Source organism: Schistosoma haematobium, chromosome 3 (genome assembly GCF_000699445.3).
Source record: "Schistosoma haematobium chromosome 3, whole genome shotgun sequence".
Classification (NCBI taxonomy): domain Eukaryota; kingdom Metazoa; phylum Platyhelminthes; class Trematoda; order Strigeidida; family Schistosomatidae; genus Schistosoma; species Schistosoma haematobium.
The window spans coordinates 4,068,405-4,140,493 of NC_067198.1; the positions used below are offsets into that span (position 1 = coordinate 4,068,405).

Here is a 72,089-nt window from a genome sequence, read left to right on the forward strand (position 1 = left end):
TTTCATCGAGATCCAATGACTTAGCCACATATCTCATGTTTACAAGAAAATGAGTGTGTATATTCTGCGATCGAAACAAGCAGGAAGACAGAAGTTGATCAAGACAGATAGATTTACCGAGTGGTGGTTTAAACGTGGCATGATTATGGCCACATTTGTCGTGACGTTTGTGCACCAACAAGGTGAATATGCAGTACGCATTATTTGAAGCATTTAATTACTCTAATATGGTAGTGCAAATGTGGAGGTTTTCAGCAGTTGACGAGAGATCAACAGATTCTAGTCAAACTAAATAAAAGCACCAAAGCTTCCAGATGTATTATATTCCAGGATCCAACATCCTCGTCACGATCAATGCAGCGTTGCACGCTAGGACGGTCGAGGGTAACGTTGAACCTTTTAGTGTGTATTTGGTTCTGTTGTTATGTGGCATATATTTACTTATTTCGGTTATTTTTCTCCATAGAAACTCACATCTTGCGTAGTTCCACTTTAAATTGTTTCGTAATACACCCTTTAATCCACTTTGTAACATTCACGGAAGTAGCGTTGGCATCAGCACTTATACTATAATAAGGGGGATGTCTAGTAGAGCTCTTAATGAAATCATTTATGAAGTGAGTCGAAAAACCATGTAATTTGCCCCGAGCTTATAATAAAGCCGATAACGTCACAGAATATCATGTGTGACACGGCTCAGTCGACTTGAACACCAAAACTAAATCACGTACTTAGTAACCAGGTTTATACTGCTATTCACATTACTGCTCATAGTGAGACCAGTAAGTAAAAAAGAAACGCGAAGTAGGGATGTCCGAAACTCCGAGCTACACAACATCGGGAATCGTATTACATGCTAGTTGTCAAGTAAAGCCAGCGACTTGGCAGTTGAATGTAATTTCTGTAGTAGCTGGGTCCACTACCGTTGTGATACTACAGAATCTATGGTATACTATGGATTCGTTTCAAGTCACTCAATCCACGTTTCTATTACGTATGCCTACAGTGCAGTAAAAATATGTTAGAAGAATTAACATAAAAACAGCGCAAAGCCCTGGTGAAAGCAACTCATTGATTCGCACTAGTGTACTCAACCTGTCCAACACATTCACTAGTAAGCACACAGCAATGGGGCCGAAATCCAAGAGTATATGAAGACAAAATTTGTGGATGCTCGATATACTCCAGTCCCTGTTAACAATAAAGAGCGATTGATGGACATCAGGTGAGAAAATGGAAAAAGCATTGCTTCAGATACATTAAGATTTGGGGAAAAAGAAGTTGAACAAAACCCCTGATTTTAATTGATTTTAACTGAAGGAGCACTTGTGACAATAGGGTTTCTAGAACCAGTAGCTATTACAATATCAGACATAAAATAGGTTGTTTGCAACCCAAAAAGTATTCTTGAACGTTTGATACAGAATATCTAAGAGAAGACCACCTCCTGAAGTGCTGATGAGATTAAATTTTAGGGTCTTTGAGACGGCGCTGACCCATAGCAGGTGGGCTGATGATTTTTCAGGATAATAAACGAACTTTCAGGCTTTAAGATCTGTAAAAATAGTGAATTTCTTTTTAAATAAATACGTATTTAGTCGTATAACAGCCCATGACAGAGTTAATGCTTTTCTATGAACAGTAACCCTTTGATCATGAGTTGCTTCACCAGAACCATGAATAATATGACCATTATGATCAACTACAACACCTTTAGGACCAATGACTATATCAAGCATCACTTTGTGAAGTATATAATCACCGTGAATTACAGGGATCTAACAATCAGACTTCGAATAAGTAACAATATGAATTTAGTGATATTGGTTCGAATCACGCAATCCTCAAAGCTGAACATGAGACAACTGTGAAAATGCGTATTCAACAACTAACACGATTGTTATCAAAGGAGAGGGGGGAGAATTAAATAGTTAAACTGAGTGGCATGTCCCAGCCTTTCAGGTATGGTCATTCTTGTGTAAATTATATCCGTTATTCATGTTACATATCCTGTTCCATCTTCAGCCTAAATATGTTCTTCACCAAACACTATAGTACTGATTGTCATGATGCGATGAGTCAGAGCAGACAACTACGTAACTTCGACGTTAGGTCTCATGGATTAGGTAGTCACGTCATTACAGATCTACGATTTCATGATTACATCTATTATTCCAGTAGTACTATTATTATTATTATTATTATTCACAAACATCTTATGGGTACATAAGTGTTGTGAAGAAACCATTTCGGGTTTCTTCAAAAAATAAAATAATACACAATTTTCAATAATGTCGGCATTATACTTGCCATTTTAAAAAAAATTAGAGCAATAATAGTAGAATATTAATAATAGTAAATCGGGTCTGTGCAATTGAGAAGAATATTGAATTGAGTTTAAAGAAGGAAATGGAGAAAATAAGGGAATAGAAATAAAGGAGACGTGAAATACGCAAACAGTCTAATAGGCGTGTTCATGAACATAGAACAAGAATAAACGACTATGTGTGTATCGTTAAATTAGTAACAAAAATAATTAAGAAAAAATAACTTATGATTGTAGTAAGATATGACGCTAGAATAAATGTTTGTGCAGTTATAGTTTGGAGTGATGCAATGAAAGTTACAATTAAATGAAAAGGATAATAAAATACCAATATGTATGAGTCATATATGCATAGTGAAGATAAAACGGGTTTGAGAATTTAATTTAAGTGTAACACAAGTTATTGTTTTAATTACAAACTTCGTAATCTTAAGAATAATATTTATTTAGAGGGAAAGAATGGAGTGAAAAGAAGTGAGTTGAGTAGCGAATAAGGAAAAAATTCTGACGTAAGTTTGTGTGGGTTCTTGGAATCGCTAGAATATTCTCCTTATTGCGTAGATTGTGGGATGATATCATAAGGTATGAAGGGGTGGATACGGAGGAGTAGGAACTACCGTTAATAAGCCGGTAGATAAAGGCAAGACTTAATTTGATACGTCTGATCCAAAGAGGTTCCAAGTTGAGTTGTTGACATCTTTGGTAATAGTCTTTGTTATCAGAATACCCCAGAACAGCTTTGGTGAATTTTCTTTGAACACCTTCAATTCTAATCAGGTCATTGTGTCTACAATTACTGTAAACTAATGACAAAGTAGATCATAATTCCACAGGAGTACCCTATGCTGAAGTGTGGATTGGCTCAATCACACGCTTCGCACACAAATTATTCAACGCTTCACGCACTGCACCTCGAAGACCATAAGGATTTATTCGTCTATTGGGAAATACCGGGTCACCTTGTGCTTGAAGTTTTCTAGGCTGAATTCTCATCTCTCCTAACCTCACTTAACACACGCAACTATAAAATAAGAGCATCGTCTTTAGGAGTAAATAAAAACAACTCCACATTAAGCCTTTTCAAGTTCGCAAAACTCAGGATTGTCGGTAATGTTTCACTTACTAAGACCTCAAAATGCATGTATGAAGAACTATAATCTCTAATTAGCATTTCACAGAATCCTCGTTTGTGTGTTTGTATTCAGTAATCTGCAACACTGAAACTTCAGTGGGTCGTACTACAGTGTTGGAATCTAAAGATTTTAAGTTCTTGTGTAAAATAATGGACTACATTCTGCCTTTAACAGCATTAAGGTTGTAGCACTAAATAAATCCCCGAAATCGATAGCTCTGTAAGTCTTCGACATTTGATGCAAACCATATTAGTCTTAATGGACTCACCTAGCTGAAGGTGCTCGGTCACGCTTCCGCACCATATCATAAGTGGGATCGCCGTGCTCAACTTCTGAAACCGTCAGCCAGTTTAGACCAGTCATTTTTCGATATATTGATGACTTAACAAATATATCTTCGGACCTCCTCGCGTGTGACTTTCGATTTCACTGGGTGAGCGTGATTCAGTCACAGAAGGTGCTACTTGTCAGAGTGTTGTCAAACTCCAAATGCTTGTGGCATCTTCAAGGTCATGGAGTGAATCAGTGTAGGTATGTAATCTCTTCTGAATATGGAGATCAACTCTCGAAATTGTAAATAAGGATAAGTGATCGCCAGCAACACCCAACAAAATCGAGCCCCAACTACAGGGTTTATCATCATCAGTTGCAAAATGAATGATAGCTTTGCAGGCCGACTTGGTGTAACTTATTCAAACAAACTTCAAGGATTTGGCACAATGGAAGACACATGAATTATTTAAGTGAAATACATCACAGTATAAACATCAACCAAACCTGTGCTCACCTCTGTAACCTGCTTCATGATTCTTTTCGCATTATTTTTCATATTTCAATAAGGGTGAGAATCATTATGAAGCAAATGCAAAGCTTGTGCGACATTGGGAATATAGTTCGTCGTGACGACCAAGCAAAGTATTAGGAATTTTCGCCGATTTGAAGTCAGACTCACTCACTGCCTTGTAATTAATACATAACTTACTAACTTGCGCCCGCTACTCACCGTGGAGGATCATAGGTCGCTCACCAGCATTCTTCATCCAACTATCCTAGGCAATCCCCACCCGTTGGCTCCAGTTGTAATTAATCCCTCTCATGTCTACTTCCGATTCCCGACATAGTGTATTCTTTGGCCTTCCACTTTTTAGTTTTCCTTCAGAATTCCAAATAACGGCTTGCCTCGGGATGCAGCTTGAAGTTTCCCGTAATGTATGTCTTATACTCTTCCTATTTTTCTCTTCAGCTCGAAGGCAGTATGTTCTCTCCCACAGTAGGTTGTTGCTGATGGTGTCCCGTCAACGCCTGTTCAGTACATTGAGTAGACAACTGTTTATGAATATTTGTACTCTTTTGATTATGGTTGTCGCAGTTCTTCAAATTTCAGCTTCATACAGTATAACCATCTTGATGCTTGCATTCAAGATTCTCGTTTTGATATCGGTTGACAAATGTTTTAAGTTCCACACGTTCTTCAACTGCAGGAATGCTGTTCTTTCTCTTTCAGTTCCTGCCTTTACGTTTGCATTGGATCCTCCTTTTTTACCTGTAGAATTATGGTCTGCTTCGGTATTAGCACCGCTTCAATAATAGACCTAATCCTAAAATTGTAGGTTTGTTAGGTTGTAACTGCCTAATCTATAAGATCTTACGTGAAAGTCACACCATTGTCTACACTGACTCATCGTATCTTAACAATTACCAGTATGTGATGGAGAACACATTCAGGCTGGTGAAAAAACAATATATTTTATATGAATAAAAGGTTTAGGACAACACTCACAGCCGCGCCATGCCAGCCAATCAATTTGAACTAGTTGTATTTATTCTTCCCGCCCTCTCCATAGTTTTGTCTTTCTCCGCGTTAAATGCTGAATATCTGTTGTCCTAGTTATCTCCTGTTTAGCTTTGAAGATTGTTTGATTAGGGCCCAATGTCACTTGACACCGATGACGATGCTGTCCAGGCACGTGAAAGTTTCCACCTCTCCCAGGGCTTCCTTATCAAGCGTGGTTGAGTTGGTTTCCTCCGTGCTGTATTTAAGGATCTCGCTTTTTCCCTTATGTATGTTGAGGCCTAGTGCCTCAGAGACTCCTGCTACTCTAGTCGTTTTCATCTGCATCTGTACGTGTGTATGGGATAGAAGAGCAAAGTCATATGTAAAGTCTGAATTGTTCAATTGCATCTAAATTGCTCATTGCATTCGTGCTCCCTCTCACATGTTGAGGTCTTCATAATCCAGTCAACCACGAAAAGACAATAAAGGGGGTAACATGGTGTTTTTATTTTTTGGAATGAACTTCTGAACTTCCGAATTAACTCTATAAATTCGGTATATTTATTTCAGCAATTAACCGATCACGAACCTAAGTTTCCAGTCGGTTTTCAAAATTGCACGTCGTGGCCTGTTTCAGTTGTTCAAGCGTAAAGTATTCAACTCTTTGATCATATAGTCGCTTCATTTTATGAAACTTCGAATTTTATCCGTATCCAAAACGAGCACGCTTTACATGGCAAGTAGAAATACTTTGAGAGATTCATATGACGATGAGACGTGTTTCTTTGAAAAGCAAGATTCTTTGACAAGTTATACGCTTGTTTGTTAATGAATGTTGGGAAATAAGCTGTAAATTTATCACCTTCGATATTTTTTCTAGTTGTGCGCCAGATTCCGAACCGCTCCAAATAGTCTTCGACGTCATCCCCAGTTGAATTAATATTCAACTGTCCAAGATTTAGCTCTATCGCGTCGCCGACATGGTTATTATCAGTATTTTAATTAATGTTCTGACTAAGAATTCCCGAAATAGTGCAGTTTAAAGCAGGTAGACACTGGATGGGCACAATTAACCGCAGGCCCGTTTAAAATGGCAGATCCTTTCAAAGCCGCCCGCCGTTTCGTTTCAGCGACATTGAGCTGCCTGACAAGAAGCAGACATTCCGTATTTCAAGTGCATGGGTTTGTTGGATGTCCGTTTCGTTGTACGAATATTTAAGTCATCCTTTTCCGCAGTATAATCACCGAATCATTGCGTAAAATATTAATTTATTTTCCACTGTGTACACAATGGCTCCATTGTTGCTTTGTAGCTTGAACTGAGATATCGATTACTTTATTGAACCTCAGTGTCCTTGTTTAAAATTCGGTGGGGTCCACAAAACAGCGTCTCGAAAGTAACATAACAGTTATAGATACGCGAAATTTGTGTGAATCGCTTTTTTACACAAGGATTAAGAAGAAATATCAAGTAACCTGTAAGTCTTAAATGTTTGTAACGCTTTCTTCAGTTATTAATTATTATTGCAAAGAATAACTTTTTTTAATAATTAATAAGTGCTGTTTGTAGTGCTTTGTGTTCAAGAGACATTGCAGTCGACTTAAGCATAGCGTTTTAATGTAAAATACTGAACAGGCGTTTTGAAAGCTGGTTTAAATTCGATAGTATGCTAAAGGAATTCCAAAAGAGCAGTAATTTTGTCCCTTTTTATTCTACCCATGCTCACTACATTCACAGCGAATGTAAACTGCTGAAGAACATGAAATTTAAGTTTATGTCTGTGGTGTTTCATTGCATATTTGGTCATAAGCATAAACCACAGGGTCTAACAGTAAATCGAAAACCATGAGTACTTTAATTGGCATATGACGTTTAAAGTCAAAGCTTCTAAACTGCCAATCAAGGTTTCGTGTAGAATCGGACGGCGAAGAATATGCTATAAAATCATGCAAGATACTTCACAATGATCTTTGGATGACAAACCATCCATGGGCCAGCAGATTGTTCTCAAAAAAGAGGATGAGACTGTAATTAACATCAACAGATGGACTGATAGAAAGCATTAAGGATCGAACTGGTAAGTAGGTCACTTCTGCTGATGTGAAGACTATGAAAGCTCAACTCTCCACAGGTAAGTGTATAGAAGTATATTTTAGGTTGTTATACGTGACTCCAAGTAGTTGATATATTGCTGCAAAACGGTGAACTGAGAGAGTACTGAAAAAATGAATATGCTACCAGAATCTGCTTTAGTGCTTATAAGCAGATAGAATTTTATAACAAATATCTAGAAGTAGTTTGTACTGATTCTAATTACAATACCAATAATAAAAAGTACATATGGTTTTTCAATTCTACTATGTAGATATTTGGCATTCCAGCTGGTAACAACGAATAATTTTGGATGCAGGCGTCCTGTACTGTTTGCATGGACGGAAAAAGAATTTAGAGCAGATGTAAGATGGATCATGGATAAATTCAGAGAAATAATGAGGAATACGTCAAATACGCAAATGCAAAAGGTTTTAGAGCTCATTTTTGCATAAAAATCTGATTGCGGTTTATTTTTGACTTGATAAATGGTGAATTTCACTTGCTTGAGTTTGCATTGTTAATAATAACTACATTAGGCTGACTAAACATCCACCCAGGTTGTGAGAAACAAATACATCAAACTATTATTAAACTGGAATAGAAGCTATGACGCAAGCAAAAACATTACGAAAATTGACGTGTGACGGAAAAATGCTGTTAATAGCTGATAAATAACGGCATCCGAAATCCTCGATAACATGTAACATGTGCGCGAAAACCCGTGGCATGACTTTTCGACCGTCCCCTGAACGCAATATATATTTGTCATTCGTAATAAGCGGGCAATCAAGTGCAAATTAATCATCGCTTAGTACGGATACCACAGATACGACCAACACTCCCCAAGTACTTGTGGCTGAAAAAGCATTTAGAACTAAAACACTATAAGAGTGGATGACAAACATCCATCATCTAGTGCCAAACATAAAATTGAAATGGGTCGTAAGACTGGTCTTTATACGGCTTTTGTGGTGTCGTACAAAAGTAGTAGAAGGCGTATGCTAAAATTTGTTGAAGCTCAGACCATACGAAAATTCAAACTCCCTTCATGCATCCCAAAACAGTTTTCTCACACTAAACCTACCCTGGTAAAGTTAATTGATTATCCAGCGGGGTAAATTTTACATTTTTTTCATATTATTTTCTTTATTGTCGTTGTTTTCTCCTACTCTTCATTTATCTAGTTGACTTTTTGTTTCATGTATAAACGTCCTTAACAGGAATATATGTGAACTGATTTTTGTAAATGTGTTGCGATACCCCATAATTCTGATAATCTTCGTCTTCCTGTTATACCACCGAAATTTACCACAAATTTATCTTACTTTCTTGTCTCTACTTTTTATGGCATTTTATATCATAAACTATCCTCTGCTATCTTCACGCTGTTGGCCTCTGACTGGTAGGCTTCCACTAGCCTAGTTCCATCTTCAAACTGGAAATTTGACAAAGCCGAGGCTGACAAGGAGTTCCAGCTATACGGTTTATCCGTTCTTAAAATTCTGCTTTAGGCTCTCTATTCTGGGAACCTTATGTATTTGGTTTAAATCCTTTTTTTTACCTGTACTGAATCATTTAAAGTACCACACAAATCCAATAAATAACCCAGAAATTCCCCGTTAATGGTTTGACTCCTCTTGAACTTACATCGTATAAAAAGGTTGGTTAGTTTAGATCTACTGCGTTATGGATCTACAGAGGCTGACTTTAAATCACGTCTACTCTTTCGCTGCAATTCAAAGACGTTGCTGTTAATTTTTCTCTTAATCGAATGGGCAATTCAGAAATTCAATGAAAAGTGTTTATGATTTCAAAATATCACCGTTGTATTTAGGGAATGCTTGAGTTTTCCACTTTGCACGTAAGACTGAGCTACGTGACATATAGGGAGGTGGATTATGATCTACAATGTGTCTAAGGCAATAAGTGTGCGAAACTAAGTGACAACCATGTCTAAGGATGTCCTGGATTTTCAAGGTTGGACAACGTCTTTGCCATTAACACCTTGATTATCAAAGACTCAAATCCCAATCAAACCAGAAGTCGAGATTGAAGTGATTCGAAGATGTATTTGAAAAATGGTTGATGTCCCGAAATTCGCTCGATCTAAGCCGGCTAGTTGTTGCGAGGGATGCGTAGCACGGAGCAACCAATGGTGAACTAGTGCAGTTGCTTGACCGGACACCTCCAGCTATGATGTGTCCAGAAAGAATAATGATGTCAGCATCAATATCGCAGAACTACAGAATTGTTTATCTTGGTGATTTATCTGCTGCTATTCGTAAATACCGAATCATGTGCTAGTATTCGATCCGGTCTATTCAAACAACCATTACCGGCATCGAATCTTAAATATCTGTCTACCAATATATTGGTTATTTGTTCTTAAAGTAAGTTACACTATAAGTTTTTTGTACTGTTAAACACTGCATCATTTTCCGTGACGGTTATCATGATAGCTCTCAAGTAGCTTGCACATAAATTTCATTTTGTGCTTCTATCTCATTTGATCATAACTGTTTGACTTTAAACCCTGGCTGAATATCCACCGATTATCACTTCACACTTTTATGGAGTCAGCACTTCGTGTATTTCTGAAGTCATTAGAAATCTTAGTACTTTGTTTGTCTGAGTAGGCGGCGTACGTAGGCGCATTTAATGTATTTCTATTTTCGGAGTTTCAAAATATCGGGCTTTCTGTAACGATTACAGATCAGAGAAACATATAAGTTTTCACCATTCACCACAGTAAATTTTTGGCTCATGTAATTTTTGCTACGGAAGTGATTGCTTTATTACTTCATTGGCAGTCACCCAACAGTAAGGTAATGTGTTTAAAGTCTTTTACTTTTGTTTTTACTAATTTTTTCGTCATTATCTTTCAAACACAACACATATTTGTGTAAATACTTATGGTCGGGCCTATCTCCACACGTTTATTCACTCTACTGTTTCTCAACGCTTATTTAAATGACGACCCATTGCTAGGCTTTGTCGACATTTCAGTGGTCGTGTTGTAAAAATGAGACCAATTATTTTGTCCTTAAAGGTCTTGCACTTTGTTTGATGACTAAGGAATGGTGTTTTTGGCAGGCCATTAGTACTTCTCACTGAAGTAGTAGTTGATATTCTTTTTGAATGTTCGTTGTATAAGATAGTGGTGGTTGTGTACGATGTCACTTTTCAGTGGGCTCATAGAATTCCACCGCTGACTTAATTTTCGGGGCGAAATAAACAAAGTTATCGACTGCAGATATGGTGTCTCAATGACTTATTCATAAGTATGAACACGCCTTTTGAATGCCTCAGACTAGGGGCATTGAGCGTAGTTTTGGAAGTTAATTATTCGCCATGAGTAAGTTGCCCTGGATTTCATTAATGCTTCAAGCAAAACACCGAATAACCTTTAATAGTAGTGTATCAGTTGTTTAATAATTAATAGCTTAAAACCATGTGGAAGGAAAAGTCAGCAAATCCGCAGTTTTATGCACTTTAGTCAGACGACAGTCGCATGTTGAAGTATATGGCGACTTAGGCTGCGTAACATGTGGCTTTACAAACTTTCGTTGGTTGAATTCATCCGTCCAGCATTATTGATCCAACCTTTCAGTCTACAGTTTCGGTGAAAAGTGGATGTTGATTAAAAAAATTAAGGTTTGCTTAGAGTGTCTCTGAAGGTAGACGTCCGAAAGTAAGTAGCCAGGCACGTATATATTTGCATTGACGAGTTTCGGTTGCTTCAATTCTAAAAGCGTATTGAGATTTATTTATTTAAATACAAACGTTTGTGCAAGGAGGCATCAAATATATGCGCCATAAATGTTTTGTTCGAGGGCTCGGATACTACCCGGGCGCCCAAACCAAGGCAGGTGGTTTCCTTAGGGGGCCACGAGGAGACAGTGAGCAGGACTTCCCTGTCAATGGCTGTATACACGTGACCATGTGAGAGCATTTGGATAGGGAGAGCTGACTCTCCCCACTTTCAGGCGTACCAGAGAATTCAGGGACTCGCGAAATGAGTGCAAATGTACGTAGTTCTTATATTATTGTTATCGTTTTCTTTACATCTTAGCTGTATTTTTTGTGCTGGGTGATTCAGACGAGGTTTTCATTCTCGTCCTAGATGTGTTTTGAAGTAATAGTGACTTACCTAGATAAGTGTTCTTAAGATTTGCATACACCATAATAGCGATCAGACAGCAACTGAAGTGTTGTGTGACCGAAATCCTGGGTCGTTTTGGTGACGGAGAGTGGTAATTTGAGTTTTAGTCTTAGTTATACTTGGTTGTCTAACGTGTCAAAGGATTCCGCGTTAACTACTAAGAAACCAATTTATCACGGTACAATGTAATCCCCAGACTTTACAGACTTGAATTATTGACAATTTACTTTTAGTCGCCCTCGGACTATCTAAAATCAATGTATTAATGCTCAGTTATCTCGTATGCTGACTCCCCACTCTCGGCATTTGAGGCAAATAGAAACAATAACAGGGCGGATTTGCATGCATACAATATATAATTCTCTTTGAACCTAGCACACAATAACACCGTCATGAACTATCCCATCGTTCTTGGCAGATCAGGAAACCCGGAAGTCACGAAAACATCAGGCTAGGTACTGTAATATAGAGTTTGAAAGTCTACACGAATAACTAACCATTATCTTCGTTTAAACTTAAGGCTAGAACTCGGCAATTAAGCTCAGAACAATTGCGCAACGAGCTTACACTTAGTTTGGTCTATACTAGCCTTCACTGTAAATTAAACTTGAAGTATGCATGAAAACAGAAAAAGCTGCCAGGCTGCACCGTTATTCTATACTTAGACCTAAATCCGCTTGAGTTTGTTGTTCGCATTTATCAGTGCCGAATATGTGTTAATAATGCAGTCGGATTTCAGTGGTCGAGAGTTGTACTCCACACAGTATGTTTTACGTTACTGGAATGAAAGTGAAGCAAGTGAATAAATGCAACAGTCAAGTTTCCCTTTTTTTGTAAACGAACAGGTAAGCTATCTACAGTGGCAATTATCTTAACATATTTGACTGATTTCTCAGTAGGTGCTGTTCTTGGATTTTCCCATACTATAGTCTACTGTTTTCTAACAGTGGTGTTTAGTTTACCTGTTTTGCATCTTAGCACCCGTTGTGCATATAAAAATGAGTAAAACTAGTTTCAGCACAACAATAAAGTGGTACTGAAATAGCATAATTAATGTTTACTTATACCTCAAGTGATTAAGTCATGTCACTGCAAACAAATGTTTTGCTAACAACTGAGTCGCGCTTAATTAAAAAATCACTTAGAGTTCCATTTATGCTACATTGACAGTAAATTCCTTTTTCTTATTGTCCTTATAAACGCACTCAATGGAAATTATTCGAAGTTTTCTAGCCCTTGAAATTTTCAGTTATCTACAGAGGCCAACTACTGTTGATATAATTTCGGACTATTTTTCTGGCTTTTGATTGACACTGTGATTCGAGGCTTATTAACTTCAATCTGAACACGTTTGTGACTGCTTACATTCCGTTACATGAAGATTTTAATGATCAAATCGGGCGATTAGTTGACCGTGTGGGAATACAGGAGTTTTCATAGTTGTCTGGCTAACACTTGCTAGGTGGTATTTTTTTTGACTTTTTTTATAGGTAACATCTGTGTAGCTTTATTGTGCCTCTTATATTTTTTCATTTTTTGGTACTCTTCTTGAAGTGATTAGTACTTTTTTTCGTTTAACCCTGTTCTACTCAGTCTTAGGTAGATGGTGTTTCCTGACCATTGTGGTTTTTGTTCACCATAAGTGTTTTGATTTTGCGTGTATTTAAAAGTGTTTATTAGTTGAGTTGTTAATTATTTATTTTTCAGGCGTTAAATTTTTCATGAAACCGCTACAACTGTCCAATGAAAATTTATCTGAATTTGTGCAGTCAAATACGTTGGAGTCTGATTCAGGAGATTGTTTTGGTGTAAATGTTTACGAGTTTCAAGAAGGAGAAGATCTTTATGGTCCCCGTGCACGTGGTTATCAAAAACCTAAACATATGTGGATGGCCAAAGACCAAGCCCTAACGAATAATAAGTCAAACAGTCCAACTCCAGCGACAACTCTAGATTTTGGAAGTGATTGTTGCACCACTCAGAATGGTTGCACTTCTGTTCCTTCTGGTAATTTGAGATGTCCGTCACCAAATAATATGACGTACACCATGGGTTCCCCATCAACATCTGGTAGTATCCAGGGCCTTTCAACAGCTCTATCGTCTTGTACCAACACAAGCAATAGTTTATGTAGTCATACCTCTCCAGTTATCGGTTTAAATATGGCTGAAGTCACTAGCACATTTGAGAGCCCTACTTTCATTGAAGGAAAAAATGAAAAAAGTGCACTGCTCACTTGTGAAATAAACTCTGTGATTAAAAAATCTAAATCCAGTGTCAAACTAACTACCAAAAAACGAACTACCGGAAAATATTCCCTAAAGAAATTTGAATCTAGCAGTAATACTAATTCATCTGTACCTGATACCAGTAAAGTTCAATCATCAAATAATAAACAGTCTTATTCTCACAGGCATCGACAACCTCGTTCTCGCAACAATCGAAAGTCTAAACGAAATTCTGTAAGTGAATCATCGTTGACTTCGTTTTATCCAACCCAAACTCCTGATTTGTCAACAGATAACCACCTGTCTTTATCACCCAGTTTGACTATGACGGAACAGATAAGCCAAGAATCTCCTATACAAGCACCTATGTATTCCAAAGGTTTAACTTCATCGTCTTTCGTTTCTGGCGGACTGAAAATTCGGCTTCGTCGGGACTCAGCTATAGATTTCAATATTGGGAAAGGTAAACGAGCTAAAAGTAAAACGGCTCCTGCAACATTTCGTATTGTAGAGTCGTGGTGTGATGCAGATGCTCCAGGAGGAGACTTTACCAGAAGGGCCAGGGCAGTTATCAGTAATTCTACTTCCCCTACATTTAGTCTGGTCTCAGGGGGATTACGTGTTGGTGATATAGTATGGGCTAAACTTGCTGGCTATCCGTATTGGCCATCCCAGGTTAACGCTATCTGGGCTCGCACTGCCCATCAGCTTTCTCAAGCCACTCTACTTCCAACTTCACAGTCATTGGACGGCAATGCGTCGTCTTTGGCTGTTCTTGCGACTCCTTCAGATCCAAGTTTGGCGGCTGGATATACTGCTCGCGTTGACTGGCTTGCTTGGGATCAGTGTTCTTATTTAAGCTGTGCTAAGTTGTACCCTTTTAAAGAGTCTTTCGACAAACTTTATAATCCACGTACCCGGGTAAAAGGATACGCAGAAGCTGTGCGCCTTGCGAAGCAAATTGTGAATGGGACCTATATTCCCAATGAAAATTTGGATTCTCAGTTGTCGTGTATGTCTCCACAAAATAAATCTCATTCATCATTGTCTGGTCAGATTTCGGCGCCACCTAGTACTGATAGCCAGTGGTCATCTATGACAACTCTTTCATCTTCCCTAGAAATTCCGACTACAGGTACTAGTAATCAAACTTCTCGTGAATTAATGGACAAACACACCATACTATTGCCATCTGAATTACCACCAGATCCCTATATATCATCACAATTAAGTCCATCTCCCCATTCAGTCACGAACCTCTACTCTGGTGAGGGATTAGTGAGAACTTCAGACGCATTTTCATCTACATCTAATAACTCATGCCTTCTAATTGGTGATAAAAGCCTGGAACTGCCTGAATTGGACAATATGGCGTTGTGGGCTCCTCTTCCCCAATTAGATGTTTCAGGTCTTGGTGTTTTCCATGTTCCGACCTTTTCAGAAGATGAGGAAGAATTGGATCAATCCATTGTGAACCAGCTGCACTTAGATTTCGGTTCATGTCTGCAATAATGATACAATAGCCATAATCGTGATATTAACAAGAAGGTAATGCTTTTTTTTATCTCCAATCTTTCAAAACACAAAGTGTATCATTTTTTGTTTATTCTTGTTTTTTCTCAATATCTCTCCTTAATTGTGATAGATCTACACTTAATCTATGAAAATGTTCTGGTGCCTATTTTATGATATTGCCCCACCCTTGGGTTCGTTTTTGCCATCCTCCATTACATTTACTAGACTCCTATTAACCGAATATCACTTTTGATTTTACAAATCGTTTACTAGTAGTTCACGCCCAGTTTGCAGCAGTCAAAATTTGGAATTGTGTATATTAAATAAGAATCACTGATGTGTTACAGTTACTGTTGTTATTGTCACTTTCTACGAAACTGCAAAGTCATGTATCGCACAGATCATCTCAATAAACTCATGTATTCAGGTATTTATATAATGTAGTAACTATGTATTAAGAAATTCAATTTTAACTTCTATCCAATTTTTTTTTGTGCATATAAATATGGTTGCATGTGTTTCTATTTTTCATTGAATTTTTTGTACACATGCTCCAGCTTGTTATTTCTTCATTTTCTTTTAAATATCTGTTGTTCATTCACATAAGAATAACACATTTATGATCTGAATTGTCTGTTCAAGAATGTGTATTTACTGTTTCTATTCCCAGTCATCTTTATATGGGATTGTAAAAGTAATCTCAGCTTCGTCTTCTTTATTATTATTATTATTATTATTATGGGATTTTCCTATTTAGACATAATTGTCACCCTTATCTTTTAAAGAAAACAAACTGTGCTCATTTCTTGTATAAATATTATTTTTAAAGTTTAAAAAAAAATATCCTTTATCCTATATACAGTTATCATTCTTCTCATATTGCAGTTTGATTTGAGATCATGAATGAAATAATCTGTCTTTGTAGTTTGTTTGTTTTTTCTCTCTCCATTAAATGCTCACTTATTTTCTGGTCTCAAATTATAGCAATTTATATGCATATATATATACGATTTCACAAAGTAAATCAGCTTACTGAATTTTCATGCTAATTTTTTCTAAATTGGGTTATTCATTTATCCCCATAATGTTTATTGCTCATCATTTCTATAGCAACTAATTTCTTTTAGATATAGGGAATCTTACGTAAAATTATGTTTCATTTAGTTTAGTTATTACTCACTAAAGGCTAAATGTCTAGAAATATTTATCTGATTTCATTAGTTATGGATGATTTTGAATTAGATGTCATTGAAATTATCAAGCGGATCATTATTGACTTATGAAACAATAAATAGTATGTTTGAACGGTTTACCTTCAATTGTGAAAGTTTATGTTTTATACTGACTATCGATAACGTTTTGTAGACAATGCTTACCAGTAATGTAATGAGGGCCCCCAACTGCCCTGGTATGGCTGAGAGTGGGGAGAGTCACCTCTCCATCTTCTAATGCTCTCACATGGCCACGTGCATGCAACCACTGATAGGGAAGTCCTACTCACTGCATTCTTGCACCACGGGTTTTGTTTACGAAATCGAGAGGATGAAAAGCGAATGTCCGACGCTTTAACCAGGTTGGTGGATATGTAGAGTCCACCTAGAGGAGTTGGAAATCCCTGATTGCAAACCAATAGTGGAGATGGGCTCTAGGATCCTGAAGGAATAAATGGCGCATGAACCGATCGCCGGTCACCAGTAACCATGAAACTGCATCTCCTTACATTGCTCCACTGCCTTGTGGTTTAGACCTTTAGGTCAAAGGTTCGGGATGTGACTCCCTTCGAAATCCACCTGCTTCAGTTTGGGTACCTGGGTAGTATCTCAGCCCTCACACAAATCGAATGATTTATGTGGCGCATATCTAGTTGGTGCCTCTTTGCATCAATGTTTATGTGTTTAAATAAAATAATGTAGTGGGATAACTAGTGAGGATTTTGTAAGTACTACATTTTTTGATTAATACACGTATGCGTTAAAGTAAATTGTCTTTCCAACTTAAGCACAAATATACTAAGGATTTTGTGTAACATTCATTTTTTAGAAATCCAGGTTGGGTTTTTGTTTAAGTAACAAAGGGATTTTCAAAATATTCATACATCATTTACTTACTTAATATGACATTTTGTCAGTGACAAAGTGGGAAACTGATCGGATAGATTCATTTATTATATAGTATTTCTTCTAGACTTTTATGTATTATAACGTAGACAGTAAACTTCTCCATTGTTTAAAGTTACAAAATGTAAGAATATTTTGGCATAGGTACAGTAATTTCTTGAACATAGATTAAGATACAAAATTACGTATATTTTCAAATGCTTGACGTTAGATCAAGTTGTTAATATTTTTAATTCATAGTCTTCATTTTTTTGATAAACCCATTAAAAGGGAAATCTTATAATACGGATTAGTTTTGATGTGATGTTAATGTATCCTACTATTCTTTTCGATTACGATCGTGTTCACTGAAGTCCGCATTCTTTAAGAGTATTGGAAACTAGATCCTTATTTAAATGCATTTATAGAGAAATAGTGTTGTGGTCTGTAGAATAAGTTCTTTTTATTTAATACTATCACGGTATATTGCAGTCATGTACCAGATCACCTCACTGCAGTATATGAAAATGTGAGGGACTAAATCATTAAGTTTAAGAACGGAAATAAATATGTAGCCTTAGTTGGCATATAATCTTGCTTCGGTCTGGGCACCCGGACAGTATCACAGCCTACACACAAATCAAGTGACTTGTATATCGCATATATATTCGCTGCCCCTTTGCACCAACATTTATTTATTTAAATAAATATAACCCTCATAACTGATAAATTTAAGTGGAATATATGATGAAATTTGCCATGTAGAACTGTTTAGTATAACTGAGTCATCAAGGCCATTAAACCTTATTCCTCGGAAAAGATTTTGGTCGCCAAACCATTGAATAAAGACTGGGTGGATGTAATTATAATTAATATAATGTGCAATTCTAGTGACATCAGTAATGCAGACCGCGATGGTTGTTTCACTACAGTCTGACGAAATAACTATATCAAGGTCTAGGTGCTAATGCCGATATAGAGTGTCGTATGTGACGATAAAATACTGGTTTCCGCTTGATACGGCATTCGAGGTCAGTGCAATCACTCTTACCGATTCTAAGCATTTTTTCTGCGACTTTGCTTTTACTTTTCCTAAATAGAAGTATCTTTTTTGTATTTTATGTTTGACGGCGAATGCGTGCAAGCTTCTTGCTTCATTAAATATTCTAATCCTGTTTATTGACATCAATTTAATGTATCCTCATAAGCAGTAAACCATAAAGGGGAAGGGGACACAATATAATATAAAAATCCCTTGCCGAGTGTTCACATCTCTTGATTGAACAAAGAATATCAATTGACTGCTAACAAACTGCCTGGTATCAGTTTACTCAAGCGCAATGTGACATATCGACGAACCATCAAACACTTAAATCTCGGTATAAAAATGAATTTATTTTACTTGAATCGAATAATATTGGTACAAGAGGGCACCAAATATATATGCGCCACATAAAACAATGAGAATTCGAAGAGAAGAAAAGAAGGTAAGGAGCGCAAAGAAAAAGAACAATAACGAACAGATTAGTGTAATAGTAATAAAAATAATAATAGGGGAAACGGATAGGTACAATCAGAAGAAATCTTCCAGTTAAGGAAGAAACAACCACTTTTTATGAAGAAAGTAAAAGAAGGTTACAGCAGGATCGCCACTGGTTTCTATTCTGAGCCATATCTGATAACGTCTCTAGCCACTGTGTCGCACCATCTCTCGGACTCCAGTCAGGGAGACGTGAAGGACCAACCGAAGCCAGCCCTTTGCAGCCTTCTTTCATACCACGACACCATTTCATACACTGACCACCTCTCCGCTTTTTCCAACCAGTCCCAGAGTCGGCAAATAATGCACGACGTGGAATTCTCTGGGACGACATTCGTAGAACATGTCCAAGCCACCGAAGTCGGTGTTTCAAGATGGTGACACCAATTGCATTATCGTCTCTGTGACCGAACACACGATGCCGAACCTCTTCATTACTAACGTGGTATTGTCACTGGATGTCAGCAATCCTTCGGAGACAACGATGACCGAACACAGGGTCGTCTAACATCCTCAGCTCGGAGAGGCCAAGTCTCACAAGCATAGAGCAAAACTGCCCTCACCGACGCGTTGTAGATCCGACCTTTTACAGCCAGACTAACATCACGCATATATATTTGGTGCCCTCTTGTACCAATATTTATGTGTTCAAATAAAATAAATAATACGGCCATGCCAGGGTATTCGGGAGCGTGAAAATATAACTAAGAGTAATGTGCGAAATCCAAACACAATTTCACGGATCACAACTGGAGTACGGCTTCAATTCTTCTTAATTTTAGTCCATGTCCAATAAAATTTCATGTTTACAATTAAAAATTAAATAGAAACCCATAAAACTGTCTTTATTCCGTAACGTTGTCTAGAAGTCATAGAGGGGCTCTGCACGAATGTTGATGGTCACTTTTTCCTAGCGTACTTGCAGTTACTAACTTTCTAACAGCCTACCAAAGTTGATGAGTGTACAAGCGGGCATCTATGGTATTTATGTAACTTGAAGGGGAAGATGCAACCCTTATAAACCGTACAGCTGGCTTTGAACAGTGAAAGTGAATCCTTATATGCGTCACTGTTGCCTTTCAGATCCAGCTTTCTCCAGTCCACTTTTATGGCTACAATTCTGCCAAATGATTAAAAGGAATGCCTGATGTCAAGAAGTACGAGGGCTGTTAACCTGATATATGTGCGATGATTTTTATGCATCATCTGGAGCGTAAAGGTCAGCTCAGTGAACTTACTACTTAATTGAAATCCGGCTGGCTTGAACAAAGTTGGGGGATTATTTCATATTTTTATCTTCATTCCTGGAGGAAACTCGTAATAGTTCGTTTCAACTGAGTGACATTTGTTGTCTTAGCAGTCGACGTCTTTTCGGTTTATTCACCAAATGAGTCTGACTTAAGGCGTTAGAGCAGTGGGACAATTCACTATGACCAGTATTTTTGGAGATGACTGGTTTCAAACACTGCTTCTTGCAAATGGTTAGGTACGTTCGTTACTTCTATTTTGAGGGATAATAAAATACGAGATAAGAAACTGAAAGAGTCTAATCGGAAGTCAGCGTTTTGTATTAAGAAAGTATTTTTCGCCGTAAAAAAGAATGGTATTCACCATACCTACTGTTTCCTGTAAGTAGAGGCGTTGCGCTCTTCACTGGAATCAAAGCTAGATTTAATTCACTATTCAGTTGCAATAATCGCAAAGTCCATTAAGCTGTAGTTATATTAATATTTCGAACAAATGAATTGGAACAGTGCATAAGTAATTCCGTTTCGTATTTAAGTAGGGATTTCCGGAATAGTTTTGTATGCTTATGTAATTAAAGCCAGTTGTGGTTACTTTTAAAGATGACCGTAAACAGACATGTGGATATGTAGAAAATGCAACGGTAAAGCCTAGATTGTCGTTCTGATCGTTGACTTCATCGTCTATTCCTTTTAAATCCGGTAATAAACTTCTTCAAAACTATTTGAAGCAGTCTGATGATGATAAATCCGAAGTCATTTATTCTCTTTACAAAGTTAGTTTGCCATGAAGAATTCATTCGATATTTACTCACATCTAGTTGGGAACGATAGTTTAGTGGTGATAAAATAGTTAACTTACAACTAACTAACCGGTAACGGATTCGACTTTTAGACGACTTACTCAGCTTTGGATAGGTGAGTCGCATGACCAGCATTCAAACAGGAACCGTGAGTGCATATAGAGTTGATCATCACTTTTCTCAATCTGTAATCTTACTAAGTTAATATACTAGGAATGACTAAATTAGGTTAAAGATTTAAGTCCGATTTGTCAACTAATAAATTCACAATAAATCTATGTAACGCGCTTGCATAAAATTGTTCTGTGTGATTATGCATCATCCACTAAACAGACTAATCTTGATAATTCATCTAGAAAACACCATCAAATGAAGTCAGGGTCAACAAGTGTATTCTAATATGTAACTAGATATAGCCAAAATACAACGGTGTTTCGTGATAATTATCCGAAAACTATGATATTCAGAAACATTATGTTATTCACCGACAATATATGTATTAAGTACATGTTTAGGGCTACTGCATAAAATATCAATCAATCTTTAAAGCGTACTCATCATTTAGTTGTTTATTTGTAGTAAATCAACCGGAAATTACACCTACGTAGTTTACTTGATCCATTGTTTTGAACACACATAACACTGAATATTAATGGATTACCCACGAAACTCCAGCGTTTGTTGATCGATGATTACCTCATTAATTTTCCCAAATTATAAAAGTAGTCAAATATATTAGGTTGTTGACAGTCTTAGACATGTATATCGCAACGTTCAAAACTGGGAATTTATGAAAAGTTCTGTTGTGACGGGTGGTGTCCGAAATCTGATCCTAACATACCATGTAGTTAAAGTAATCAGCTGTCAACTGTTAGGTTCAAGGTCCGAATTTTGCATATATCGTTTTAGGTAAGCGAGTAAACAAATTCGTACTTTGTAAATAAGTTCTATTATTATACTAGGAATTATAAACCTCATCGTGACATTTACTTATTACTTTTGTTTATTTTTCTGATACTTTCTTAAATCGTTCTATAGTCATAGTATGTTTCCCCCCAAAAAAAAACCGGTTACTGATGAAGTTACAGTAAGGTTAAACTGATATAATAATTTTCTTGAGAGTGGGATGAGATACATTTCTTCAGATGTCTGACTACTGACGGTATCAGAGGTGACCAAACCGCTTTCAGGGTCATCCCTACTCTCTCAAAATAGTAAAAAGTGTCTCTCAACTTCACGAACTTATTGCGGAGCGTTTCATGCAATAAATTTAGAATAAAACTACTATATATACAATTACTCTTAACGGCGCAAGAAAACAAACAGAATACTACAAAAGACGTGTATAAAAGAAAACGGTAAGTGGTTGTGTACAAGGGTTTATATATGTATGAACAAAATAATTAACAGTTATGTTAGCTTTCGTTAGTCATTATGGCTTCGTCCACCTGTCCCTCCACCTCCTCCTTCACGTACTTCAATTTGAAATTTATACTCTTGATCACAACCCATATACGCATCTGACATAAAAAACAAAGTGAATTCATGACGACCTGAATGGTTTGGTGCATTCAAATCTAAGCGAACTTTCATTGATTGTGAAACAAATAGGCGCTTGATTGCAACTAATGAATTTGTTTTTACTTCTCCAACTACCAACCACCAACCTTCTTCACGGGGCTACAAAATAACAAAAATTAAAATCAAATGTTTGTTTAGTTAAATCTATAAATTAATTTGATTTACAGATCAAAATATCATCACATTCAATGGCAAAAAGTTATTACTGACATATATATGTTATAGATTGTTGATTAGCTATGATTATGGACGACGTCTCGCGTAAGATATACTCAATATACAAATACATGTAACAGTATTATTATTATTAATTTACTCATCATTTGATTTTGGATAAAAGTATGGTAAGACTTGGGTAGACGACGATCGAGGAACTAGGGTTATTCTGACACCGGGTAAGTCCTAGCTTATGATCATTAAATCAATACTTAATCGATAGTTAAGGAGATGTTAATCTAGTATTAAATCCGACAAAAAAATATCTTCACAAATTTACATTTTATAACTTTATTCTCGAGGATCAAAGAAAACAATTTGACTGTTGCTAATGTCTTCAGACTTCGAGTTAGCTGGAAGTAGAAACACTAGGATTAAAACTAACGTACAGGTTGTTTTATTGAGTGTTGTTAGGGAACGTAAAACTATGATGTTAGCGGGACATAGATTGGATTAAATCATGCTAAATACACGCTTGCATTGGCGCACGCTGATTGGATAAGGATTAGCCAATCAGCGTTAGGCAATACTTAGTGAACACTCCAGAAATCTTCACATGTGAAAATTATAAATATACTAACGTTTTCCCTATTGCGCTTCTTACTTCCACATAACCTTGTTGTTTGGAATATAATCTCTTTTCCTGTTCAACCGTGTTCTGATTTGGAGACTTGTCGAGTAAATTGGTGTCCGAGAATACTAAGCAATAGGAATAACTGGGTTATAACCGTAAGAGAGAGAAATATAACACATGTCTAAATCTTAAATACTTAAAACGACAGTTTTAAAATATACACCACAACTATATATTTCAAAACAATAAGTATGTTTGAGATTAGTAATACTTTGAATAACAAATCTTAAACATTTATTTTCCAATCAATGAGAGAAAGAAATCATTATTAGACGCGAAATGGGATTACAATTAGTATTAAAATTAGAATAGGTGAATATGCAACAACTTGTTTTACAATCAACCTATCCACACTTTCAACAATTCTACAAATTAAAGTGTGTTGTAATTTAATTGAAGCTGTATTTATCATTATATTGATTACAAAAAAAAACCGACAATAAAAGCCCCGGTAAGACTATGAGTGAGGAGAGTTCATTAACTCTTTCAAAAGGTACCCATATAATCACTAACGGGTAAGTTCTATTCACTGTCTTCTTACGGGTATTGTCATGGTTACCGGCTACCACGGGACCACATCTCATAACACTGCTCCACAGCTTTGTGGACTAAACCTTTAGGTCAAATGATCAAGGAGTGCCCATCTGAGAAAACTAACTTGGCACCCGGGCAGCATCTTCGCCCACACAAAAGTAACAAAGTGATTTGCACTCGCTATCTACATAAACAACTGTTGCAAGTACTTAGTTACACAAAGACTGAATTTACACATCCTTTATATTGACATTCTGTTTATTTCTATTTTTCATCTCACAAAGCAGATCGCCTGTGGTGGAAACCTTGTCCTATTCGAACGATCTCAAGCCACTGAATGGTCGAAAGCTGAGTGCTACCATTGAATACGGATTCTAAATTAACCCTTCTGAAACTACTTATTCCATTCAAACTGGCCTCCTCCTTCAACGTTCGTATACTAATGCAGACGGGACAGCAGATATAGTCGGTTGCCTTTAGAAAACCTTAATATCGATGTCTATTGTCCATCCGAAACCCGTATTCAAGACTTTAGCGAAGTACTACAAATTCGCTCTACGTTTGTCACTTCGAAAGGCTTGTTCCACGTGAGTTTATCCGGGACGCTGTGGCGTGTTCGCCTGGTTTTTCTGGCGTTCATGTCTCACTGAGTGCCAGATCTGAGGCAGTACTAACCGACTGGATCCTTATTAACAGTCATTATGTAGTGTTAGATTTGAAAGCTCCATAAGTGGGAAGAAAACGGTGAGAGAAATGATATGTTTTCATCATCTCCGCCCATGCAAAAACAGATTCCGGAACGGCTGAACTATAATTCTCTCTTTCACTAATGTTGATTATACTCACCTTCTATCTCTTGAGAATCCCATGTTTTATTGTATGACGTATATTTGTTTGAACGCTTACTTATACCAATACTGATGTATTTTAATAAATAATGATATACTGTAAAAAAAAATAGTAGATGAATAATCTTACCTGAGAGAAAAACGGTGCTATAACTGGACCCACATTATCTTCTTCACGTTCTAACGATACTTGAACAGTTAATGTTTCGCCACTTAGCATGAAAAAAAAGAATGATAAAAGTATTTGCATTTAAAAAATACTCAGTAAATAGAAGTAAGTAAATTAGAACGTAAAAATGGAATGAAATATGATTGCATGATGATGTAATAATCCAGTATCATTGACTATTCATATTCCAAGTTACTGAGTCAAAGGTTATGTCTCAGTTAACAAACGAACTTACAGACAGTGGGAAATTATTTCTTATTTTCATACTGCGAGAAACAATGTGAACGATGCTATGCAGTTGCCTATAACTTAGCAGATATAACACCATCTGAACATAAGGTTTTCACTACTTAGGAATCATTGAAAACTGGAAAGCATATTGGGCGACTATTATTAAGTCTAGTTAAGGCTCTTCTTAGCAGTGTGTACTCATTCATGCCTTAACATCAAAGTGTTCAGTCTTGTTGCCGATCATGGAATTATATTCCCAATTGTTAACAGTCAGTCAGTCAGCTACATTACAATCAACCAACTTTGTAGCGTAGCCGATTATTCACTGTCAAGTGATTTAGAACTGGACACTTGTTAGGGATGCTAGATTCTCAGAATTCATTTGGTAAATGTCTGATTTTTGTAATTTTATTTTGGAAATTTGGATTTATTGTTTTCGCGCCAAAAGCGCTCATTTTCACCTTTATATCGTATTTCCCATTTGGAAGGACCTTAAATGTCATTGATTCGTTGTCTATTTAATATGCTATTATATAACGTTTCCTAAAGACATTTTTATGCTGTATACATACGCTTAAATTGTGCTTGTTGTTGTTGTTCGTGCTTCTGGCTGCTTGTGGAATACATGTTCCCTCTTCTGAACCTAGAATACTCTTTCTAGTTAGTGGGGTTGAGACGCATCGTAATAGTTTAGCTTATTTGGTTATTGTGTCGCTGAGTCTTTGTTCCGTTGGCAGATATAGGTGAACTTATAATCTTTTCAAGTATTACAGTTGATGATAAGTCATAAAAACTTACGTTCGTATAGGTGTTTTTAATGCATTATTTCCATTATTTGTGGTAATTTCATAAGTAATTTCAATATTTGGATAACGATTACAAAATCTAGCTACATCAGCCATTTGAACTTGTGTTAATCCATCTAATAATTGATTACGTTCTTCATCTTCTAATTCAATTAAATCAAATACAGTTTCAACTTTATTTTCTTTACATTGATTAATACGTTCAGCTGTAAAATGTGGTATTTGACGTAAATAAGAATCTTTATGCCATACAGCTTGTGTACACATTTGTGATAGTTCCATAGCTGCTAAAGCAGGACCTAACCAACTATTACTGGATAATACATCCACACAAGCCTAAAATACAAAATAAAAAGTATTTACGCACAATTATATCATTATGAAATGTTAAACGAAATTATTTCCTAGTATTATAACAAAAAGAATCAAGATCGAGTCGTTTAAAAATCACCTTGATCTTCATCGGAAATGACAGTTTTGATTTCGACTAAAGTCATGCTTAGTATGCAGTTAGCAGTGAAATTTGGAACACACCCGTCACGTTTTATTTAGTTAGTGGATAAACTGGTCTTTGAGGAGACAGGTGGGGACTGAGTTCACGTCACAACAATAGTGGGATCCAGGTATATCCAGCCAAGCAGTCCCAAATGAAGTAAAACGCGAGTCCTGGATTTCACTGTTGGCTACATGCTAAATATTAAAGATAATTGGGACAAAAGGTTCTGTCGGAACAATTTACTTATGATGTGCTTTTCGCGTTTTTTTCTTTTTATACACTCAATTTTTTTCTACCACCACTGGATTTATCTTTGGAATCTTAGCTCGCTGTGCTAATGAGGTATGACAACTTGAACCGACCCGCATGTATATCAGGTTCTACGTTGCACATGATTGGTCGACACTTGGTGACCTAGGCAGATCAACCGGGGTTTTTAATATATATATGGCTTAGTCCTGTCTTCCATTCACGACGACATACGTTCCTGGGTCTTCCTCTTTTCGTATTACCTTCAGGTTATATTTTATGTCTTATACACCCCCAGGGTCTTTTCCTAATTTCCTCTTCATCTAGAAGCTGGTTTGTTCTCTCCCACAGTAGACTGTTGCTGATGGTACCGGCCAACGGACATTGAGTAACTTGCATAGACAATTGTCTATAAATACTTCTACCGTTTTGATGATGGCTGTGGTAATTCTCCAAGTTTCATCACCGTTAAGTAGAACTGTCTCGATGTTCGTACTGAAGATTTTGAATTTGATGTTGGTTGATAGTTGTTTTGAGTTTCATATATTCTTTAGTTGTAGGAATGTGGACCTTGTTTTGCCAATCTGTGCCTTTACATCTGCATCGTCTATGTTAACTGTTCCTCAGGTTTTTAGGAGGGGCATCTGTCTCGTTACTTCCGAAGAATCTCGGCTTTTACCGTGAGGCGTCATAACTCTCCTGAATGAAGATTCTTCAAACCTCAGGACAGAGTTTAAATGGTTTAATTATTTTTTTTCTGGTTAGCATATTTCTAGCAAGGATGTTCTCTACATAACGATGTAACTAACCCCATGCCCAACCCACCTCTTTTATCCGGGTTTGGGATATTTTTAACAAGGTCAAATTATTAATGATACATCATTCTTATTGGAGTTTGAATTAGAAAGTGTTTGGGTTTTAATCATTTTAATGATAAAAACGTTTTAGTAATTCAGACTGATCAAAACAATAGCTTAGTAATAAAACAAAAATGATCATATGATTACTAATTGTGCTCAACCGAGGGAATAACTAAAACTTACATGAAATAACTCAAATACTATGAACACGAAAACCAATTGAGATATAAAGTTATGGAATGAACGACAGTAATATTATAATACACTTGTTGAGAAAACAGTTAGCTAACAATTTAAAAACATCATTTCGAGTCCCAGAGTGAACATCAACTCTTAGATGCAGGTACATCCAAATGACGAGTCCCAAATAGGACGAAACGCACGTCCTGTATTCCACTGCCAGCCACTATCCACCTTTGCTTACAATACTTGTAAATTAAGGCAATATATCGAAGCAATACACACAGGATGTACATATGTCAATATGCGACTGATCAATTGCAATCATAAAATATTAATGGGAAGATTCAAGTAAAACAATACCAAGTAGAATCATCATTTCTACAGTTATAGAAATTTGACTTGACAAAGATAACTACTAGTATGAAATTCGTAAATGATAATCAATTGATAAGAGTTAAGATGAGTCGGATTTAAATATTCAATAAATAATGAAATACAATAAAAACTATTTCTAATTATCATATTTTTCTTAGGTTAACAGAACAAACATTTGGATTTGATAAGTGTTATATCCGAGCGAGGAAAGCATCCAACTGCGTCACAAGACAAGCCCTCACATGGAATCCTCAAGGCCAAAGGAAAAGAGGAAGACCAAAGAACACATCACGCCGGGAAATGGAAATAGACATGAGAAAAATGAACAAGAATTGGATGGAACTAGAAAAGAAGGCCCAGGACATAGTGGGTTGAAGAATACTGGCTGGCGGCCTATGCTCCATTGGGAGTAACAGGCGTAAGTAAGTAAGTAATATCCGAGCGAAGATTGAATTACGTGTAACTCCCGAGGACTATTAATGGACTAATGTTCTATAAATATTCTTATTGTATAATTATTTAATAATTACATTATGTATATTTATATTCCTCTTATTATAAGCTTTAATTTGACCCATAGGCTATTACTATACGATTTATCATTCTTGGGTTATGGCCTGTCTATTAATTACTATCTCCCACCTTCACAGTCACTTCTTGGCTTTATCGTGTACACATGTTATTTTCTATTTTATGGTATGGTATGGTCTGTCTGGTTGACATATAAACACAATATGTCTGAAATAAATGATTCGATTCAATTCAATTCATATTACAGAAGCTGGTATTGGTGTTCTGGACTCAAGCAGACGGGCTAGAAGGACATAGGACCAAATAAGGACGCTAGACTGCTCATACCGGGTTGAACTTCATTGGTTGGCATAGTACGAAGATTGTATAAGTCGCACTCTGATTAGGTGGATAAATCACGTGATAAAGAGCCGGACATAAAATCATAACAATAAGAAAGTTCAAATTACCTATATCATTAGAAAAGATGATAGAATAATATTCATTATTTAATGAATATTAAAATAAAAAAGAATAAACTTACTTGAATTAAACGTATAGTACAACTTAATAAACGATCAGTATCTGTTTGCATTTCATTTGGTAATTGTAAACGTGATAAATGTGCTTGTAATAATAAATTTGCTTTAACATGTGGACTAGAAAATTTAGCTTTTGGTGCTAATTTCTGTGGTACTTTTACACTTAATTGACGTAATAATATATCTTCATGATGTCGTACAGGTAATAATATATCAAATTCAGCTGCATTACTAATCACATCTAATAAACCACGAATTTTCATTTTAGCTGTTAATGATAAACTGAATAATTCTGTACACAAAAAAAAGAAAGAATATAGATTGAGAAAATACAGTATTATATGCCATTAGTAGATATAATGATATGTATATATGTATATAGATTGTCTGTGAAAAGGTTTAGATTGTTTAGAAATAATTTATTATCATAAAGTGTGATATTTAACTAGTGAGTACATTTATAACATTATAGCATTAAAATTACATAATTAGACGAGGAGACTACAAATTATGAACGAACCAATCAGATATTAGATAACAGATCTTGGATTTTATCATTTTGGCTAATGTCAGTTTGTGATGAAAACTGTAAATCTAATTCCTAACCCTATCCAACAACTGTTAATCATAATCCTTGCCTCAAATTCCCTGGTACGATCGAGAGCGGGGCGAGAACGCTTCCCCTCTCGAAATGCTTTAACCGGGTCCGTAGATATGGAGGATCCACCTAGGGGAGTCGGAAACCCCTGATTACAAGCCAATCGTGCAAATGGGCTCCAGGATCCTAAGGGAATAAATGGCGTATGAATCAATCGTTAGTCACCGGTAACCATGAAACTGCATCTCCTTACATTACTCCACTGCCTTGTGGTTTAGACTTTTAGGTCAAATGCTCTAGGTGTGGCTCCTAAGGAAATTCACCTGCTTCGGTTTTGGCACCCGGGCAGTATCCCAGCTCTCACACAGATCAAATGATTTATGTGGCGCATATCTAGTTGATGCCTTCTTGTATCTATATTTATGTGTTTAAATATATAAATAATAATTTTTATTCTTCAAACTGTTTTATAACCCTCATTTGGTCCTAGTTAGTACGTGGACATTCTCAAGGTCACTTTAGCGTTGCTCAAAGGTCATCCATAAATTATAGTCTCATCGAAAAAAGAACTTTCCATGTATAAGTTTTTGTGACTTACTCTTAAATGTAATGTGATGAAGTTTGACTTTTTAGTCCTAGATAGGTATGTTATTGCTGATTTTAATTACAATTTTAGTTTTTTCTAACATTTCATCCAATTGTGTAGGTCTTTACTGATTGGATTTGTTGAACGGATTATTTTGATATACCCAAAAAAAAGATAGAATAGTATTCTCAAATTAACAGGAGTACGACTATTTTCTTTTGACCGGTAATAATTTTGTATCTTATGTCAATTTGTCTACTCAATATATTGTAGATTGGACTGTTCAATCTTATTGAACAACTCTCTGAGGGCTGTATAGTTTAATAGTGCTATTTGTTTTGATAATTCAGTACAATATGTATTCATAACTTTTGTGGTAAGAACCATATACAAGTTATTCACTATGCCTTGAATTAACCTATGGAAAAGGACGAGTATCTAACACTTCTTTGGAAGCTACACAGAATAAAAACCGCATCAGTTCAGAAGTAACAATGTTGTAACCAAAAAATTCACAACTTATGCAAAGTTGTGATTTAATAATAAATACTTTCTACCTTATCAACGGATGAAAAATAATGAAATACCAAACTTTTATCATCAGCACTATAGAGAAATGTGTCGATCAAGACAAGGGATTTTCCACTAGAAATTTAAAGAATGCACTAAGCATTTAACCCAAAAATTGATCCTTTAATTTCGTTTCAGTACTTTACAGTATTTTAGAACTTGATCAGGTTAAGCATTGGAACATATTCGGGACATTTAATTTATGCATGAGATTCAATTTGCTTCAACATCTTGAAAATTATTATAAAAGAGAATACCTTAGGAAATTTACAAAACGGTGGCTAGTCAAACTGAATAAATAGTGTTCTAAAAGCTTTTCAAATTTACAACATGATAGACTGTTAACAGTTTAAATTCATCAAAATGGTTTGAAAAAAAAAGTAGCTAACATTTTGTACTTTAGATGTTAAAGTTTTAATTATTAGAAGGGGTTTGTGGAGATTTTAGAATTTCGCGGGGTGCAGGATCGTGGATGCGCACTGCCGAGGAGCCCCATACTAGGACGAAACGGTCGTCCAGTGCTTCCAGGTTTTCCATGGTGGTCTAGCTTCAATTGACTCATGATTTCAACCTGTGAAAGTTTTAATTATAAATTTTATGTAAAGCACTAAGTGTATTTTGAGACTAAAAATGTAAAGGAGTAATAAGAAAAGGTGGATACATCGGTAACACTGTAACTGACTTTGAGCACCGTCATTTAAATTCTTTGACATCTGATTCTATGACCGTACGGACATTAACCAGATGGTCTGCACCTGGTGGTAATACTTCTCAGATCAATAAATTAACATAAATTATACACTTACCAGGAATTAGTTTTATTTAAAAAACAGAATATGGTTATTAGCAAACAAAAAAGGGATATAACTAGTTAACTTACCTATTGTGTTGTACTGAATATAATAGTACGCCGATATCATGCCCAGATTTAATGGAGCCAAATCAATACCATCTTCTATAGAAATACATTTGGATGTCTCCAGATCATTCAATGTGGTCTCGACTAATTCACTTAGGTGATCACTTAAATGTCGATGTGTCACACCCTGATGATAATAATAAGAACAATAAAGTATTGAAATTAAACGTATGACAATCAAGTGAAATTATCTGAAGGTTGTTTGTTATATGTTGAGATAATTCATAGATTTTTATACATCTCGGTGTATACAGCATACCAAAATTCAATCGTAAAATAATACAGAACCAGGGAAATCACCGTGATGTACTAAAGAATTAGATTTGATTCCAATAGCTTCAATGTAAGATTTGTACACTCTATTTTCTTGTTTAAATTAAAATAAACGAAGCATGATTTGAAACTGGAAATTTTTTGTTGCAGTTTCCCAGTAGCTCAGATAACAATCGGATGATATAGTTAAAATATTCGACGCTGAAAATTCATTCTTCGAGTAAAATATAAGCATTACAGAACAAATGAAACTGTTAAAGAGCAGCTGCTAACACCGATAAACTTATTAAAGTACCGTTTCCTTTAGGACAGTATGTAAAATTTACAAACTAATGCTTAGATTTAAACGTAATCAGTAAGTTGAATAAACAAAAACTTTTCTTAAAGTTGACTACACTACAATGGGATGTCAAATCAAGAAAAAAAAGTCAATACTTATTGAATAATAACCCCTTAAAAGTGGTTCACCACAAGATACTTGCTATCAATCACGTTGGCGTTTCGTAACATTGATATTATTACAAGAGTTGGGATTAACTAACTGAACTGGCTGGTAAATTATCAGTTACAGACTAGGGATTTTAAATAATAGTAATAATCCACTTATAGAACATTTTTTGATTACATAGGTACTGACTTCCTAATGAACAATTATTTTCCCCACGAGTTGGTTGTTTCGATTTTTTTCTTACAATTTAGTGTTTTGAAAGCAATTCAACGGTAAGGGGAGAAATTCACAGATAATAATAATAATAATACTCAATAATCAAATACAGGTTTGTGTACTCGACTTTAGGCCGCTGCTAAGCTACAGAAAAAAATCATCAAATATTATACATACCAACTTTTAGAATAACTAACGATTATACACCACATTGTGAAACATAGAAAACATATTTTTCTGATATTTGGCATCGAAAATATTGACTAGTACATGACAACAGTGAGATGGGACCAAGATCATATGACTTATAATCAATTGAAAAAGTATATCACCAAGTAATTGCCGCTTAGTTGACTAGGAATAATGAAATTTTTAATAAAAGAAATTTAAATTTACCTGTAAATTATAGTAATTTGGATTTTGTGTCATACGTTGATAGAGAAAAGTCCATGTTAAATAGTCCACAGCATCTTGTTTATTTTCAATAGTTTTGGTGACTATTTCAGCGTTGAAATGATCATGTAGAGCATGATCTAGATGTGATTCCACTGGTAATGGATCATGAAGGAATTTTTTCAAGAATTCTTTCTTTCCAGTTTGACATAGTACAACAGCTTTAGCTTCACTATCGATATTCGGACGATTAGCATGTCCTAACATCTCAATCAAATCAACTATTGGATAATCTTCATAAGCATGAATCTTTCCATTATAATCTTGTGTATCCATTACAATTACAAGATAAGCTGTCAATGGATTTGGTGAGGCTGCAGCCCAAACAAGCGCACGTGATACAACCAAGGTATGTAATGCACCGGCAGCGAATAACACTTCAATTAATCTACGATCTGGTTTTGAGATAGCTTCATGCAAGTAAGCTACACCGCCACCATGACGAATAACTTCAGCTAATGCTCTATCTGCTAACTGATCAGCAGCACGAGACAAAGCTTCTTCCAAGTGACTTGAGATAGTTTGAAATTTAGATGTTGCATTGCTGACAGCGAACATGGTTATCAAATCGAGAGCAGCTCTTTGTGTTTGACGTCTGGTAGGCACATAAACTAAAGTTGGTTTACGCTGAGAATGCTGTGAGCTACCCGCAGGACTTGGGGTAAATGCTAGTCGTGTTATTAGTTGATAAACAGGTTTAGTCATCGCTAACAAACGAGACGCCTGGTGTGGAATATTGAACGGCATAATAGTCAATTCTAAAGGAATAGGTCTAGTAGCAGGTGGGAAATTGTAAGTTGCTCCAGAAGTACAACCAAGCCAACTAGCAATATCACGACCATTGGTAAGACTATGAGACAAGCCAATTATACGAATTGGATTATCCACTTGACTACTGATGTAACGCATTCTTGAACACACCACTTCTAACACTGAGCCGCCTTCAGAACCAACTAAATGTAAATTGTCTGCAATAAATAAATTGACATTTTGTACATTTTTACGTTGTTTCCATCTTCTGGATAGCACATCCCAGTGTTCTGGTGTAGTTACTATGATCTAAATAGAAATAAAAAAGAGAAAACGTTATTGAGGTAAGCTACATATACAAACTCAGCGAAGCTAATTTAAAATAGTGTAAATTTAATTAAGAGAAGAAATGAAATGTAACATAATTAAGATATCAGTGAGTATTATTATCGGCGACAGTCCACCGGATGAATGTCAAATAGTAGGAAATATATGTCAGTGTTAACCAATAATCAAAATATCATCAAGACGTCAATATACACAGTATACGTTATAAGTACATTTAGAATAGTAAAATTGTTGTTTAATATGGTTTAATACAAAAACTTACATTCCCACGAGCTAATAATTTTAAGTCCACAGAGGTTTCTCCAGTTAATCGAACGACACGTTTACCCAACTTCTCACCAAATCGACTTGCCCAATCAATATAACGTTGTTCCACTTGTTCTTCATGTGGTGGTAAAACGTAAATACACCGAAAATTGGCAGTTGTACCTGAAGAATCTGACGGATTCGTTGAACTACTATTATGTGTAGTTATTAAACGAAATATTGCTAATTCAGCACAAACTGTCTTTCCACTTCCAGTTGGAGCTGCTATTAAGACATTTTCATCTGAATTATATAGGGAATTGAAAACCTAAGGGAGGAGAAGGAAACCGTGAGTCGAAAAAGTGTATAAATCATAATATGGATAAAATACTATAAAAAGTTGTATGCGTATAGGTTGACAACTTCGTCGACTGAAATATCTAAAAAGGATTTGTCTAAAATCATGTCATCATTCAATCGAATATACTCATTTATATGCGGATTTTACATATACAACACGTCATTGGTTAATAAACACTAAATGGATGAAAAACGACACACAATTATTGTAAAAATATACACAGTTCATACACAATACGATAAGGAATATATTTTAAACGAAATTTACACTTAATTGATATGTAAGATATCGGCATGAAATAATGTTACACTGGAAAATGTACTCAAAACTGACTAAAATTAATCAACGTTAAAATTTCAAAAAATTGAGAAAACTAATGTTATAGAATGTTAAATTGAGTTAGAGGAGATGTGAACTCGACTACTTATCCCGATTTAACACACTCATCGAAAGCTGTGCTTAACACTAACAACATTTTGATCATACAAGAGCTATCAGATGACAGAATGCTCATGCAATTTGGTCTAGGAAGGAGTGTATTGATAAAATAAAAGATATGAAATAATATTGGGACTCAAAACCAAGAGGTGGATATAAACAGTAGGTCTATTTGAGTAACTGATCGGTTTAAAGCCACGTTAACTAAAATCTCTGAATACAAATTACAATTATCGTTCAGACCCAACAGCGTAAGCTGCGTTTACCAATACGGTAGAGAGCAACGGTCAGTGAATTCGCGTCTTGGTTTAGCCATCACCGCCTTTCGTCTAAACAACTACGCAATCTAGGATGGAGTATCTAGATAGACAATAGACAAGCATAAACAACATATGTTTTTACCACCTCAACTGATGCGAATTCACTGATTTGGCATTTCCGCTTAGTACCTTACGTCTAATATCAACATTATTCACCCAGTTGGTTCCTGTTGGAAGAAGCACGATGCAGACCTAAGTCATCTGCATATACGCATCGCAGGTAAAATCTTATTAACTGCATTATTTATTCCCTTAATGATTCACCCTGGTATTAGTTTTGATAATCAATTACACATTGTCTGAAACAGTTAGCTTAATTTATGAGAAGAACTTGATTTTATCCTTAAGTCAGTAGCATTAAATATGAATTAATACGTACCTGTGTTTGTATAGGATTGAATACTTTGACACGATCTGTGTATAATGCTTCAAAATCTTTGTTTCTTAATGCGGTCACTGGAAGTGGTTGTAGATCCAATAATTCAGTAGGTGGTATTGTTTTTTCTGGTAATATTAAATGTCTAAATGATACTGGTAAAGTTACCTCACCACCAATCCAACGATCAGATACAGCGGTTATATAATAATGTGGTGGCAATGGATCGAATATTGGTAAAACAAATCGTAAAACATGCTCTTCTGTTCCATAACGTTGTTTTAATACAAAGAATTCATGATGTAATACACTGTTTCCATCAACATCTTCAACAAATATCCAAAACGCTTGATTTGTTGAGTGTACTTTTTCATCCCAAATAAAATCAGGTGTTAAAGTTAGCTCAACACGTAAAGCTGATCTTGTAATTGGTTGAACATGTACACTCATTTCTAGACGAGGTAATTGATGTAGGTATTTATGTAGAGGTCTACCTAATTTAGGTAACCGTACCAACTCACCTAATTCATGATGATTCATATCATATAAACGATCAAATGGTATTGATTTCTTCTCTAATTTACGAATAACTTCATCTGGTAACTTTTTAAACTGACGCAAAGGACACATTGATTCCCACATACGACGTTCAATCATTTTAGCCAATGTGAGTGCATTATCTGCTAATTCAGCCCAACCTCGATGAAGAACAATTTCAAAGATTGCCCGTACAAGTCGACCAGCTGACTGAGTAATATAAACCATGTCAGACATTAAAGAGAATCCTTCTAATTTCAATCCAGAAATATATGCTTGTAATAAACAGTTGATTTTAGCTGAAGGTTCTTCGGGAGATTCTTTGATTGGAATCGGAACACGTTCAAGAAGTTTTGCTAATTCAAATCGTTCTTCCTGTCGAACAGTCATATGTTTGAATTCAGAACTAGCAGCAAACACACGGAATAATTCGATTTCACCCAAACCCGGACGAAGCAATTTATTATATGAAAGTACAGTTGTATGAGTTAAGTAGTAATGTGATGCGATTCGACCAAGTTCAGTTGACTGCAAACATCCTGAACGTCTATCATAACGAATTAACTGTGAACGTTCTAATTCTATTGCTGCTGTATGCACTAAATCTCGACGATATTGTTCAAGCCAAGGGTCATCCTTTTCACTACCTTGTGGTACACCATATAACGTAGGGTTTCGAAGCATACGAATGTATAGATAAGTGTAGCCCAACCAAGTTACGGCTTCACGAATAGTTGTTACAGTACCTAAAACTATTTCTGCATTAAGTAAATCAGCCAAACGTGAGACCAGCTGACTTTCAATTGGAAGTTGTTGATTCATTAAACTTAAATAGTATTGTAACTCTGTATGATTTGTAATCAGTATACCTTCACCTTTCGTATCATATTGAGGGCGACCAGCACGACCAAGCATTTGCATAACATCCAAAGCACCTAATTCCGTCCAACGTCCTTTTTCTGGACTATAAATCTAGAGAGTGTTTATTTATAAAACGAAAACATGCAATCAGTACACTGATAAAGTATTCATCTTTCAAAACAATTAAGAAAATTGTTTTTGTTTCAAAAAAATTTTTGAATTTTAACTTAAAACGGTTAGATAAAAACTAGGAGAAGTAGCGAATATCGAGAAGTCCCTCATTAGTTTTCAAACTAAGCAACGGCAACACATGTCAGAAATGATACAAACTGGGAACTTTTTGGCGGTGCTGTGTTCCCTAAGCTAGATGGTTTAATTAAGGAGTTTAGATTGTTATTGTAGATGGTAACATCATCGTCTATTTCATTGAGGCATTCCTTTTAAATCCGGTAATAAACTTCTTCAAAATTATTTAAAGCAGTCTGATGATGATAAATCCGAAGTCATTTATTCTCTTTACAAAGTTAGTTTGCCATGAAGAATTCATTCGATATTTACTCACATCTAGTTGGGAACGATAGTTTAGTGGTGATAAAATAGTTAACTTACAACTAACTAACCGGTAACGGATTCGACTTTTAGACGACTTACTCAGCTTTGGATAGGTGAGTCGCATGACCAGCATTCAAACAGGAACCGTGAGTGCATATAGAGTTGATCATCACTTTTCTCAATCTGTAATCTTACTAAGTTAATATACTAGGAATGACTAAATTAGGTTAAAGATTTAAGTCCGATTTGTCAACTAATAAATTCACAATAAATCTATGTAACGCGCTTGCATAAAATTGTTCTGTGTGATTATGCATCATCCACTAAACAGACTAATCTTGATAATTCATCTAGAAAACACCATCAAATGAAGTCAGGGTCAACAAGTGTATTCTAATATGTAACTAGATATAGCCAAAATACAACGGTGTTTCGTGATAATTATCCGAAAACTATGATATTCAGAAACATTATGTTATTCACCGACAATATATGTATTAAGTACATGTTTAGGGCTACTGCATAAAATACCAATCAATCTTTAAAGAGTACTCATCATTTAGTTGTTTATTTGTAGTAAATCAACCAGAAATTACACCTACGTAGGTTATTACATGATCCATTGTTTTGAACACTCATAACAGTGAATACTAATGGATTACTCGTGAAATTTCAATGTTTGCTGATGCATTCAAAACCGAAGTTATTTTTTATCAAGTAACAGTGACTTGTAGTTGATAATTTTAATGAAATGAGGACAGAAAACTAATCTAGCTGTAAAATACAATATTGATTATCCAATTTGTACAAAATCTGGGCTTACTTATTACAGCGTTCGACTTACACAATTGATATATTTTGAGTTTAAAAGCTTCTCTTTTGTTTGGTGTGCTATCACTACTGAACTAGAGTAATTTGTATCGTTTAGATACTTAAGACATACAATTAACGCAGACATCGAATGGCATAAATCATAACCATATAAGAATAATTAAAAAAAAGGATTGAATGTTATAATACCTGAGTTCCTTTAATCAACACCGTATGAGCTGGTAGATTAACACCCCAAGCTAATGTAGCAGTAGAGACTAAAACTTGAATATGTCGATCAGCGAATAAATCTTCAACTAAAGTACGATCAACACGGCTCATACCAGCATGATGTATACCAAATCCGTAAGGAAGTAAATCTTTAAGTTCAGGATTTTTGACCTTAGTAAAAAAAAGAAAGTAAGAATAAATTATTCACTTATACAGAATTCGGGAAAGTAGGTGGATAGTTTAAATATTTGCATAAATATCGCATTACCCATGTTTTTATTGAATGGATTCCTTCCTAGTAAAACGCTGTTATCAAAATCCTACAAAAATATTTTCTAGATAAGTGTTGAAGTCTACTAGCACTGCAAACTTACTCTCATAACACAATCCAGAAAAAGAACTAACTATGATAACTAATTATACATGAGAAATTATAAGACAAAATATAGAAATTAACTTCGAATAAAATGATAATATCGTCGTCGTCGTCAATCATAAATATAACTATCATAAATGAGATAAGATTACTACATAAAGTAACAATTAAAACAAACATTTCAATGTGCCTAAAAAATCTTATATTCGGTTTATAAAAATTTCAGTTGCTTTCTAATCAGTAACATTTAGAAAACTTTAATCAAAGACACCTTAGCTAGTCAACTACTTCAATAAAAATGATGTTCTGATGATGACAAGAAGTTTTTCCCCAACTTAAATTCCAACCAACATTGATGATTGATGAAATTCAGTAATCATATTTAGATCTGTATACTCGATTATGAGCTAATATTTTTATTATCAGAAGGGGTTTTGTTGAGATTTTAGAAATTTCACTGATTGAAATCATGAGTCAATTGAAGCTAGACCACCATGGACCACCATGTTAAGGTAAATGGTACTGTGACGCATGCTACTTATGTCGACAGACATAAGTAGTATGTAACACATATCGGAAATGGAATGGCTATCCAAGGAAGGTTAAGAAGATTGCATTGAAGAAAACAGAAATGGAAACATAAAGGAATTGAGAAATGGAATAATCATGAAGGATATAAAGGACAATTGATGGAAGATTTGCAACTGAAGTATTTAATGTATGGTTTTCATATCGTACCAAAGAACTCTGTAGTAAATTGGTTGTCCCCATCGAATCTTCGTTCACTACAGTACTATATAGTTGCTCGAACCTAAATAAGAGTATGGATCTCGCATAGTTTATTCACTTGCTCATTAGTTAGATATGAAAATTAAAATAATGTCGATCATAAAAATCTGTAAAACAAAACAATTCAAATGTAGTTTTGCCCTGCTGAGGAGTCCCACAATAGGACGAAGTGGCCGTCCAATGCATCCAGGTTTTCCATGGTAGTCTAGCTTCAATTGACTCCTGATCTCAACCATTGAAATTACTATAATGTGCATATCCACAAAACCCTTCTGATATTAATACAATAGTTTTAGTAAATTGACAGTAATTAAGAATAAATTATGATGTACTATAACATAATAGATTTTAATTGGTCAAATAATAATAATAATCTTACTTGTTCGGCTTCTTGACGTAGAACAACAGCCGATGCATTTTTCTCTTTCATAAATATACCTAAAGTATCTTTTTCTAAACATGAATCTCTTAATGTACGTGCTGTTTTTCCAGTTTCTTTACGACTATGAACAAATATTAAAATTTGATTACGTCCAGCATGTTCCATTACTTTATCATAAACAATATCATTCATTATTTGATAACGTTTTACAGCTTTTTTCTCAGTAATTCCAATATATTGTTGCTCTAATGGTACAGGACGATAACTATATCGAAAACAAAAAGATTAAAAACAAATAAATGAGTCTATCACTTATGGATGGGAAAAACGAGAATATTGTGAAAGTTAATATGAATTAAGATATTACAATTTAGCAATTCAAGTATAAAGTGAAATTTTTTTTCAACAACAATGAATGGAACATAAGAAATAATACGATCTAACGGGAGTGCAAGTTCATTAAATCTAACCCAATGACTACTCGACCGTAGATGTTACAATGGTCGGGCTTCCCTATCATGACTTTAATTAGCTTCAGCAATTATTCTTACAGGTCCCACCATGCCAAGCAGATTGCTTGGAGAACGATAAAACTAAAAGTAGCAACTAAGGACCCGAGTGAGAAGTCATAGTGCTAAACGTATAGGGTTGTGTTGGCACTGAGATACTCCCTTCAAGTAACTGGTATCTACAACAATGCTACATTTTTTACATCGCAAGAGAAGCATTACAAAATGTTAATCTATGAGATATCACATTTCACTTAAACCCTATGGATTTTTGTCTCCTGCAGTAAGGCTTATAAAGAACGGAGACAAAAAACTGTGTTAAGGACCTTAAGTAGTTGTCGCTGGGGCTCTGTAGTCACTCTCCTAAGTCACTAAGACCATTATTAATCCAGTCGTTTGTGCGCTGTCCAAATGAACGCGCCAGTAAAAAGAGGAAAGACGAGGACATACGTCGCTATCACTTAGTCACCTCTATCTAAATTCACACTAACTGGAGTTCGAATCAAGAAGAGAAATTCTGTACAAAGATTTCTGGCCTCCTTCAAAAACTAGACCCTCAGGTGAAGTAACAGTAGCACGTAATTTTAATGCTCAATTAATTGACCTAAACGAATGTAAAGTGAGATTAGATGGATATTATAGCGTCTCAGCATAACAAACAACAGCGACCGTCTGTTGCAAATATGCTTAGGTAACTGTTTCTAGCAAGCAACAACTTTATGCATAAGGAAAGATGTTGTCTGAAATAAAGACCGCCAAAATTGACTTAATGATGGACACAGATAGACTATTTCTCCATCAACAGCAATCGTTAAGAAGGCTCGATAGATTACCTATCATTTCAGAATACATGTCTAGATTCTGATGGCATTCCAGTGATGATCGCCCTAATTAACAAGAAAGGACAGTAATCTTCTTGTGATAACTACAGGGGAACCAGTTTGAATAGTGTTCCAAATACTAAGCTCCACAGTCACCCAACCAATAAGTAAAGCTCAGAAGAGCGAACCCGGCAAAACCAGATCAGTTTCCGAAGTCGATGTAGTTATATTGTCCAAAACATTGCTTGTGTATGTTTGGACCATTGAGTGAACGATGCTGTTACAAGTAATCTACTAGGTAAAGAATGCGAATAGGTTGATGAGGTAGTGAATTTTTATTCCTTGAGGAGGTTGGGACATGTATTACATATGCCCAAACACCGCCTACCTCGAAGCACGATGTTGACTAGTGTATGAGCCATTTAGTCAGTCATGTGCACTGATTCAAGATGTTACAACACATTAGCACAGCCAGACAAGACAAATTCCAGAGTGGTAAATTAGTAAGTGCTAATAGTAGTAAAAAAATTGGCTATAGAGGCAAAAAGGGTATAAGATCTCGGCACTCAGGTTCTCAGGGAAGACAAAGAGTGAATACGCAGGGGGCACTGAGACCAATTTTGAGCAATATTACCCGAAATCTGTCACTGAGTGACATGAGGCAGTAGTGGGCTGAAAAAAGAACTAGAGATGACTAAAAAAGACATGGCACCAGTCCCTGAAGTCATTGACAGTTGGACTAAGCCATGCTGGTAGGTGCGGATTACCTGGTTTGGGTTTGCGTGATTATTCTAACCAATGGCGGAAGGCATTGAGCAACATAGCTGAGAATGGTTTGCGATGCCACAGACCTATTCACTCTTTGTCTCCTCTTGGGTCTTAAGTTTTGAAATTATCTTGTGTCTTTTTATTCCACGAATTCATACTTTCCTAGCGGACCCCACACCCTGAGCCTTCGACCTAAAGGTCTGATCTACAAGGCAGTGGGGCAATGTAAGGAGATGCAGTCCCATGGTAGTCGGTGATCAACAATAGGTTCATGCGCCAATTATCCTTTCAGGATCCTGGAGCCCATGTGCACCACTGGTTTGGAATCAGGGTCTTTCAACTCCCCTAGGTGGACTCTTCGAGTCCACCAACCCGGTTAAAGCGTCGGACATTTACTTTTCGTCCTCTCGATTTCGTAAACAACACCCATGCCATGAGAATGCAGTGAGTAGAACTTCCCTATCATCACGTGGCCATGTGGGAGAATTTCGACAGGGAGAGCTGACTCTCCCCATCCTCGGCAGTTTGGGGGTATATGGTGTTACCTCTTGAATCGATGCACAAATTTGTAAGGTTGCTTATAACTGAATAATAGAACCCAAAGACTATATAGTAACGTTCTAGCGTTTAAGCACATGGTATGTTTCAAGTAAAAGCAAACGACTGTCCAATGACTTTAGATTTGAATATTTTTCAGTTAGTTTTAAAGTTTGAAATGAAAATTGTCATTACTGGAAAATGTTACAACGTTTTAAATATCTGAGGACAAAACAAAACAAATTTTAACAAAAGATAATACTAGAAATAAATGTGCCTGAACACAAGTAAACCTAAATTGCTGGATTTAAAAGGATAAAAATAAGTATATCCAAAGAATATTATCGCGGAATGAATTTACTTATCACACTGAAGTATTTATCGATTTTCTGGTATATATAGTCAATACGATCTTCAAAGAGTATTAACACGAGTGTTATTGTATTGAACAGTATGATTAGTAGATGTTTCGCACAAATTGGTGAAGGTTACTCATTTACAACATATGACAGGGTGAATAAATTCAATATACATGTTTAGGGTAGATGACAGAGAGTCGTTTAGGCAGTCAAATACTTGATTTGTTCGGTTATTATGATCTAGTCAGGAAAATAATCAAAATGATGGGTCTATTTTTGGTCAGTGATCCAACCAAAAAAAGAAAGTGTAAACGCACTCAAACTCTAGTAAAACGTCCTAAAAACATGTTACTGACCTGTTATCAAAATGAAATAATCCTTTCGAACAATCAACTCGTAGAAACGTCGCTACATCTTCATAATTTGGTAGTGTAGCACTCAAACCAACAAGACGAACACCACCTCCACCGCCAATATCATTAGAAACGGCTAGGCCGGATGTGTTCTCTACAGCACGTAAAGTTCGTGCAACAATAGCTTCCAGTATTGGACCACGATCATCGTGTAGTAGATGAATTTCGTCAAAAATGATTAATCTAACCAACTGTATGTAAGCTCGCTCATCCCCACCACGACGTGTGATTACATCCCATTTTTCTGGTGTGCATACGATAACTTGTGTTTCATAAATTTGTTCACGACTAAGTTGGTGATCACCAGTAAGTTCATCAACCTTAATACCATAACTGCTTAACAACTTGAAATAAAACAAGATAACAGAAATGTAAACAGTAATTATCAAAATAAAGACAAAACTCATTTCTGATACACGAAAGTGGTGAGGATGTTAAATCCATAGTAAACCACTAACAGATTACTTTATTTCTCAAACTTTAATTTCCACGTTTTTGCACAAAAAACATCTTCTTACAGGTCACTAGCCCTTTTATTAATTCGTACTTGTGCTCGATTTCCAAGGTGATTGTGGGTATACGGATATAACATGCATGTGTTCCTCACATAAGTCAAACCTTGTTGTTCTCTACAAAATAGATTTTCCTTGTGAGATTTGTCTTTTGGTATACACTGGGCTAGGGGGGAAATGTAATCATAGTAATCAGGTATCTTAATCATAGTTTGGAATTATTCCCGTTAGTTAACAACAGATCAGAAAGAATAAACTTTGTAAATTTTTAATCAACTGGACTGGATTCAATTTAAGATAGGACGATAAAACCAAGTTCGATAGCTGCCTTTAATAGAATGAGTCGGATTATGAAGATGTGAGGGACTAAATCCTTAAGTTTAAGAACGGAAATAAATATGTAGTTGACATATAACCCTGCTTCGGTTTGGGCACCCGGACAGTATCACAGCCTACACACAAATTAAGTGACGTGCATGGCGCATATGTATTCCGTGCCCCTTTGCAACAATATTCATGTGTTCAAATAAACAAAATATAAATAAATAACCACAATGAGTAAAGCCTGAATTTTTGTACGTTACTTTAAATTAAAAGGTTGGTAACCTTGGAGTTTTAAGTCATGTTGAATACAATTTTATGTATGTGCATTCAGTTAATCAATGTATTTTAAAAAAGACCAAGAAAAATTGAGTACCTAATTACCAACCTTTAATATTGAATCTATTTTAACAAAAGATGAATTTACAACATTCAAAAATTGACAGAACTAACTTTATTAAAATTACCAACAACTTCTTGTACCAAAGATCGCATAGGTGCAATGTAAATAAGTTTGAATTCATCTTTATTTATGGTACCATCAGGATTAATAAATTTGCCAAGTTCATGCATAATACACAATAAAGCTACATTTGTTTTACCGGCACCCTGAAAAAACCAAATGTAACAATTATATGCTTGGTTATTTTTATTCGTTAAGATACAAAGCTGTCTGTGGTAGTATTCTACGAGGTAGTTGGTTTACTTGTGAGGCTTTTATTTGCTGTTCTGGACAATATCGTCAGTACATACTTCATAGAAAAGTGACCTTTTCAGTTATTCTGCAAATGTTAAATTAGTTTATTCTGATGGCCTTGTTTGTGATACTTTGTCTTTGTAGATTTTGTTGTCTTAATTCATTCTTACACTCTTGTTGATTGACTTTTTCCATTGATCTCTGATCATATGATTGGTTGACCTCTTATGTATGGGTTGATAGATGGGATCTATTTTTACGTCTATCGATTGCCAGCTAATTCGCATACTGATACCATACTTTTAGAAATCCCCTGGAAATCTAAGACTCATTAATATAGGACTTGTGGAGATTATAGGACTACCATAGTTTATGATTTTGTCTAAAACGACTATTGAAGCTTTTCAGTTAAACAATCTAGCTCAGAGAACATGACAGCACTAAAATCATCTACCTGATCTGCAAATCTTTTTAATCGTCTCAGAACTGTTTGCGCTCATCATATCAAAGTTAATTTAATCCACGGAAACTAATTAGGAACCACGAAAATAACATACATGATTATTTTAGATGTACAAAAATGTGAGCACTACTCGCATCAATTCGCGGTTACCTTCACTGGTTATAGAAATTACAGAAAAAAATACTGATTAGTCATAGTGTTCGAAGCTCTAGTTTGTTTCAACCTGCCTAGGCGATATGCTAACTTTGGAGAAACTGCTGTTTGGGTAAAATGATGAAAGGACATAGAATCTGGCATGAATGCACGGCGATCCAAATAATGGATATTTAATAACTATTTCTTACAGGAGAACAGCTATTTACGCAGCTGCATCAGAAAATATCAAGCCAACTCATAGGTAAAAACGAAATTAAACGTGAAAACTAACGGAATATCTTATCAGATTATAAAGGGCACATTAGGAATTACAAGATTATTGAGTTTGTTTGGTCTAAGTGTAGCACATAAACCAGTAAAATCACTCCAATCAATCAGTCAGTTAAACGTAACGTAGAACCTGAGACATGTGTATAACGGTTGAAGTTGCCATGAGGCATTACCATAGAGAGATGACATTATCAGGGTAAATCCTAGAGTAGTAGAGGTAATAACCTCAATCAATCATATCCAAACTAAAGGATTAAACGGCAAAAAAAGAACCAAACATCACCTACAAAATAAACTGTTACAACTGCGAGAAGCACGTCGGACAAAGCAGGAGTCTTTTCCATCTTTGTCTGAGTAAACACCAACTAGTTGTCATACGTTATGGTGTTTTCCCTTCTATTATTGCGCGTGAGCAATTGTGGACACATGTTTGACTGGGAGTGTTAAAGTGCTCGATAGAAGGAAAACTAACATAGGAGAATTTCTAGAAGCTTGGCACTTAAATCAATCAGCAATCAAAAAACACATAAAAATCGACTTAATTTACCAATTAATCAGGAAGTTCATGGACAAATATGAAATTCAGAACCGGGCCGAAGGAAGAAGCAATTAAAATTAACATGCAAACGACAACTAAGGGTCAACAATTACCAACAAAACTCAAGATCAATAGGACATGCTGTCAGCCATCCGGATACATTCAACTGACAAGTCCCGAACAGAACAAAATGCGCGTTCTGGATACCACTGTTAGCCACTATCCATCTTTAATTATGATTATGATCATATATACATAATTGTAATATAACTGATTACCTTAAACGTATTTTGAATTTTACTGGGTCTTGATCAACAAAACTTTCAAACAACGTTCAAACTTTCGACTTTATTTAGAGAAGGAAAGAAGAGAATAACAGTAGTCATGTCCACCGTATTGAAGTTGGAGTTGCGAAATGGTAGCTTAGTGCACGAACATATCAGTCATAACCACCAAGAAAGGTGGAAACAGACTTAGTTGCGAATAGTAGTTATTCACCAAAAACCATTGTGCACACAATCATTCTAAAATTGTAGTATTTTATTATCTCAGTTAGTTGCTTTAATAGTCTGAAAATTTAACTGGACAGTGAATTACTTCGACTGATAACATGTAATAGGACATTGGAAAGTTACAGCTTAGTGAATTGAATATGAATGAATCATAAATCGAAGTGTTGATTCAGGGTTATTAGTCTATTTAGTGACCATGCAATATTGATAACCTTTATACAATAAATTGCTGTGAAACATAAACTAACATGTGACCTGTTTTGTATTTTAGATGTCCCTGGAAATGATGCGCAAAAACTATTATTCGCTTTAAAAACAGTAAGAAAAAGCCGCATCATGAACATAACCAAAAGGCAAATTTATGGCAACTGGATTTTAGTCTAGCTGCAAAATAAAGCACATAGTGGAGAAAAGCATAACTTCAAGTGATTAGAACATCAATGGAACTTGCTAACCAAACATAAATTTATGCATTTTGTTGAGTCACATTTGTGTTGTGAGAGGTAATGACAATATATGACTGCACAAATGAGGTGGGACTTAAACAATAACTTGTAATTAAAATTATCCGTCTAAATAACTGACTAAAACCTTTTAGGCACTCTAGGCTGATATTTTTTGCGTACATAACCTACTGCATTTTCAAGTGTGAAAAACCTTACAGCTTTAGGTACCAATTTATATAAATAAATATTTAAACTAAGTTCATCAACTAGTAAAAAACATACAGTAGGGGCACATAGCAGCAAATTTTCATCCGTTTCCATAGCAGCATGGTATAATCGACTTTGAATTAAGTTGAGAGTTTTGCAACCTTCAAAGGCAGCTTGTGCATACGCAGGTAGTTTTTCAATTTTTATTAGAGTTTCACCTGGTTCTAATGGTTTTTGGCGTAAAGGTGGTACATGTACTTCTTCGTAACCCTTTTTCTGCTTTCGAAATGAACCATCGGGTAACTGACATCTTTTGTTTGCCATTAAATGTCCTCCTTGCGAAAAAGCTAGACCCTCTAAGTCAACGATATTTGCAACACCGATAGCACCGTCTTCAGACAAGTGAAAACCTTCATCGTTCATATTTTCATGCTCCATATCAGCCTGAATCAGTAGAGTAACAACAAATTAATAAGTGAAATATGCTTTGAAAGGTTTGGATAATAATATTTATTTCATTAGTATCACATGCATAATCTCATAAAAAGCCTAATCCTAACAAACAGAGAAATTTAAAAATTAGTTGTCTAGTTCACCGACTAATATTCAGAACATGCATGGTAACTTTAGTTGAATTCATAGAAAACTTTAATCTCAGCAAATTTTATGTACAATCTACAAACAGTTTAATGTATATAGAACCAGTTATTCTCACCTGAACACGGACGACACGCTGAACATTTTTTCTTTGACGTTCTTCAGCAACTAAATCTGCAGAATTTTCTGTTTCTCTTAATTCATGCAATACTTTGGCTAATGTAGGATCGCTACGCATTTTTGCCTCCATTTGACTACGTTCCTGAACTGTTTGTGCTTGTGCCAATAAAATACAATGCAAAACCATAAGTCTATGTTTGCGTAAAATTTTGACAAAGTCGAACTGCTCATAACCGAGGGCACGAACTAAACGGTTTTCTAGATCCCTATCATCAGAAGCTGACTGGAGAATTTCCAGACATTCGCGAGCTTTCGCCTGAGCAAGTATCGGATCCTACAATGAGAGTAAAAGCAGCAAAGAGAGATAATTTCAACAAATAATCAAATAAATCCGCTTAGAATAATTTATTGATCCTTAACACCCGATTCCATCAATTAATGTGCATGAAAGTAACTAAAAATACAGGTAAGCCATAACAGTGAGAAAAATCAACTATAAAACAATGATAAGCAACTTCAAGGGAACAGCCGAAAGATAAAACTAGAGTAATGAGATACACATAAGTAAATGGATTGAGCAGACGTCAGTTTGCACCTAGGTCAACGGTTTTTTTGCTTTCCATGGACTGTTAGCATATAGCGATAGAATTACCCTGAAATTGTTTCATGAAACCCTAAAATAGGAGGAATCAAGTGTTTTGAAAAACTTTTGATGAGGTATCTGTGGTCTTGTGCAGCTTAACTTTAATGAATGTTTCAGAACTGTGCATTGAAACAAAATCGACTGTCAGAACCCGTATCAACAGCTTGATAGGTAAGGTGATAAGTTGCTTGTACTACACGACGTGTTTTCATGAACCAAGTGAACACTAGCAATACTATCCAGTATTCTAACTAAAGGTAACAGTGATTAAGTAATTAGGAATAGAAACGGTTATAATTAAAACACGTGTAATGTGTTTAAGTCGCGCTAATTGTCGTAAACTTTATGGTTGAAGTTATTGAGTAGATGGTAGTAAACGAATGAAAACTTCAGGTAACAGTGAGTCGGTCAGAATAGACGTTATACTAAGTACGTGATTTGTGTTGAAATTTTAAAAATGCTTAAAGATGACATTATTTTCCGCTTTCTGGACTTACTATCTCTAAGATTACTTAATTACAATGTAGTCACAACGTAAAATGAAGGTTTGTGTATCCTGATTTGAGTAGTACTGAGTCATGGTTAACAATACTATTCAGTAGCTCGAAATTGTAATTCAATGGTTAAAACTCAAGTGAGATAACCCCTATGCTAACATTGGTTTAAAATGTGAAAATTTGGATCTACAATCATCCGTACTGAATCCTGAGGTATTTATGCTTGTGTACTGACCTGGGTACGAGTAGATAGGGATGAAAATTCAAAGGGAAAGTGTCTGACTTGATAAGTAGTTAGAAACGAATGCCTTTATGAAAAGAACTCTCATAAAACTCCATGTTTTTTAGAAGTGGACTAACTTATATAAATGGAGATACAACACATAAACGTTTGCGTATTAAATAAATCAAAAACGGTTAAATATAGAAGTATAAAGCAAAACCAACTTTACAATGCTTGGCAAGGTTACGTTGCAACCAAAATGCATCAATATCCCGAGGATGTAAATTTTCAGCATTTTGGTGAGCGGTAATAACTGACTCATTTTTACGAGACTGTAAAGTCATCTCTACAACGGCCTCTTCCCCATCTGGTTCATCTTCATCGTCCTCTTCTTTGACCTCCCCAAATGCATCTTCCTCATCCTACACAAAAACAGACATATCGGAAATACAGTTTATGGTCCGAAGTAGCGTTTCTCATCACTATTTGATGTCTTGATGCCTGCGTTGTTCTGAGTTTTTTTTTAAAATGTCAGTAACATGTAAGACAAGATGTTTGAAGTTACCGACTCACGAATTCGGAATCTTTTTACGCCACATACCTTAAGTAACCATAGTTTAGAAACTATTGATATCCAGCACACTCATCCATTGACCTATACTTGCATATTTTTCCCGGGTTATGAGTTCTAAATCTACTCGCAAACTAGGAACTTGGGTATGAGACTAATTGTACCAACCAATTGTCCAAACTGAAGTAGACGGAGAGGGTTTTGAACTTGGGGCTTAGTGGCCGAAAGCTGAACAATTACCACCGCTTGAAGACTGTAGACCAATCTTTCAACGTGAATGTAAGGGTTTATTCATCTAATAATCAAACGGGACAAATGTTTTATACTACAAAGGAACTGGTTGCAAGCGGGGTTTTTTCACCGCGGTGAATGATGGATTCTGGGTCACAGATCTAAACATTGCTGCACCGGCTTCAGTTTAAGTAGCTAAGCAGTAATACTAGATCCTATACTAAGCATTGTTGAAAATCAAGTGCATGAGTTTCCTTAATTAATTTGTTGTTAGACAAAGTGTAAGCGAAAATTTGTCCTCGGATTTTAAATTATATTTCCCAAGCGAAACAACTGAACCGCACTGTTTAAGACTGTCAACAACCTACACTGCTTAGATTCTCCATATATACTGTTTGGTTACTGAAGTCTTTAAAAGGAATTTTCCAAAAGTTCACTTTATAACTATTCGGACCGGTTGATGCTTACTAAGTAAATGTTTATGTAGTAGGATTTGAGCTAGAGAAGACCAATAATATTAATTAACTACTCAAACCGCATTAAGAGGAACCAACAATTTGTTGACTAAAGATCGAGTGCCTTAACCACGAAATCAGAGCTCCATATAGAAGTTTGGGAATATTTTTTTTATTCCCGTATGATTAGTCAGGAAGATGCTACCTCATGTCTCTTAAAACCTCACTTCAAAGTACATGTTGAAGCTTCCTATGTTTGAGCCCTATGTCAAGTCGGACAACAGACGTTACGAGCTAAAATATTAGAACCTCATTCCGTCTATGTGTGCGTATCCTGAAATGCTCGAACAGGATTTTAGCACGATCGTTTGATTTCGTTTAGCCAGTTTGGAGCCAATGCAATATACTCCTTGTGAAAACATGACAGTAACTTTTCGTGGCCTTTCTGGCATCGGTATAGCACTGACTGAAAATAAAACACGAACTTGACCATAATTCTGTGAATAGTGTAGCGTGATTATTAATGATCAACTGTTTAAATTAAAAAATGAAATTACTGTTTATTTCAACGACCTAGCTAGAAAAAACACATGAACTAACATACCTCTTGGTCTGATTCTTCAAACTGAACATTTACGCCATACGTTTGATCAATACTGTCATTGGAGTTAGCGACCGCGGCAGACCCAGGTTCTTCTTCTTTCCAGTCTGTGATTTTCTTGCAAAGGTTGACAATAATGTTATATCTCTCATCAACGAGAGGACCTACGTATACTCAATGTACGGTTAGAAATATATTTTACCTAACAAGGACTCTGTTTCCTTCCTTTTCTCTTTGTCTTTTAAGTGAACATTCTTAGAAGTGGCTATAACTTCATCTGCTGCTCCGCATAGGATTTCACGTGACTGGTCACCTAAAGCCTCTTGAATACAGTGAAGAATGTATTCATAGGTTTTCCGAGTGTCTGGTGTCTTAGGGTGGTACATGATTCCAGCTATATCGTTGAAATCATCGTTTAGTAAGCTAGCTCCTTTCAATTTCAAAGCGTCCTGTTGGGACTCGTCACGTTTTTGACGTCTTAAGCTATAAGATGGGATTAAATAACTTACTTCGCTCGTTTCTCATGCAACATAGGCGGTTTTGTTCTTTGAGATTTGTGTCCCATTTCTTGAGCACGAATCTTCCCAGCTAAACTTAACACCTCTCCGGTGGATTCATCCCTTGGACGTCTGTCGATGAGTGACCGATCTGTTGAGAGTACAAGGTTGGAGTTGATTTTGTACTCGAACTGCAGCTTTCTGGCAGCATCGTCAGCCATGATTTAACAATATAAAATGCAGAACAAAGAATTCTGTTTAACTTTCAGTTTTAGGTAGGTTTGCGACTATCCTGAAGGTAAGCTGTGTGCTGGGGGATATGTGAATAGCAGTTTTCTGGAATCTGAAGGAAAAACAAGATGAAAATGTACCCATGTCTCCGAAAGCACTTACACTTCACTTAAATTGAGTAAATATAGCAATCGACAACAACTAACAATAACACAAGAGTACGAATAACACGACTTGACAAACGAAACCAGAGGTTAGTAGCTTACAATTTTAAATGCGTTACACTGATTGTTGTTATAGTGTGGAGTCCTCTATCCTTCCTCACTGTCTACTAGTAGACAGCTGTGAGAGATATATCCAGTACTTTCAAGAATCTTTCGGCTCACATGGTGTGATAATGTTGCATATAGGAGTGTATATTCTACTACAATATTAACTTCATCTAAAGCTATCATCATGAGTCTCCTGTGATTACATCTCAGTATCGCACATGTATATAGGTAACATAAACTTATTTTGTTAGTATTTCCTGTTGTCACTCATATTTTTATAGTTTCACACGATTTATACAATTACTGCTATTGACCGTAAAACTGTTGTTTACGGTTTGACCTTAATCTTCTGTTACCATTTTTTCTTCTGTTCTCATGATGCACTGGTTTTTAGTCACAATGCACTACTACACGCACAGACTCCCCGTCCTCACTTACCAGCTGCCACGACAACAGATCACTAATATATTTGCTATCTACGTCGACTGGTCATACAGGTGTAGCGGTAAATAAATCCCCAAAATAAATAGCATTAAGTTTTCGACATTGGATGCTGACCATATGTTTTAGTGGACTCATCTAGCTGAAGGCGCTCGGTCAGGCATCCGCACCAGATCACGTGTGGTAACGCCGTGCTCAACATCAACCGCAATCGCTAGCCAGATTAGATCAGAGAATTCCGATATATTGGTCATCGCCAAATATACTCTTCCGATCTCCTCGACTCTGTCTTTTGATTTCTCTTGGTGGGAACGAAATATATTAGAAGGTGTTACTGGTAGAAGCGTTGTCAAACACTGAATACCTGTGACATCATCATTGGTGAACCCAACGTGATCTGGTACACCTAATTGTAACTGTGAGTCTGTTCCTTTTTGGGATTTTTTATATATCATTGCCTTATTTTTTATTTTTTTTTGAACATTGTGATTTTTTTTTCGTGTTTTTTCTTGGATATATATATATTTTCCCCTCGTTCATTATCGTACTTCATACTTCATCATGACTGAACAGACACCTAAAGTACTCAAGCTTAAGACTTTGTCCCCACCTTCGTTTCAACTGATGCCTTTCTGGCCCGACAACATCGAAGCCTGGTTTTGCTACGCAGAAGCCGACTTCTCCGAGCACGGCGTGATCGACACACGTGCACAATTCCTCGCAGTAGTCAAGGCACTACCGCGCGAATTCAACAGGTACGTAACACCTAGTATGTTTACTAGTGATGTTTCCGATCCTTACGAAATCTTAAAACGCTCGATTCTTAAACGAGGAGATCTAACCGATCGACAAAGGTTAGATCAACTCTTCAATAACATCGACCTGCAACACGGTTCTGCGACAGACATGTTGCAACGGATGAGAGAGGTTATAGGCCTAAGAACTTTCGACGAAGGTCTATTCAAACAACTCTTCTTGTCAAAACTTCCCCAACAGGTGCAAGCAGTTCTGGTCTCGTTCCAGAACAACGGCTTAGACGAGCTAGCTGCATCTGCCGACCGCATTCTAGAAATTACGAAACCTTCTACTACCGAGGTATTTTCAGTCAAAGAAAGGCCTCACACGACTCAGAATGATATAACCGACTTATGTCACACACTCACGCGTTATCTTAGTCTTCGTACCGACCGTAAGAGATCGCGCACACCACGTAGAAGCATTTCTCGTAAGCGATCTGTCCCTAGACCACGAGAGACAGATAACCCCGACTGGTGCTGGTATCATAACCAGTATGGAAAGCTTTCCAGAAATTGCAGAAAACCCTGCAATTTTCCCAACACGAAACCGACTGATTCGAAAAACAATTCGGGAAACTTCCAAGCCGGCACGCGTTAACGGCAACCGTAGCCGGCGAACAAAGCCGTCTGTTATTCGTCACAGATGTGACAACGAGAGTTCGCTACCTCGTCGACACTGGCGCAGAAGTTAGCGTCCTCCCAGCAAATCCTAACGACCGGCTTCACGAATCGACCCTAAACTTACAGGCGGCAAACGGAAAACCGATCGCTACGTATGGCAAAAGGTACGTTTACCTTAACGTGGGTTTACGCAAACCCATCCACTGGATTTTCGTTATTGCAGATGTTTCTATGCCAATCATTGGTATGGACCTTCTACAACACCACAATCTGATCATCGATACGCGCAAACGGAGGCTAGTAGACGGGAACACTAATTTGTCCGTTTGCGTAACTTCTTTTACTGGTTGTAGAGTATCCCCAGTCACAGTTAAACATATGATAGACCCACTCTATCAACCACTACTCGATAAGTACCCTGGGATACAACAAACGCAACCGAGATTACCGTGTGTAACCAGCAATGTTACACATCACATCACGACTACAGGACCACCTGTATTCTCTAAAGCACGACGACTAGCTCCTGAAAAGCTAAGGTTGGCGAAAAACGAATTCGATCACATGATGGACTTAGGAATCATACGACCGTCAAGTAGCCCATATGCATCTCCGTTGCACATGGTCCCTAAAAAGGACAGCAACGATTGGCGTCCAACTGGTGACTATCGGCGATTGAACGCGAAAACCATTCCCGATCGTTACCCGTTGCCTCACATTCACGATTTGACGGCTACCTTGAAAGGTACAACTGTCTTTTCGAAAATCGACTTGGTTAAAGCGTATAACCAAATCCCTATGGCTACTGACGACATACCGAAAACAGCTATCATAACTCCTTTCGGACTCTATGAATTTTTGCGAATGCCTTTCGGTCTAAGGAATGCTGCTCAAACATTCCAAAGATTCATAGACGACGTTTTTCGAGGTCTCAACTTCGTACACGCGTATGTTGATGACTGTCTAATCGCAAGTCCGGAAAGAGAAACACATCTCAAGCATCTGGATCTTGTTTTCGAACGACTTCAAAAACATGGCATTACTGTAAACGTTCAGAAATGCCAATTCGGAACCGACTCGTTAGACTTTCTGGGACACACTATCGATGCTCAAGGCATTCGACCTCTTAGGACCAAAGTGGCGGCCATTCTGGATTACCCAGAACCGACCACCGTCAAGCAATTACGCACGTTCAACGGCCTGGTAAGTTTCTATAGACGTTTCATACCCAAATGCGCATTACTTATGAAACCTCTGACCGACCAACTTCGTGGAAATGCGAAATCCATTAATTTGGACGACACCGCACGAAAAGCATTCTCCACAGTTAAGGAACTGATTGCTAAAGCAACAATGCTCGCACATCAGGACACCCGAGCACCCATTAGCATTGCAGTAGACGCATCCGACTCAGCAATCGGAGGAGTCTTACAACAATGGGTTAACAACTCCTGGCAACCCTTGGCATTTTTCTCTAGAAGGTTGCTAGACACCGAATCGAGGTACAGCACATTCGGTAGGGAACTCCTAGCTATATATTGTGCTGTACGGCATTTCCAACACTACATCGAAGGTCGTGAATTCACTCTTTTCACGGACCATAAACCGCTCACTTTCTCGTTAAGCTCTCCTTCTGACAAGTACTCTCCCCGTGAGTCTCGACAACTGGACTACATTTCGCAGTTTACTTCAGATATTCAACACATCTCTGGAGCAAACAATGTAGTTGCAGACGCTTTATCTCGTATAACTTCCTTGAACAGTTTCCAAGGAATTGACCTTCTTAAACTCGCCGAGCTTCAAAAAGAAGACACTGATCTTCAGCACGAGTTATCGTCCACAACACTTAAACTACGCATCAAACAGATGGGAACAGGTAAGGAACTCTACTTTGTGACACATCTACAGGTAGGGATCGCCCAATCGTGCCGAAACATTATCGACGCAATGTCTTCAACACATTGCACAAACTTTCGCATCCAGGTGTTCGTGCAACCATCAAGCTTATAGCAGAAAGGTTTTGCTGGCCTGGAATGAATAAAGACGTGAGGGAGTGGGCACGCTCCTGTGTAAGCTGCCAAAAATCTAAGGTTATCAGACACAATAAATGTCCCTTAGGCTCGTTTAAAACTCCCGATGCCCGTTTCGACCATGTTCATCTGGATTTGGTAGGACCTTTACCAGATTCAAATGGATACTCTTATCTCTTAACCTGCGTTGACCGTTTCACTCGATGGCCAGAAGCAGTACCTATTAAGGACATCACTGCTGAAACAGTGGCCCGCACCTTCGTCGAACGATGGGTAGCAAACTTCGGTTGCCCTTCAACCATCACTACAGACCGCGGACGTCAGTTTGAATCTGATCTTTTCCGTCGTCTGACCACACTTTTAGGAATCACTCGCTTCCGAACGACCGCCTACCATCCACAAGCAAACGGGTTGGTAGAACGTTTTCACCGACAACTGAAAGCTTCGCTATCAGCAGCAAACGTTTCACAGAGGACCGACGCTCTTCCACTCGTCTTACTAGGTATCCGCAATGCAGTGAAAGCTGACATTGGATACACTGCGTCTCAACTCGTTTATGGAACGACACTTCGACTTCCAGGAGAATTCGTGGATCCTTCATCCTCTTCAATGAACATGGATCTAACCTCCTACACGAACAGGCTTACAAACGCAATGCGTTCAGTTAAACCTGCTTTCACTCGACCTCAATCAACTGATGTTTTCGTTCAACCTGGCTTACGATATAGTACACACGTTTTCATTCGTCGAGACTCGCATCGACGACCATTCGAATCAGCATACGAAGGACCCTTCAAAGTTCTTCAACGTGAATCTAAGTACTATATAGTCGATAAGAACGGAACAAACGATAGCATCAGCATCGATCGCTTAAAAGCAGCGTATTTAGAAGGAAATCCTATCCACGTCGATTTTCCTTCGGTACAATCGAACGACACGACTCCGACACTTACAATACCTCATCCGACAACCAACACACACGATGATACTTCGACAGTATCCGAAAATAAACTTAAAACGACGCGTTCTGGAAGAAGGGTGAGATTTCCAGAACATTTAAACGACTATTGCACGTAAGGCACTTCTCGACATTTTATATTATTTTTAAAAAAAAACAATTTTAATATGCTTATATATTTTTATTTCTATTTAAAAAAACAAAACAAAAAACAATTTTTTAATGCTATTACGTGTTCATGAGTTTATTTTCCATTTTTTCCGCCGACATTGTGTTTTTACGCACATACGAGTGTATTTCGACATGCACTTACATTTTCTTTTTCTTTTCCAGGACGGCTGGAAAAGAACGATGACGTTTATGAGGATCCGAAATTTTCATTGTACATTTTCTTTTTTTACTATGTTGTACCTCCGTCCCATATAGTAAGGAAAGACGACCAGACGCTGCTAAATTTAGTAAGCTATCAGAAGAGTGTTTACCAACGACAAACTCGTTGGGTTTAAACTTCTGGCTGGCCACGTCTTAGGGTCGTCACTGCCCCACTAGGAGGGGAGTGATCTGTAGCGGTAAATAAATCCCCAAAATAAATAGCATTAAGTTTTCGACATTGGATGCTGACCATATGTTTTAGTGGACTCATCTAGCTGAAGGCGCTCGGTCAGGCATCCGCACCAGATCACGTGTGGTAACGCCGTGCTCAACATCAACCGCAATCGCTAGCCAGATTAGATCAGAGAATTCCGATATATTGGTCATCGCCAAATATACTCTTCCGATCTCCTCGACTCTGTCTTTTGATTTCTCTTGGTGGGAACGAAATATATCAGAAGGTGTTACTGGTAGAAGCGTTGTCAAACACTGAATACCTGTGACATCATCACAGGTATCCCCGTTAGGTGATCATTCCAGATACACATTATCTAGCATTATGTCTATTATATCCTCAGTTATTGGCTACTCGTAGTTGTGGATTACGAGACCATACTCGAACGCGCCCTCAAGTAACGATCTAAGTAACGACCTGTATTTTTCCATTGTATATACTTTCATTTGTGCGTTATAAATAGTCTTCATACTCTCATTATTTTGGTATTGATATATTTGCTTCACTACGTAAATATCAACAGAAAAACGATCACGCTCGAATATTGCCCACTGGAAAATATATCTGCTAGGATCTCACAAAACTGTATCCGATTCCATTATATGATGACATGTAAATTCAACAAATTTTATGACAAAATAAGGACCACGAAGTTTTTACCACACAAACTACTTTTTATCCGTAGGTATATATTTTTGATGCCCTTTATTTATTTATTAATTCCTCTCCTCGTTGTGTGTTGTGCAATCCTTTTTTCACCATGACACTTGGAATTTACGTCGGGCAATACTTCACCAACGTATACCCTATAGGGAGTTATATAGTGACATGTATACTCAATGACTTTTGCAATGACAAGATAAAGATCACATTTTTTCTTTATTTGCGACAATTGATATGTAATCCTAGTAAATTCAGTATCTATTGTTTCTCTATATTGATTCACAAAGTGGGTAGGAGAACCTTATGGTGTATCCGAGAAAGTCATCGACATTATACGGAACTCATACGGCCAATTGCAGTGCAAAGTCGTACATGTAGCATCTGTCGGAAAGCACGAAACACAGTGGACAGTTTGGAATCAACGAGGCTATTTGGACGCTGCAGATATCCTGACTCTCCTATCCTATACACACAAACAAATGTACATGAAGATAACTAGCGTAGCAGCAGTCTATGCATCAGTAATCCTCAACATACACGGAGAAGATCAACACAGTCACACTTGATATAGAAACTCTGGTAGAGGTGGAAACTTTCACACATCTGAGAAGCATCATCGATGAACAAGGAGGATCTGATGCATACGTAAACGCAAGGATTGGCAAAGCAGGGATGGCGTTCCCACAACCGAATGACATATAAAACTCAAAACATTTGTCAACCAACATCAATGTCAGAACAATGAATACGAACGTTGAGAGAGTTCTACTGTATAGAGCTGGAACTTGGAGAACTGCCACAGCCCTCATCAAAAGAGTACAAGTATTTGTAAGCTACTGTCTACGTAAGGTTGACCAAAAACTGTCAGCGAAAATCCTACTATGGAAAAGAACAATCCAGCCTCTAGCTGAAGAGGAATATAGGAAAGGACACTGGGAGTGGATAGGACATATATTTCTTAAATCATCAAACTGAATCGCGAAGCAAGAGATAACATGGAATCTTGGAAGGAAGCGGGAAAGAGGAAGGCCAAAAAACACACAGCATCGAGAATTGTAAGCAGATATGAATGAGATTAAAAGCAGCTGGAAAGAAAAAAATCTTACACAACGGACTTTAAAGGGGGGAGGTGTGACGACGGACCACCGGTGAACTCGAGGAAGCTGTAAGAGGCTCATAAGGAGCTGAAGACGTTCCATCCAATCACCTGTCGGAAGAATGTTCTAGAATTCCAACGTGTCCAGCTTCCCCATTGGATAATGCTAATAACCCCCTGTACGCGGATTGGAAGATTGTAATGATGATTTCGTTCCCACTAAAAACTATAAATACCTGATAATTTTGTACTATGTTTGACACTGTTTGGAATAATATTCCTTTCGTTAGTCTTCTGTCTTCTTATTGCGACTTGGAAGGGTTTGGTGTTCCAGTGCTCAGTTATACGCGGTTGTATCAAGAAAATCAGCTTTTTCAAGATATAACAGTAACATTCATTTCACAACAATTGTGCTATCTGTTAACATTTTGCTCTACTCACAAACAGACGTTCCGGTTTAGAGTGCTAATCCCTTTTGGTATAGCATTAGTAACCGTGTGTATTGTTATATCTTGAATAAATTACTTTACTGGGATTTACCACAGTTATACCACATATTCACGTCATTCATCATATGAGCCAATCTGATCTTTGTGTTAATGGAGGGGCATGAATCATTCAAGCTACTGGCTATCGGAGGAGTTTTCGTGCCTCTACGTAACCCTCGTGCTATTGATAGAAGAAATCAGACAAGTAGTGAATAGGTCTTTATTTAGATCTTCGCTCAGTCACAGTGGAGCGTGGGATTACCTGTTCAGATAAACAAAGCCTCTCAACATTCAATATAAGACAATAGGAAATATAACGCCTATACAAAATAAGTAAGTGAATGAATACTTGAACTATACTGTTTTGGCATATGCTTGGTTGTCTGAGGTCAACTTTTAACCAACCAACCTAAGCTGTTACATTAGCTTCCCCCTAGAATCGAGTTCCGTAGGAAAGTCGGTTCGATTAACCTATCTATCAAAAACACCTTAGTTCTGCTTTCTCAGTTCAAGGGAAAATTATCAACTCACTCACTGCTTGACTTCCAGTCGGTGACGACTAACTTCGTCAGCAATCAACGATAGTCCATGAATGTCTGTTCATTTGCTAACTTGTCATCTTATTTTGTAGCATGTGATTTCTACAACTATCGCTGACGGTTTGATACGTGCTCGCAAGAGAGAGTGTGAAAATGTGGAACAAGAATATGTGAAAAAGTTCCGCGAGCGGGCTACCCAACACCATGTTGGTGAGGCACGATTTTTCCATGGTCAGACCGGCTATCAGGTGTTTACTCACCTGAGCTTGAGTCGCCCTCAAGTAAAAAGTAAAGAAGTATCTACTTCAAAGGTAATGGTGAAAATCAATCAAATCTAAAGAACTGTTTCACCGCCTGCATAAAATAAAAAGATGTAAAATGGAAATACATAAATATAATTGATAGTTGTTCGGTTCCATGTAAGTGATTGGCCTCCAGAACGGGTTGGTATTCTGGTTGCTTTTCGAATTTGCTGTTATAGCCAGGGTTGAGTTTGATTAATATCACTCAGCCATCGCTAAGGAATACCTCGCTTATGTATCCAGTATTTAAAAAAATAACATAACACTTATATATCAAAAATAAAAGGTCTGTTTTTGGTGGAATTTTGTTCTCTGAGCTGTATGGTTTGGTCGTGGAGCTTTCATCGTTCTTCTGAACGACATCATTGGCGCGCGATTGTCCACGAGTATTATTTGGCTTTAGTTTGGACATAAGGTCCCGTAGTTGATCCATGTAGTCTTCTAAATTAATTTTTTGACTGTCACTATTAGGGTTAATAAATTCACCGGTAGTCTCAGAGTTGTTCTGAAAACAAGTTCCGCAGATGAACACTGTGAGTCAGTTTTGACAGATGTTCGTATTCCCAACATAACTAACGGTAGGAATTCTGTCCACTGATTGGGGTGGGAGTGAGATATAAGAGCGGTTTTTAGCTGACGGTGAAAACGTTCTATCATCCCATTAGCCTGAGGATGATATGCAGTGCAGCGTATCCTATTGGAGCCTAGAAATTTAGCCAAGTTATTAAATAGTTCAGATTCCAATTGCTCTCCTCTATTCGTCGTTATTGTTATGAGCGTACCAAAAATGATTATACAGTTCTGCAACCTGATGAGAAAAAAATATACCAGACCCTGTTATTTTTTCAAATTCTCTAAAGCATTTGATATAATGCTGGCTTACAAAAATCATGGAAAGATAATGAAGCTTGTTTTGACTAACCCTTTTCAATTTGGGCTCCATTTAAAAGTAAATAGGGTGCACATGTACCGGAGGGTCTCGACATGAAGAGTTTCAAAGAGTTAACTCTTCCCGTTCTTCACAAACAACCTTCTAGATAAAATCAGTCCAACTGCATTAACTTTCTCAGACACGATGAGAATGTAGAGGTCAGTAGAATGTGATAAGTATTAAATCGGGCTTCAAAAGGAGTACATAACAATATAAATGTGGGCAGTACATATAGTATTAAATTTTAACCTGCCCAGATGTCCTGAAAATTCTGCTCAATAGGATACAGAAATCTCGCGTTCACCATGAAAACTATTCTCCAATTGTTTGCTCAGAACGCGGTCCAGACCCGGTAGCTACGAAGAGCTTGAACACCTGCTCAGATTGTTAGTGATGCAGCCAATGCAGATTCAACTCCTTACTTCGTGTGAAGACAACTAGATACAGTCACACGAGAAATATTTCCGACACTGCTTGAAACATACAGCCTCATATTATAGTATATATTGTTGTTGTGCTCACCTTCTTAAAGGTGGACGTAAATCTATCGGACAATGTATAGAGATGGGTAAATGAGTGCGTAAGCCTACTAAACAAATCTCACATAGAGACTCAAAAGTTGTTGTTTATTCTCCTTGTGCAATAGGAGACTAAGAATTGATCTGATAACATCTGTGTAGTATCACAGCGGAAAGTGTTCAATGTCATTGACTAAAACAACACGTACAGTCATTTAATGATGAATGTACATACAGTGAAAAATTGGCAAAACAAATACAAATAATATTAAAAACTATTTACAAAATAAGCTTGTCAGTCATATCTCCACACATCGTTCAACCGAATAAGTATGCCAAATCACTCAAACACGAACACAATGCCAGGACATTAAAATCTCTAGGTAGTTCCCAAAAACTTGCACACCAAACAGCAAAAGTAAGGGCACGCTCTTACTTTTCATTAAGAGTTGCTCCCATTCGAAATGCTCTTCCGGCCGTAGTGTTCAGAACCTCTTCATCGGGTGGCTTCAAGATAAGACTTGACGAATACCTGACCAATCATGGATTGTCATCTCCTGCTTGGACTAACTGCAAATAATACATATTTCGCAACCTAATAAGTGCTATCATCACCATCACACGTTATTAACTTGCTCTTGCCTTGCTTATTTCCATCTCCGCTTCCATTTTTATCCAGTCTCGTCACTGTCTGGAGTGCTAACCAGTTAAATTATTCATTTACCACACTTGACATTCGAATTTTCACTTTGTTGTTATACACTGAAACCAACCAACCAACCTCCTGTCTGTTAACATGATAGTTTCTGTTATCCATAAACCTTGATGTCCTAAGAAAAACCCACTCACTTAGAATACACTGAAGATGGCACAGGTATTCAGTGTTTGACAACGCTTTTACCAGCAACATCTTCTAATATAATTCGTACCCATCAAGAGAAATCAAAAGACAGAGTCGAGAAGATCGAAAGAGTGTATTTGGCGATAATCAATATATCGGAATTCTCTGATCTAATCTGGCTAGCGATTGCGGTAGGTGTTGAGCACGACGTTCCCACAAGTGATCTGGTGTTGATGCATGACCGAGCTCCCTCAGCTAGTTGAGTCCACTAAAACATGTGGTCAGCATCCAATGTCGAAAACTTACGGAGCTACTTATTTCGAGGATTTATTTACCGCTACAACACGATAGACAAACCCACAACTAACTACTAAACTTACCAGAAGTATTGAAGTCGATTTGATAGACTACTAGACATAAACGAATACCTGGAACAGTACAGAAGCAGCGAAAAATCCAATCATCGTTAATATATTGGATGTTGGATATACTAGATACTGTCACAGGTTTTTTGGACATTGAAATGTTGGCAATTTCAGTTTCTAAGGTGAACAAAAAGACAAATAGAGTATATATCTTATGTTTCAAGAAGTGACTCTAGTGCTTATCAGACATCAACAGACTAAATTAAGACACAAACACCAGAGACCAGTATTGGCGTACACGCATTCAAGCAATTCATATGCACAATGCCCTTTGTCGAACAGTTCACCCAAGGTCATGGGGGGGAAGCGCGGTCAGGCTTAAGGGTTGGTTGTCCATGTTCAGCAATTTAGAGTTTTAAATTTTCCATTTCTTCAGTACAATCAGACATGTTTTCGAAATCAAAAGATTACAAGAGGTCTGATAAACCTTGAGTTTTGTATTCAATTTCAATTAGGAAACGAGATGCTTTTCTGGCGGCTCTTATTAGGGCGAGCAGGTCATTTTCTTTGCTCATTCATTATAAAAGTCCTTTCACTGTTGAATTCCACAATCTTCCATGAATACTTTAGTATGAGCGAGTTTAGGAGATTTTTGGGAACATAAGATTGTCATCATTCTGTACGTGTATTATATAGGTTCCATTGTAATACTTTACGGAAAAAACAGTTAAGAGTATGGTCTTCAGATCATGTTAATAATCCGTTCTCATTTTGCAACGTAGTTTAAGCTCTCATTTTCTGTAAGTATGAAGTACATACCTACACACGTATAACGACACAATGATCTTAGTTCTCTTTTTTTATCACATTTTCCTTATTCAAGATATCTTAAGTTGGAAATTATTTGAATACGCTATCTAATAGACAACCTAAAGCTAATTTAAGACGTGGTAGTTTACCCCAGAGTTTCCTCATGGTTCACCGTTCTGTCAACAAATACACTCGAAAGAGATCATAGTCACACAACGAACTATATTGCCAGCATGACATAAGCTTGTAATAGGTCGTGTTTATATTTATTAGCTCCTCTAAAAAAGTTTCAAAAACAACGAGTCGTCGTTTTTAGGCTCTATTTGTTTTGGTCTACTCAAACAAGTTTGTCATGGGTTGAAATAATTACCCGCTCTAGGATCACTGCCGGTCCCAGGTACTGGTAAAGGAGGATTGAGCATGGGATTGGGGACCCATATGTTGTATAATGAACCGCTTATAAATACGCTAAACAGAAAAACTATAAACCATTTGAACTCTGTTCTCAGAGTTGAAGTGTTTCCCCCAAATGCCCTGGTACGGTCGAGAGTGGGGAGAGTCCGCTCTCCCTCTCGAAATACTCTCACACGGCCACGCGTATACAGCCTCTGCCAGGGAAGTCCTACTCATTGCCTTCTCGTGGCGAGGGTGTTGTTTACAAAATTGAGAGGATGAAAAGCGAATGTCTGGCGCTTTAACTGGATCTCAAACCAATGGTGCACATGGGCTCCAGTATCCTGCGGGAACAAATGGCGTATGAACCAATCGTTCAGTCAGTCAGTAACAACGTAGAACTTCGTACGTACGTACATCAGTTCGAGTTGCCATACCACATTAGCACAGAGATGCAGTTGTCGATTCAAATCCCGTAGTGGTAGAGGTAATAAGAGTATAAGCAGTAATCGGGAAAATTAGTGTTTAGAGATGTTATTCAAAGAGTATAATACAGTGAAATAAATTTGGGAAGAGAAAAAAAAGAGACAAGGAGGAATAAGGAGATCAAAATTTGGGAGAACACAAAGAGTGTATGCACCTGCGCCATTGCAAACGATTTTGAGCCATGTCATTCAGGGTCTCTAACCATCGGTTGCTATCATCTCGCGGTCCCCCACCAGGTAGTCTACACCTACCGACATGACCAATCGTTGGTCACCGGCCACCATGGGACTGCATCTCCTTATGATGCTCCACTGCCTTGTGGGTTAGACCTTTAGGTCGAAGGCTCGGGGTGTGGCCCCCTAAGATAACCACCTGCTTCGATCTGGGCACCCGGGCAGTATCGCAGTCCACACGCGGATGATGAACTCTCTATATCTATGGAAACTACTTTTCTCGCTTCGAATAACAATCAAGTGATTCAAATGATTATCACTATTATTATATTATTATTATTATTATTATTATTATTATTATTATTTACCACATTATTCATCCTCCTTTATACTTATACAGCGGCTTGTCTTTGGTGGAAATTCCACTGTATCTAAACGTTCTCGAGTCACTGTCCGGTTGAAAATTGTATGTTACCACTGAATATGAGTACTGTAGCAGTTTTTCTGAAACCACGTGCACCATTCAAACTGGCTGCCTTCAATGTCCACACACTTATGCAGGTTGGACAACAGATAGGGCTGGCTATGTCTTTAGAAAGTCTTAATATCGATGTCTGCTGTCTATCCGAGACCCGTATTCAAGACTCTGGTGAAGTACTACAAATTCGCTCTCCATCTGTCGCTTCGAAAAGCTTGTTTTACGTGCGCTTATCCGGGGACCCTCTAGCATCTTCGTCTGGTCTCGCTAACGTTGGTGGCGCACTAAGCGCTAGAGCTGAGGCAGCACTAATCGATTGGATCCCCATTAACAGTCGGTTATGTGCTGTTAGATTAGAAAGTTCCATCAAAGTGAGAAGAAATCGGCATGAGAAACGATGTCTTTTCGTCATCTCCGCCTATGCCCCGACAGATTGCAGCCCGGATGCAATCAAGGGTGAGTTTTACCACCAGTTATCTGTTGTTCTCCAGAAAGTGCGTTCGACAGATATTGTAGTACTAGCCGGAGACTTGAATGCTCAGGTCAGGCGTCTAGGCACAGAAGAGAGTCGTTTAGGTGGCCGATGGGGACTCGTTGGTCGCAGGTCAGATAACGGGGACCGTCTACTGCAACTGTGCACAGACCACAATCTGTTTCTGGCTAGCACTAACTTTCGGTACAGTCATCGCCGACGTTCCACCAGGCGTCCTCCATCTGCGTCACAAGCCTGGACTCAGATTGATCACATCGCGATCAGCTACCACTGGCGTGGTTGCGTACAAGACTGCCGCTCCTTTTGGAGTACCTATCTGGACTCTGACCATGCTTTGATCTGCGCCAATCTTACCTTACTTTTCAGTGGACAACGAAGTGACCGCCACCAACGGATTGATGTTAGCAAGCTGGTTGCAACTTCTTTTGCTAGTAAGTATCGAACCGAGCTAGTTTCTAGGCTAGCTACCATTCCACCGAAAAGTATAGATGAGCATTGGTTGCAATCGCATGACGCCATGAAAATGGCGGGTACAGTCAGTTGTGGGTTTGCGAAACGTCCCGCTTATAAGCACTGGGTTTCTTCAGGCTCCTTACAACTCATTGAAGCCCATCGGTCTACTCCGGGTGACCGTGAGTTTGACCACAAACGAAGGATGTTACGTAAGGGAATTGGGCAAAGCTTGCGTAAGGACCGAGAAGCCTGGTGGTCGAAGCGTGCTAATGAGTTGGAAGCAGCAGCTGCATCTGGTAACTACCGGAAGCTCTTCCAACTCATCTGAGCCACTGGCAGCAAGAAGTCTGGTGTGAGCGAAACAATCTGCGAGGATGATGGGATGCCAATCACTAACATCCATCGACGTCTTGGACGATGGGCAGAATTTTTGAAGGGCAGTTCAACTGGCCTGCTGCTCCGGCAACATCAGTCAGACTGTCCTGCCCTCCATGGCCGGTGACGACTGATCCACCAAATGAGGAGGAAGTCCGCAAGGAACTCCAACTCTTGAAGCATCACAAATCATCGGGCCCAGATGACTTACCTCCGGCTCTTTTTTAGGATGGTGGTGACTTTCTGATTAAGGAATTGACGACGTTGTTTACAAAGGTCTGGGACCTAGAGACTGTACCAACGTCATGGAATGAGTCGATAGTTGTCCCTATCTTTAAAAAGGGTTCACGTCGTTCCTGCAACAACTATCGGGGATAAGTCTACTTCCGATTGCGTCCAAGCTATTGGCTTCCGTCATACTTCGTAGGTTGTTCAAAACGTGAGAAAGATTGACTCGCGAGGAGCAGACTGGGTTTCGTTCTGGTCGAGGATGTATTGATCATATCTTCACCCTCCTCCAAGTGTTAGAACACCGCCATACTTATCAAAGGCCAACAATCGTAGTGTTTCTTGACATCAGAGCTGCCTTCGATTCGTTAGATAGGACTGTTCTCTGGGATTGTCTATTGAAGAAGAGTGTGTCTGAGAAGTTTATTAACATCCTAAAAGCCCTATATACAAACACCTCAGGCAGAGTGAGGGCATACAACCACCTCTCTCCATTGTTCGATTCGAGCAGTGGGGTTAGGCAGGGTTGCCCAATCTCACCATTCCTCTTCAACTTTGCCATCGATGACATTCTGGAAACAGCTCTGATGAATGTAAGTAATAGTGGTGTGGATCTGTTGCCTGGAGAAAGACTTCTCGACCTTGAGTATGCGGATGACATTGTCTTACTGTACGATAATGCACGAGCCATGCAATCCGCACTTAATCAGTTGGCAATCAGTGTCCGTAGGTATGGTATGTGCTTTGCACCTTCGAAGTGCAAAGTACTTCTACAAGACTGGCAGGATTCTAATCCTGTACTCACCCTAGATGGTGAGCAGATAGAAGTAGTCGAGAAGTTCGTGTATCTAGGTAGCTGCATAAGTGTTGGTGGTGGCGTGAGTGTTGAGATCAATGCACGTATAGTGAAAGGCAGAGCGGCTTATGCCAATCTGCGCCACCTTTGGCGCCTTCGTGATGTCAGTCTGACTGTAAAAGGTCGGATCTACAACGCGTCGGTGAGAGTAGTTTTGCTCTATGCTTGTGAAACCTGGTCTCTCCGAGTTGAGGACGTTAGACGACTCTCTGTGTTCGATTATCGTTGTCTCCGAAGGATTGCTGAAATTCAGTGGCAACACCATGTCAGTAATGCAGAGGTTCGGCATCGTGTGTTCGGTCACAGAGACGATAATGCAATTGGTGTCACCATCTTGAAACACCAACTTCGGTGGCTTGGACATGTTCTACGAATGTCGTCCCAGAGAATTCCACGTCGTGCATTATTTGCCGACTCTGGGACTGGTTGGAAAAAGCGGAGGTGGTCAGTGTATGACATGGTGTCGTTATATGAAAGAATGCTGCAAAGGACTGGCTTGTGTCGGTCCTTCACGACTCCCTGGTTGGGGTCCTAGAGATGGTGCAACACAGTGGCTAGAGACGTTATCAGATATGGCCCAGAATAGAAGCCAGTGGCGATCCTGCTGTGACCTTCTTTTACTTTCTTCATAAAAAGCGGTTGTGTCTCCCTTAACTGAAAGTTTTCTTCTGATTGTACCTTTCCTTTCCCTTATTATTACTATTATTATTACTACACTACCTTACACCAACCTCTTCGTTATTGTTCTCTTTTTTTCACGCTCCTTACCTTTTTTTCTTTCTCTTCGGATTCTCATTGTTTTGTGTGGCGCATATATATTGGCGCTCTCTTGTACCAATACTTATGTGTTCAAATAAATAAATAAATAATATATAAGGGTTATGACGCCCCATAGTTAAAGTCAGGACCGTTCAGCATAAAATGTAGTGGACACCTATGTCTAAGTACAAATGTATGCAAACAGTGGAAGGGCATGATATACTACTTATATTATTGCGTGCAAACAACTCCGGACATAAATTTGATAGGAAATATGTCAGAAATCTAGATCTGAGAAATCCGAAAAATATCAGAGAATTTGTATAACCTTGACACTCAGGTCGTTCTGCAATCAACAGACATTTCTATGAATTCGACCTATTAATCTGTTTGGAAAGAGCCAACCATTCACTCGGTCATTAGTGGACTGAAAAAAGGAGCTAACAGGAAATGGACGCATAAAGATGAAGACCGTGATGATAACCAGAACAGACAGACACAATACTTGTGAAATAATGGAAATGCTCATTTTTATTTAAAGTAGGCACTGATGATATCCGAAACGAGGACTTAGTCTGCTTCTAGGCTGTCCAGCTTATCGGATTGAAAGTTGCCAAAAGCACTCACCTGAAGTATGTCTTATTCATTTCGTGGAATCATTTTGTGGCGTGATTTTGTTATCCTATCAGTAATCCTGATTGTGCTCGTGGTTGTCACTCGTCTAGTAATCATAGTTCGATTTGCTGTCCTAAAAATCGAAACAATCAGAATAATACCAAATTACTAAAATAAAGCTAAACCATCTCTACCTTAAATAACTCAATAATACCAAAAGTTAATCTAGTTCTCAAGTATGCTAACCTCCTACGTAAGCTAGATATGTACAAATCATTTATAATTTTTGTGCGAAATACTTTTCATTTTCTAAATAGATTCAGGTATCGAAATTATCTTGTTTTCTGTAGACAATGGCAACAAGTAAAGTCTATTTTCGACGAAACAGACCTGGTACTAAAGCTGAGGTACGACCCATCCTAATAATTTCTTCACCGTAACCTTTAAGGAGTGGTGTAATTGGCCCGATGAACCGTTCGAAGATATGGAAAGTACATTAGCTGTTCAGCAGGTATTTCCTCATTTTCTAGTAAAATCTTACATTTATAGTACATACAGCAAACAATAAGACGTGATTTTAACAATGTGGATGAGATTTTAACTGCTCCAGAGGGTCAAGATGAAGTAGTCTGGAAGTACGAACATTTGAGACAATTCTGTATGGAATTAAATGGATTAGCTGTTTGTTTGCAAGAGCAATGTACCCCAAAAACATGTCCTCAAATGACTGCTACTGAACAATGGATATTTTTGTGTGCAGCACATAAAACTCCTAAAGAGGTATTAATTTTTCCATGTGAACTTCAATTCCGATACCAATAAGTTTTTTTAAAATTATATTTGCTAATCAAATTTTGTAGTACATTTTACCCTAGGTTTATAGCGCACTGTTTACAACTTATATCATACAGCATGATTCAGTTCATTTAAATGATTGTTGCGAACGGATAAGTGTTTATTATCTATTTGACAACTTGTGTTTATCAGATGACATTTTTAAAATAATATTTAAACTATTGGTTGTTTTTTATTTGTTTTTGATAGTGTCCAGCTGTTGATTATACACGACATACGCTTGATGGAGCTGCTTGCCTGTTGAATAGCAGTAAATACTTCCCTAGTCGGTAATTAACTTATAGTGCTTATCTTTTTTTAACCGTTATAGAGTAAGCATCAAAGTTACGTCAGTCAATCGTCTTGATTCTGTTTGCCGTCGTGTTTATAGAATATTCTCTCATGCTTATTATCATCATCGAGAGATATTTGATTCTTTTGAAGTAAGTAAACCTTATCTCGTTAATTTATTGCACACTGATTTGTGTGTTTTTTATAATTAATCGTTTTACACTGAGATCACAAAACACTACTGAGTAATAACTCATATTTCCGATTTTTAATTATCTCACATCTAGTTAGATCTCTTCTAGTGCTAGAAATTTACTTGGAATGTTGATTAGCAGCTTGGTTATTATAGGGCTAGAATTTTAATTTTAACAGATTGTATGGGTAACATTGTTCTTAATAAGTAATTAACATTTCCGTATGACCTGTTCACTTGCACCAGCCTATTTATTTTAAGCCACTGACTTGACAACTCTGTTATGAAAGGCCTAATGAGATGATAAACGCCTAGTTAATCCTTTCTCATCAAGTTGGGATTCGTACCCTCTATTTTCAGTGGTCAGTAGTCATATTTCTGAATTATTTGTGTAGTTT

At 37.2% G+C, this 72,089-nt stretch overlaps 3 protein-coding genes across 6 annotated transcripts in view; 2 read left to right on the plus strand and 1 right to left on the minus strand.

Moving 5' to 3' along the window:
* Positions 1-9,436: 9,436 nt before the first annotated feature.
* On the plus strand, positions 9,437-16,268 carry PWWP2B_1 (PWWP domain containing 2B; the record flags this gene model as incomplete). Of its 2 annotated transcripts, XM_012938921.3 has the most annotated exons (3): positions 9,899-9,960; positions 10,078-10,148; positions 13,198-16,268. In XM_012938921.3, 3 exons carry the CDS (start codon positions 9,899-9,901, stop codon positions 15,228-15,230), a joined length of 2,166 nt encoding a protein of 721 aa, XP_012794375.2. In that variant the 3' UTR covers positions 15,231-16,268. The 2 variants fall into 2 exon arrangements, with proteins under 2 accessions (XP_051068728.1, XP_012794375.2); XM_051212809.1 differs by having other exon boundaries at positions 9,437-10,153.
* A 5,623-nt stretch (positions 16,269-21,891) lies between these two features.
* MS3_00004841 (uncharacterized protein) lies at positions 21,892-53,066 on the minus strand. Of its 2 annotated transcripts, XM_051212810.1 has the most exons (19): positions 52,948-53,066; positions 52,567-52,897; positions 52,260-52,534; positions 52,061-52,221; positions 50,424-50,621; positions 48,835-49,170; positions 48,195-48,563; positions 45,284-45,439; positions 43,941-44,341; positions 40,588-40,855; positions 39,023-39,214; positions 36,056-37,561; positions 34,574-34,885; positions 33,157-34,272; positions 31,785-31,950; positions 29,153-29,442; positions 25,928-26,271; positions 24,860-24,941; positions 21,892-22,596 (listed from the first exon to the last, which is right to left on the minus strand). In XM_051212810.1, the coding sequence occupies exons 2-19, from the start codon at positions 52,773-52,775 to the stop codon at positions 22,342-22,344; spliced, it is 6,636 nt and encodes a 2,211-aa protein (XP_051068729.1). In that variant the 5' UTR covers positions 52,776-52,897; positions 52,948-53,066; the 3' UTR covers positions 21,892-22,341. The 2 variants fall into 2 exon arrangements, with proteins under 2 accessions (XP_051068729.1, XP_051068730.1); XM_051212811.1 differs by having other exon boundaries at positions 22,245-22,596; positions 52,260-52,897.
* Positions 53,067-64,438: 11,372 nt separating this feature from the next.
* Positions 64,439-72,089, plus strand: part of MOB4 (MOB member 4, phocein) — a 35,438-nt gene continuing 27,787 nt past the window's right edge. The window contains exons 1-6 of one of the 2 annotated variants that reach the window (XM_051212812.1): positions 64,439-64,638; positions 70,724-70,780; positions 70,822-70,884; positions 70,923-71,153; positions 71,418-71,497; positions 71,539-71,650. Coding sequence is in view for 1 of the 2 variants with exons in the window: in XM_051212813.1 (XP_051068732.1) it covers positions 70,727-70,780; positions 70,822-70,884; positions 70,923-71,153; positions 71,418-71,497; positions 71,539-71,650 (540 nt within the window). In the remaining variant the exon portion in view is untranslated. Of the gene's footprint in view, positions 64,639-70,690; positions 70,781-70,821; positions 70,885-70,922; positions 71,154-71,417; positions 71,498-71,538; positions 71,651-72,089 lie in introns of both variants that reach the window. The other variant, XM_051212813.1, reaches the window with a different exon arrangement.

Excerpts from the sequence above, each read along its gene's own strand:
- MS3_00004841 (XM_051212810.1), bottom strand. The coding sequence starts at position 52,775 with ATGGCTGACGATGCTGCCAGAAAGCTGCAGTTCGAGTACAAAATCAAC. Across the intron at positions 29,443-31,784 it reads TATTCAGTACAACACAATAG|AATTATTCAGTTTATCATTA; the intron begins GTAAGTTAACTA and ends TTTTGTGTACAG. Across the intron at positions 24,942-25,927 it reads TTAAAAACACCTATACGAAC|TGGCGAAACATTAACTGTTC; the intron begins GTAAGTTTTTAT and ends TTTCATGCTAAG.